Source organism: Magallana gigas, chromosome 9, assembly GCF_963853765.1.
Source record: "Magallana gigas chromosome 9, xbMagGiga1.1, whole genome shotgun sequence".
In the NCBI taxonomy this organism is placed as follows: domain Eukaryota; kingdom Metazoa; phylum Mollusca; class Bivalvia; order Ostreida; family Ostreidae; genus Magallana; species Magallana gigas.
The window spans coordinates 14,041,955-14,092,455 of NC_088861.1; the positions used below are offsets into that span (position 1 = coordinate 14,041,955).

The following is a 50,501-nucleotide window of genomic DNA, read 5'->3' on the forward strand; positions in this document are numbered from 1 at the left end:
ACGAACTATAGGTATGGATGTTAAAAAATATTAGCAGCTTTCAAAGGTAACACTCGCATTACTTAATATCAAGTGTGGTATTTATTGCAATCTTTTTTATCCATTGGTAAGGGTTTTTGGAATCGCGAACTACATAATTTGGTTCATGCTATTTTCATCGAATTTGAATTTGCCATAATGAGTTGACAGAGATTTCATATATATCTGCATGTGATTTAAGTCGCAATAAAAAGCAAATAATAAATTGAAATTTGTTTTTAGTTCATTTTTAAATGAACGATCTTTAATGTACATAACGACAGTAGAATTAACTTAAGACTTTATACGTAATTTCGGAATGTTGCTGATCAGTCCCTTAGTCCATTCCTTGGACACCTTCTCCTCCTTTCATATCTAGTCAAATGTGGGCTGACTGACTGGTCTGATCGAGGTATGCTTAAAACATTTCTACTGTAATATTAATGTTGTATGTTATTAATGCTGCAAGAATGTTCTAATTGGTGATCTTTCATTCACGGACAAAACAGGAAAAGATGATTTGAACCCCCTAAATAACCCCTGTAAAAACAATTTGGAAATGTGTTTTAATCAATAAACAAACAATTTCTGTTCAGTCTAATTCTAACCATATATATACATGAAAATATCGTGGTTTTGTGACTAAAATATGCATACCCGTTGATGCATACTAAAATATATAGTAACAACCCTTAATATTACTTCTTAAGGTAGTACAAAACAGATAAGCTTAATTTTTCCTATAATTCAATTTTTCTGAAATTTTAATATTTTTTTCTTTGGAATGAAATCTTTTAATTCGTAAAATCTGAAAGAAAATCCGACCTCACAATCTTTGCCCACATCGCCCCAAACCTACTATTGGAATCTCCTTTCAGTGGAGTGTAAAATGAAATAGTCATTGTTATAATTTTCTATGCCATTAAGTTATTTTACAAGATATTACAAATATTTGTGCTGCTATTAAAACAGGATACCTTCTTGTTAGTTAAAGATACTGAAATAAATTCTAACTGGTAACTTAAGATAATGTTTCATGCGATATAATGTAAAACTAGTGCCCGTGAATACTCCTTGAAGACGAAAATTTGCAGCACTTAACGGTATCTAAAAAGAAAATGTATGATTCAAATTTGAATAAAATTTAACAGTATGATTGTCATGACCCTGTATTTAAAATATATCAAATATGTCATAACCCTGAATTTAAAATATATCAAAATAAAGAAAATTTAACCATTGGTTTTAGGTTAATTAAGGTTTAAGTATATTTGACAGAGGTATAAATTGATAAAAATCCTAGATGACGTCATCATATTTGACCTTTGACCTGTTGATATGACCTCAAAATTTGTTTGACAATAAGCCTAAACACTGGTGGTGGTTGTATCCAAATTTCATGTCTTTACTATGAACAGAACACAAGTAACGCATTTTTAAATGATATAAGGCTAAATTGCTCAAAAATCATATGAACACCATCCAAATGTATGTTTCAAAATATTCGAAATATGCTGTATTCTAGATTTATTTGGCTTTGAGGGTATGATTTGTATGGTTTTCTTAAGATAATGGACTGAAATTAATTTTTACATAATATTAAGTCATTCTTTGGTAAATTTGAGAAAATATTTCAAATAATTAATTTAAGGGGTGTTTCGTTAGTTTTCTGACATTTCATATTTTTGTTATACAAAAAGCAATGCCGGTCAAGAAAATGATAAATGAATAATTTCAGAACAGAAAGAGTAAAGTTTGGGTAATTGTGCTGGAACCTCGCACGTTAAATAAGTGCGTTATGTTTGGCTAACTGTGTTAAAAGCCCACACGGTAGTGTAGTGTGTAATGTCAATATACATCAGGTGGCACGGGACAGTTTTTTTCATACAATTCAATGTAGCCAAGGGATGCATGTCTTCGGAACTCTGTAACTAGAATTTCCTCAGATTTTGACCCTTTCATATTTTACTATTTTTCATGATTTTTCAGCTTTTTAGACCTCCCCCAGCTAATTCCCTGCAGAGGTTTGACCTTCCGTGCCGTGTGCATGTTGCACTCTCACATGTCAGAAACTTACCGGTGTATAGTTTACAATGTCCCATCCATCTACTTTTCGTGTTATTTTACCTCCCGTCTGTAACTTGCAATTTCACTGTGTAAAGTCAACACAACATTCATAGCCGCAGGTTTCGCATTTTACTTCTGATTCTCATGTATCTAACATATAAGGCCTACATATTGCATATCAATTTCAACAAGAGACACACCTCTAACTAATGATAATCATTAAAAATCATTTTATATCATTTCATGAATTTGAGCAACACTCATAAGCCTTCAAGTACAGCAACTCTAAAATTTACAAAAATATTGACGGCTACTTTATCCGAAACTGTCACTTGCTACCTAAGATTTCTGCATTTTTGTTATCGATTTCGTAAACAAAAGTGCATTAGACAATCCGTGCTGGAACTTCCGCACGTTATTAAGTTGTTGTGACAGAACCCCGAGATTTGGTTTACATTGGAATATCTACCATTGATATGTTTTCAAACTACAACTTGCCAAATTTTTCATTGGATTTTTAGTTTTTCTTCAGAGTTTACTTGAGCGAGTATAACAAATTGTACTTTAAACCGTACACGGTAGTTATTGCATAATTATTGCTTGCACAATGAACCGGCAGAAAACGGTAAACTGATAATAAATGAAGGCATTATGCATAAGTGGAGGACTAGTTACAGTACAGTTGTTACAGTGTAACTATGTTTCGTTAACTGTACGATAGAATTATTTGTTGGAAACACACGTAACTACAAAATAGGTCAAAACAAGTAATTGTTACCTTGTGACATATCTTTACAATATTTTGTCTGTATAATGGAATCTACTGTAATTTTTTTTGCAAGAAAACTCTCTCTAATTATCTTTTTGAAGTCACTTTAACTAAAGCTTGGTTAGCATGTGATCTGTTATGATTGGGTGTCCAAGTAGCGCAGTGGACAAAGTAGTCTCTCAAAACCGCTACGACCCGAATTCGATCCATCTGATCGACAGTGGTTGATTGTGAAAGGGTATGGTGGTCGCCCGCTTGGGCACGTGGGTTTTTTCCGGGTACTCCGGCTTCCACATCAATGAAACCCTCGCACTTAAATCCATATCAGCAAAACAACTTAATACAAGTTGTAGAACTTGTTTTCATGTATCAATCGTTGTAAAAAAAAATCTGTTTATTGTGGCAAATGCAAAATTAATGTACATGTATGGTGACTTTACTTCGTATTTGTTGCATCGAGGTCGATGCAATAACTAGCTATCATTTAGATTGATAAAATCTATAGAATAAATTTCACTACAGATTGACCACAGACACCCAAATAAAGGCAGCGACTAAAAACACCGGTTTTTTTTATACCGCCTAGAAATATTGTGTGTGATGAATGTATCTTCTATGTGACGTCTCATGATGTCGGGTGTATTATTTTTTTTTCTTTTTCGGGTATAGTGACGTTTTCCTATTCTTTTATCAGCGGATCAAGGGTTTTGATTAGCTGTTAACCCACTTTATAACCTATCAACACCTACTTTATATTAATTGCGCTACAAACAATAACTTTATTATAATGATTATTTCCCACAAAATCACAGAAGTGACAAGTTGTTTTACTTTAACTTCCAGTGATTTTAGGATGATTTCAAAATGGGTTTTTTTCAATTGTTGGTAAAGTTAGTCTAGTACGTGAATGCTTGTTAACTTCCCGTATATGTGTAAACGACGAAAACAGTCGCTATATTTCCTTGTACAAGTTGGCTGTATCAAAAACGCGGAAACATTTCATCTTCATTTTTCTATTCGTATTCAACATTCTCATCTTAAATCCCAATTTCGTTGTATAGTTTATACTACATAACTGCTTTAATTGAATAAAAAAAATTCCATTATTCAATCGCTTTAAAACAAGCCTTCGAAGTAAATTGAAATGGCTTGATGTCCTTATTTTAAAAAAAAAAACATTGTGAAAAAAGAAGAGTGGATACATATTTATGGCGGGACCGAAATGAACAATCATTGTCGCTATTGATTAATTCTTAACAATTTCAGGTTAATTTTAAATAGTATGAATTTTACAAGTATTTGTCATTACACGAAAAGAGTATATCCTTACGGAAAAAAAACATTTAAATGGGAAGCATTGAATAAGTACGTGTATGTTCCATTATACAGTAATATATTTGTTGTCTTGTCCTGTCTTTTATCTATTTATTTCCTCTAAAATATGCATTTATGAAATGACATTGTAGCAAATAGTTAAATTTGTTCCTTCTCTTAGTTAATACCATCATGATTTACAATAAACATTTTTCCTTGTAAGTTGGTTTAAAATGGATCACGTTGAATTTAAGGAAATTGTCGTTTATCTGTTATGGCTGTTTGTTGAGATTGCATATAACAATCTCTTCAATGGTTATTTTTTAAAACGGACCCCTTTTAAATAGATTCCTAATATTATTGTTAACAGTTATGTTAAAATATAAAGTTCATAATTCATTATTAATATATATAGTTATTTAATAAATAATAGTACAGGGATTCAATTTTTTTGACGCACAATATATAAAGATCAACATTTTTAAAGTAATGTCCATGACCTGCAACTCAAGTCTTGACCATCCAAGTGTTTTTTTATCATAGATACAACTCGTAAAAACTATAGAGTAAACAAATAAGCTATTAAAATGCAGTTTTTTGATTTAGAGGTTCATCTTTTTAGCCTACCTTAGCCGAGGGTTCAAATGAGCTCTTTTTTATCAAAATTTGTCCTCTGTCTGTCGTCGTCGTTGTCGGCTGTGTTGTTAACTTTTTATATATTTATTTACATTTTTAGAAACAATGGGATAATTTCAGCTTGACAAAAAGCTTCTCGGGGGAAGGGCTTTTAAATGAGTAAAAATGAAAGGCCAGATTCCCCTTGAAATGGGAAATAATTAGGAAAGGTTGAAAATAGCGGGCAGTGTATTAAAAGCTTTTTTCTTCAGAACTACTAGACCAAAACAAAGCAATCTTGGCGAAAGAGCTTTCAAGTTTATCAAAATAAAAGGTCATGTCACTGTCAAATGGGAAATATTAAGAAAGAGGGAAAAAAAGGATGGGGTGTTTAAAAAATCTTCTCGAGAAACAAAAAACCTGTATCATGACTGATTAATTATGAGCTCTTTAATAAGTTAATATCCGACAATTCTAGAAAAACAATAAACGTTATATTCACCACCACGTGACCTTGGAGGTCAACATAACATTTGATTTTCTATATATTGGAACAAAATAGATCGTCCCATGAGTTATCGTGTTTCTCAATGGCTTTAAAAACTTTGCTTGATAACACTCAAATTGATATGTCTATATTTATTTCTCACTGAGTCATTACGATATAAATAAATATAGACATATCAATTTGAGTGTTATCAAATTGATATGTCTATATCTATTTCTCACTGAGTCATTACGATATAATAATTACATTTTCAACTGTCATTGTGTATGATATCATTACGAAGCAATTTAAACCCTAAAACCAAATAACTTCATTAAACATGAGTGACATATAATGAGCGTTTCCTACAGCACAACTGAAAAACGGTATTGGCTGCGCTGCGTAGTAATGCATAGAAATTATACAAGTGCTACTTTAAAAAATAGTGGTTTTAAAATAATGTTGTTTTAAAGTGTACCAATTGGAAATAATATAATTATAGGTAATAAGGACACATTCCTTGAATATTATGAGGTGATAATTTTGGTCGGAGCATGGTCAAATCTATCATTAAGCCTTCTGGTTTTATTGGTTTTGACCACGCCCCGACCGAAATTATCACCTCTGAAAAAAAAAATGATTTCTTATTCCTTGAATAAAACAGTTATTGCTGTTTTCTATCAATACGATGATTAAGCTACCCTCGAAGTACAAATATTCACGTCGCCTTCAGCTCGTTGAATATTGTACTTCTCGGGTAGCTAAAATATCGTATTGACCTTAAAAACAGCAATAATTGAATAATATCCAAATTTTAATATAAGCTTTCTCATACATGTATAAGGTAGATTTGAATTTGTTTATATTATAACCCCAGTGGTCGATAATGGACCATACAGGGGTTAAAAATTATAGAATAATAGAAATAACTACCAAACAACACTTACAATGTAAATAATTCTTCTGAAGTACAGAAAGACTATAGTTTAGGAAAATAGATCAAAATAAAGATAGAAGACGAACTGTTTCTTTATGTGTTGCCTTTACTTCTCTACTCTGAAGCGGATGGTGGATTCTAGGATAATATATATATATATATATATATATATATATATATATATATATATATATATATATATATATATATATATATATATATATATATATATATATATATATATATATATATATACAATCCTGTAGAAGATATATAGAAGAAATATTTATGAAGCAAAGAGTCGCTTTTCATGCATAACATTCTGAAATATTGAATCAAGTATAAAGATGTTTCAAATCTAAATTCACTATACCAATAGGGTCAGAAAGTGCTGCAGGGAAAAAGGACAGAGGGAATGGATAGTTAAGAAAACACAGCACATAATTGTAACTAGATGTATATTTGTAATGATGAATTCCCAGCGTTTCAGCGTCATAAAGATGCTTGAATTGCGTATAAGTTTTAAGACACACATTTTCTTTCCCTCAATACTGCTAATGTAAGTCAAAGTTGAGTCGGAATCAAATTTTTTAAATGCATATACAAACATGCTGCCATTTAATACAAGTGCACGAGTCATATATTTAATGACAGCTGACCAGTCTATTATTTCTTTATACTTGCGGAATCATTTACACTACTATGTCGCAAGTTGTATTTTCTCATGTTGAATGTCACATTCTGTTATGTGCACACAATAATTAATCTGAATTAACCTAGAATTAGTAAGCTGCCATAAATCAGTTAAAAAATTGCTGAAGGCTTGTAAGCACTGAAATACATACATCTATATATTGTCACTGTGCAGGGCTTTTGGGTGTGCTACTTGTTGGATAGCCTGTTCTTGATAAGAGTTATGACTAATGATGTTGCTTTGGCGAGCAATATGGTCCCTTCTATAGTTGTACACTTGTGATTATTCAACTTAAATGTATTAGTAAGAGTAAATAATAAAATCACCATTGGTAAAAGGTTCCGCTTTTAAAACGTTTCATTGAGGCCTTTAAAGGGGCATGGTCACGATTTTGGTCAACAATTATTTTTTTCGATTTAAATGTTTACAATGCCTAAGCGTACTTTTGATATGCAACCAAAATTTGAGTTACATTCATTGAATTATGAGCGAGTTACAGAGCTTACAATTCTTTGCTATGTAAACAATGCTTTTGTTTACATTTTGAATGTTGAAGTGAAAATTCCAGTTTTAGACCTAAATTGAATGTGTTAAACGTCAGAAACTGTTTCTTTATGCTTAAGATGAATAACATAATAGACAAATCAGTTTGAAAAAGATTTTTTCCGGTATATTGATCCTATGTTAAAAAAACGGGACACGAACCTTGTTTACATGACAAAGAATTGTGAGCCCTGTATCTTGCTTAATAACTTTACCTTCTCAAATTTCATTTGATCATTTGAAATACATTTCTAAAGCATTATAAATAATAATTCAGAAAAATAGAATTTGGCAAAACTTGTGACCATGCCCCTTTAATATAATTGGTCAGGATTGTATCACGCATCGATCACATGAACACAATACCATTTGGATTTTGTCTCATCACAAATGACATACAATTATCTGAGGCATTGTTGAAGAGGTATTGATTTTAAAAGGTACAATTATGTAAGTACTATAGTTCAATTATTTCCAATTTAGACATTTAAACAGGAATCAAAATATTCCGCTTTCATTTAATTAACCTGAACGCGACTTACAAAAGACGTTGTCCATCATATTTTTTATTACTTGTATCTATTTCTACAATCGAAATATAACACTTAAATTTATGTAAGAAATTTAAGTTATCCTCGCAAAGCTAGGTGTTATGTCAACTTATGCAAAATGAATGAAAATGGTGTTTTTTTATCCGCTTGTGAAAACTAGTGATGGCGTATGTCTATTATTATATGCTCATCATTTTTTCCTTTCTTGGTAATTTTGATTTTACAATAAGTGATCCCATTTTTCGGAACACTCCATTGTTGGTTTCCAAATCAATATCACCATACAACAAATAACGTCTGTCTTTCACCACGTTTAAAAGCAGTCGTTTAAAAAATAGTTTTCCTAAATTAATAAAGGTCATGAAATTGATTTTAAAAAAGGGATTGTTTTAATCATAACTTTAAAACGGACAAGGTTATATTAATTAATTATTCAACAGTAACTTGATCCAAAGAGCTGGAATACGTCTCGTTGTAAGGCGCGGTTTATCACATCAAACTCGGTGTATCACTTCACATTTAATTTGATGATCTGCGCCTGGTCACTTGACGTGATCCGACCGTTCGGATCAAGTTTCTGTTATTATAGAATATATTTATTTGTCGTGTTAACAAAGTAACCAATACATTGTTTTTCAAACAAAAATAAAAAAAGTAACCAGATATGCATGCATCGTTTGATTAAAAGTGGACTTTACTCAAATATAAAAAACTGTTTTTCCCCTTAATATTGAAGCTGTCGTTAATAAACGTAAAACTGTATTAATTTTCATCAAAATTGTATACTTAACATTGAATATTTATAAAATAATGGTTTTGAGACTCTCCATGCTACGTGTAAATATGTGAGTGCATTGAAATAACTTGGAACAAGTGAAAGATAAAAAAAAAAAATTTACAAGAAATTGGTGGAGAAAATATGTACCCATTGAAAACGTTTTGGAAAACATACGAATTTATTCCAATTTTATGCAAATCGAGCTAAATTGCGTAAATATGTGTCTTCTGTGGGGCGAAATGTTTTACATGTAATAATATAATATTAATAATATTTTAATCGGGCTGGAAATAATGAAAGTGGGAACATAGCATGATAAAAGGGACATAAATACACAATCCATTTAAATTCACAATTTGAAGTGTGCATTGATATACCGTAATTGGAGTAAAAATTATAGATTCCAAAAAATCCCAATGCGCTTTATTTAAAAAAAGACACTTTATTTTTGCAGGTAATACTCTTACAGTCCAAGGGGATTTAGAATGTCTCTATCAAAATACGAATCTACCCAGGAAACTACAAATTTTGCTCGTGTGGCACGGATTATCTTAGGTCCCTGCACAGATGTATTACGAGCTGTTCTCGCGAAGGAAATTACCCCGCTAAACTTGATCAAACATTTTAACGCTTGTATTTCACAAAACAAAAAACTGTCCGTAAGTCAAGAGCAGGAACAGCTGATATATGGTGGAAATTACTTAGAATTCGACATTACATTACTTTACGTTTTGTTTCGTAATGTGTCGTCTATCCCACCACATGCTACTAAGTGGGGAAACAATCCAAATCCGTCAGACAGGAGTGTATCAGCAAACATAGAAAGGATTCGCATAAAAAGAAATCATTACTTACATATAAAGCATCCTTCAATCTCGAAGACAGATTTTGAACAAGAATGGAAACAATTTTTTCAAATTGTAAAGGAGCTAGAGCATTACCTTGGATCCTCCACTGATTTTCAGAATGCTGTGACAGCAATAAAGGAGTGCTCAATGGACCCTGGGGTAGAACAAAGCTACACACAAAAGCTGAGAATCGTTGAAAATCTGCAGGACCTTGTAAACACTTTGAATGGTAACAACCTTTCAATGATATCAATTTGAATATTAACACTGTGTTTTTAAATTATATGTTCGTTGTCGAACATAATGTATACTAGTGTTGATAAAAAAGTTTGTAATTCAGTAATACAATGCAACGCACTTTTCATGAACGCTGCGTTTTATATATATATATATATATATATATATATATATATATATATATATATATATATATATATATATATATATATATACTTTCTTTACAGAAGAATTAAAGCGGATGAAAAACGAATGCGCCGAAAAAAGTTGGAAGGGTTAGTAAATTACAAAATATTATAGATAAAAAAAACACGAATGCCATTAAAAGAGAGTTCTACTTCTTATCAAAGAACATATTTTTCTACAAAGCAGTTAGTAGTGATTACGCATTGTGTGCCAAAGTTTCAAAGACTTGTGGAAAATGGGCTGTAAAGAATATTTTCTTTGTATCAGTAACAAATAAAAGTAACTTAAATACTAATGGTTTTCGAACTGTTCATTTAAATTGTGAAATACAATGCAAGTTATTTATATATTGTCAAATCCAAGCATATTGATCTTAAAATTATACACAATAGCATATCGTTTAAATCCCATATCCCGAATCTCAATTTTAATGGTAAATAAAGGTAATTAAATTGTAGCTTATTATTTAAAACAATCATAACCCTTTTTCAGAGATGCACGAAAATGAAGTTTCTAAATGGAAAGAAGATGAAAATGTCTTTTTGGAAACACATAATTTCCCTTATATGCTAGAACAAGTAAAAAAACAATCATTTGTAACGTTTGTTGGTGTTCCGGGCTCTGGAAAAACAGCCACTGTCCGCCACATTGCACTTATACTTCAGAAAGAAGGGTATGAAATTTTACCAATTAAAGACATACGAAACATGGAAACTTTCTGCAATCCAAAGAAACCACAAGTTTTTGTTATTGACGATGTATTAGGAGTTTTTGGCTTAAACGTCGGCGAAATTGATGTTATCGGTAAGTACAAAGATTTACTTGAAAATCCATTACACGCAAAAACCAAAACTCTCATGACTTGTCGAGAAGTGATTTACAGAAAGGGAAGATATTTCAACTGCCTTTTATTTAAAAAAGAGAAAACCATTATGTTACACAGTGATGAAAATGCTTTAAATGATAAAGACAAATTTGATTTATTTGAAAAGTACAAATTGGACAAAAATATGTTATCTTCAGTAAATCTATCATCGGTATCGAAAATGTTTCCCTACCTATGCAAACTGTTTTCTAAGGAAAAAGAATTCATAAGATATGGACAGGAGTTCTTTATGTGTCCATTGTCTTGCATTTTAAGAGAACTTAATGAAATGCAGTTTAAGAACCAAATACAATATGCCTCATTGGTTTTATTAATGGCATCAGGCAGTATACTATCAGAAAATAATTTAGACAACATTGACGGTGCAAATTCAAAATTCAATAAAATGAAATGCAATTTTCTCAGACGATGTAAAGTGGAACCGAACACGGAAAGTTTTAAAATAATTGATGCTTTGTCCGAAATGGAGGAGACGTACACAAAAAAGCGGGGAAATGAGTTCACCTTTATTCACAACACCATGTTTGAAATCATTGCATATCATTTTGGTCTTCAATTTCCTGGATTAATTTTGCATTATCTGAATGCTGATTACATTGCTCATTACATCATAGTAGAGTCTATTGGTGTAAATAATAAAACATCACATGGAAACCAAAAGCATCTGGACACAAATACGACACAAGAAAGTGTAGTTGACTTAATTATAAGATTAGATGAACCCTACAGTGCAATGTTTGCCGAACGTTTGTTTAGAGACGTAGAGAATGGAGAGTTGCATGTTGTTTTTGAAAATGAAGCTTTAAAGAAAACACATGTTCTTGCCCAATACATTAAAGTGATGAAAAGAAAGTCGTATCAAGAATTGCATTCCATATTCCTTTCACCACTAAAAGAAAAATTCAAAATAAGTAGACATGAGCTGACAGAGTCTTGCGTTCATGACTGCAGTCATTTTCACATTCACATGCTTCTATTAAACGAGAAAATAGTACGAAGAAAATACAAAATCGACGTCAGGGCAATTAGGTGGGTAATTTATCATGGTCATTATCAAATTCTACATGCCATAATTGACAATATTTTGAAAGAAAAGAGACAAATACATGATCTTTTTCAAAATTCTTTCAATAAAACTCACCGACGATATTCAGTCAGTGAGAGTAACGCTGACAAGAGTGCAGTATCAGATGATGCTAAAGCTTTGAACCGTAAATCCGAAATCTCGTTTAGGTATATGATGACAGCAACTGACACTGAAAGTGAACCGGTGACTGAAGAACAATGTCGTCTGCTTTGTCTTGGTTGTTACAGTGGTGATCTAAACACCGTACAAATACTACTGAAATACGTTAAAAGAGATGCAATCAATAACACGGTATCAAGTGTGTTTTGTAATAAGGAAGAAATACTCTGGAACATCAAACCACTGGTAATTGCATGTAAATTAGGGCATTCAGAAATTGTCGTGGCATTGTTAAAAGCTGGTGCAAATGTTAACCTGAATGATGCCTTTCATACACCACTAATAGCTGCATGTGAAAATGGGCATTTTGTTGTGGTAAAAGAGTTGATCGAAGCACGGGCTAATGTTAATCAACAAAATATGCATAAAACACCCCTTACATCAGCATGTAATATGGGACATTTGATTATAGTCCAGGAGTTGTTAAAAGCAGGGGCCGATGTCAATTTTAGTGATGGAAATTCAATACCACTGACAGCTACAATAAAGAAGGGTCATTTGAGAATTGCTGAAGTGTTAATTCAAGCAATGTTCAATGTCAGTTTAAAAAATGAAGGTAAAACACCTTTGACAACAGCATGCTGGAAAAATAGCTTTAATGTTGTAAAAGAGTTAGTTAATGCAGGGATTGATGTCAATCAAAGAGATAAACATAAAACACCACTAAATATTGCGTGTTCTTGTGGACAACTCGATATCGTGAAAGAGTTGATAAAAGCAGGGGCCAATGTGAATCTGAACGATTTGTGTCATACACCTCTAATAGCGTCATGTGATAAGGGACATTTGAGTGTAGTTGATGAGTTGATTAAAGCCGGCGCCAATGTAAATATCAACTACAGATACAATACACCACTAAGAGCTGCCTGTTATAGGGGACATTTGGCCGTCGTTCGTGTGTTGTTAAAAGCGGGAGCTGTTGTCAATCAAAGAGAAAGAGACAAAACACCATTAACAACAGCATGTTATAAGGGGCATTTAAACGTAGTAAAAGAACTGATAACTGCGGGCGCTAATGTCAATATGCATAATACATGTGACAAGATATCAGTTAGATCAGTGTGTGAAAATGAACATTTAAGTAAAAACCCACACATGGTTAAAGCGTTGGCTGATATTAATCTCAAAAGAGTGTTCAAAACCCCATTAACAGCAGCATCATATATGGGACATTTGCATGTAGTTCAGAAGTTGATAAAAGCGGGGGCTGATGTTAATCTTAAAACACCAATAACAGCAGCATCTTACATGGGGCATTTGGATATAGTCAAGGAGTTGTTAAAAGCAGGAGCCGATGTCAATTTGAGTGATGAAAATTCAACACCACTGGCAGCTTCATATAAACAAGGTCATTTGAGTATTGTCGAAGTGTTAATAAACGCAATGTTCAATGTCGATCTAAAGGCAGAAGGTAAAACAGCTTTAACAACTGCATGCTGCAAAGGTAGTTTAAGTGTTGTGAAAGAGATGATAAAAGCAGGAACTGATGTCAATCAAAGAGATAGACATAAAACACCACTAAATATTGCATGTTACAATGGTCAAACAGACATTGTAAAGGAATTAATAAAGGCAGGGGCAAATGTGAATCTGAATGATTTATCTCATACCCCACTAACAGCATCATGCGATAAAGGGCACTTGAGTGTAGTTGAGGAGTTGATAAAAGCCGGCGCCAACATCAATGTCAACTACAGATACAATACACCACTAAGAGCTGCCTGTTATAGGGGACATTTGAGTGTTGTTCGTGTGTTGTTGAAAGCGGGAGCTGCTGTCAATCAAAAAAATAGAGACAAAACGCCATTGATAACTGCATGTCTGAAAGGACATTTATGTATCGTTAAAGAATTAATAAACGCGGGCGCTGATGTTAATTTAAAAGGAAACAAATCACCACTAAAAATTGCACTTGAGAACGATAATTGGAGCATTGTGAAAGAATTACGAATTGCTGGGGCTAAAGATAATGGAGACTATTGATGTAAAACAGCATTGACAACCTTGCAAGCAATTTGAGGCCTATTAAACTTTAAGTTATATTGTGTTTGTATCATAGAACTTGTTTTATTATCAAAAGAGTAAGAAACATTGTATCATTTATCACTGCATCATGTATTTTTAATTGAGAATTTTATATTATTTTTTTTCATTTTAAAACTAAATTTTTTTATATCGTTTACTTTTAAAAAAAATTTTTTTTTCTCGCCCTCTGCGCTACATGTATATACCGAAAACTTACCTACCCGTATGTTATAAACTTCAAAGATGTCTAATGAAATTTATTTCACACCCCATTCCGTCAGTCATCGCCTATTATGGCGTAGAGTTCGGTTTGCGTTGCTAAACTTCGATGTCTGGGTATGACGTTAAAAAATTACTTCGACGTCCACATGATATACAAACAGCTGGTGCAAACTGACAGGAAAGTTTATACAAGTAGACATCAATCAATATGTTGATAATAATCATGCATCCGTATGACATTTTTAATGGTTTTTTTTATATTTTTTTTTTATAGATATAGGATATTAGAATCATGATATAAATTGTTTATATCGCATTCGATATTAGCCCTTGGTCACTGTATATGAGTCCTAGAGCCTATTGGCTCGTGGATTGAATAACAGTGACCCCTGGCTAATATAGGATGCAATATCAAAAAATGCTATGTAATAATCTCTAATATTTGTTTCGTATATTATTGGCATATTCTTGATTATGAGATTTGTTATCTGTATCTGTTTTTATCTGTAAAAGGAAACATAAATGTTCAAATTGTGTTCTTTCATAATAGACTTGAATTAAATGTATTTAAATGAAGGAGTTCAAATCTATTCATCTCAAAGAGTGCGTATTCAGAAGTATATTAATTTATGTGTTAAGATAAAGACACAGATAGCCATAATATAAAAGATAAAGGAACTCGATGGAAGTATCATGTTGTAAATATGCAAATGGTCACAAAATAAGATATGGTTGTAAAGTCATTTTGGCACATCTTTTACAACATACTCTTATACCATGGGATTTCACACCATTGACATATCAGATACTTTTTAATTAACTTTTTGAGGTTTTTCTCAATGTATCGTGTAAAGAATAAAAATTGACAGACGGATTTTAATGCAAATATTTCGGTAAACATTATAACTTATTTAGTTCTTTAAATGAAGGATGACTGTGTAATTTTTTCAACTTCTCATAGCATAGCATAATTACCAAACTAATAATTTGATTCAATTACTCTTAGCATAGCGTATTAGAAATACTAAATAGTTGCAGACAAATATCATTACATTCAAATCGCTGCTAAAATACGAATGTTTGAAATGACAGTGCAAATACATTTACATGTACTCACAGTAGTAAAATATTTGAAACCATGATAATAGGACTTAATAGGACTGTTGTCTCCTCGAGGTTCTCGGAAATTCTAAAAGTACCAAAAAATGATGCTAAAATGTTCACAAAACTAGGCTATTTGTGTAATTTATATAAAATTGAAAAGACTTATAAAATGCATATCATCCTGATTTGTTTGTAACTGGTTAGTTAGTCAAATATGTACATACATGCATATGTTAATTAAAAGAAATTACAAAAAACGCATTTGTTTCGTTCTATAATTTCTAGGCAATGTCATTGGCTTAACATGGTGTTCAAGACCAACACTGAGCTAGAGACATAAGTTTTTTAAAATATTTTTTTTCTTGTCTGCCCTTCACATTTTTCATCTAATTCAGCAGAACTAAACCAAATTTGCCGTAATTTAATCTTTTGAGAAGACCTTTTAAGTTTTTTCAAATAAAGAGATAATCTCCCTTAAAAGGGAAAGTAAAAAAGAGTTAAGGTGATATAAAAAAATTCGCAAAAACCAAGTAGCCTGCAATATCCAAACTTAAACATTACCTTTCTGTTCTAGAATAAATCTAACGTTTTTTTATCATAATTCCCAAGGGACAGGAAAGATCCCTAACAGAGTTCAAAGTTCATTATAACATTAAGTAAATAAACAAAACAGATGAACCGACTGGCTCTATATGTGCAAATGTATAGAGGAAAGATATAAGACCAAATTCAATGTTTAGTATTGCTTTCACCACTATGTTCAGAATGAGGCGGAGGGCTGGGTTGAGGGCAGTGAATTATAGAACTGTATAAAGAAGACATTTTATTAAACTAAACAACTAGTCACGTTTTAACAATTTGGTTCATTAAACAATAAAATGTTTTCTAGGTGATTCATGCGGGATATGAAGGTGGCGACATTGTAATTTTTATTCTGCAATGGTCGCTACCTTCATAACCCGCATGAATCATCAAAGAAAGCATTTTATTGTTAATTGTTACATTTTTCTTCTAACAAATTAATAAACTGATTGTAAAAAGAAATTAAAATTGACGAAATTACTGTTGACTTACATCAGTACGTTAGTTAAAAGGTCTCCTGTAGGAATCTTAGTCTGACATCATCATGCTTATTTCATGCAGTCCCTAATTTTTCTTAGGTCGTTGTACGGTCCAATCAATCGATAAACAGGGCGTGTAGATTTTGTAGAGCTATGAATTAACAATAAGTTTCCATAACAAATAGAGGTAATCGTACTCGGAAAATTGAAATATATTATAATAAGTAAGTATAAGATTGTTTAAAATGTTAAACCATTGGAGTCAGAAAATACAGCCTTATTTTGCTTGAGGGGGAAGTAAAGGAAACAAGGTATAAGATTATTACAATCGAGTATGTATTGGTGAATTTATAGTGCTATATTACAGGTTAGAACACATTGTTTTTCTTAAAACGGACGTCAAAATCGGGGTCAATATCCCCTAATGCATAAACTGTAGTAAGGATAATTGCAAGATGCTAAGTATTGGCCTCGTATAGTAGTTCTCATTGATTTCTTTGACGGCATTAAATGTATGCGTAAGTCCAATCCACATTTTGCAAAAGTTGTTCCTCTTTGCAGGGTCAACCCAAAGTTTAAAAGGGAAAAACAACCTTCCTTTCTTTATGCAGCCAAATATGTGGGCGCTCTGTTAAGAAATCTATCGGAATTTAATTTATTCCTTCGATGTGTAGGTTGCTCCAGCCTGGGGCAATCCAAATTCACAGCGGAAACAGATTTTTAATGTCAGATGACGAAGTTTCAACCCTCTAAACTACAAAGGCTACTGTGTGAAATATATGGCTCTATCCAAGAAATGGCGGCCAAGGGACATAACTTTTGTAAAGTGTGGATTGGTCTATATCATCTACTTTGTGTTTGTCAGCTTTTTTTAGACAAAAAAAAACTTTACAATTTTAATCATTAACGAGCATAAACTCAAAGAGAGTATTAAGAATTACCTTAAAACAATTCATAATGACTATGCCTGTTTGTTAAACTTGAAGATCAGTGTACAACGCAGTGTAATTTGCCATTCAGCGGCAGAGTAATGCTCTATGTTACATGTAGTAATATTGAAATGTACAAACATGTAGAAGGATTAAGCACCCTGAAAATATCTACTCATATTTTTCAGGTTACGGTAAGGTCATTACTGCAGTGGACTTTAATGGAAGTTTAATTGACTTATGTGATACTAACCAAACCAAAGTCAAGCTATTATATATCAAATTTTGCCTCAATATGCAATTTATGTATTCCAACCAAGGATTTTGCCAGTGATGTTTAACATTTTACCTTTATCCAGAAAATAAAACTACATTAGATTATATTTTGTTTGACAGTCATGTTTAAACAAGGCTAAAACGGTATAATTAATTTTTTTTTAGAAATGATCAATCTCTATCACATAAGATGAATAACCTATAATAGCGAATTCTTATCTATGAATTAAAGGACATTTTCTTATATAATTTAGAATCCACCTTCTTAATTACCCGCATGACATAAAGATACACCTGAATCTATTGTTAAATACAGAAACGAAGTTGAACGTAGTCTTCTGAGACTGATCTCATGACAAGAAAGGACATCAGTGACCTGTCTAAAATATATTGACTACGCACGCTGAAATGTCCATTCCACCCACAATCTTCATACAACCCACACAGAATGGACCAAATTAATCAAGCATTTACAAACTATAGACTGAGCGGAACAAACGCACATATTTATTTTGGATGTCGAGGGAAGACCCCGAGGAATAGAGTTCGAATCTTATACGAGAGTACAAGAGATTGAAACGGCATTTCTGAAATGTCCTTTGAGTTAACGAAGAACACGAACTGTGCATACGCAATGCATACAATGATATTGACAAAGCGGCTGACGTTGATGTGCGTTTGTTTTTGAAGTTGACTAAACGCAGGAAGCTCAAATCATTTCGCATTCACCAAGACAATCGCGACAAAGAGGGTGGATCGAAACAAATCCATGTGGTGTAGCTTAATCGTTCACATTATTTTATAAAGATCTATACACACCTCTAGAAGATCACATTGTTGACCAAGAACAATTGCCAAAAGCTCACAACCAGAGCAAATATTATTTAACTTTTGTACCAGCTTCAGGTGGTCAATTCAAATCGAATATAATGTCTGCTATAAAAACGTTAAAGCCTAACATAAACGCCTCGAGAGGATTTGGTTACTAATAAACACCTCATGCATGCAGTTACAACACTTGCCTATTGCCTTTTAAACTTTTGATCACATTTATATTCCGTTTTGTTGGAAACGTGGTTTCATAGCCCCATTGCACAAAGACGGAGCTAGGCCGTAAGATTCCTTCAGCAACTGTAGGCCAGTCGCTTTACTATCATATGTATTTAAACTTTTCGAAAAAGTAATTCACAATTGCACATATCTATATTCTACAGAAAATATATCGATATGTGCAACAACAAGGTTTTCAGAAAGAATTAGGCTGTTTGACAGCATCATTTGATCTTAAAGAAACTATTATACAATATTAAGAGCAAGGTTGTAGCGTATATTTATGTTTTTTTTATACCGTCTGGAGATCTAGATTCAAACTAAGCAAACTTGGCATAACTGGAAAAATGATGGTCACTAATCAACCAGTGTCACTAGAATGCCGTGAACTTAATCGTATTGAACCTAGACCCGTTCATAATGCTTTCCAATAGATCAAGGCGTTAGACATGGTGGTGTCCTGCCTACCTTTATTTATCTTGTTTACATCAACGACTTTTTTCAAGCGTAACATTTTGGCAGTCCAAACACAGGTATACATAACATACAGCAGATGGCACTACTTAGCAGACGACTTGTCTTTAATTGCTGTCACACTGATTCATTAGGCTTCAAAACCTGTTAGACATCGAATATAGGTACGCATTCAAGTGGCAATTCACGTTCAACGCATCCAATAAATCGTGCGTGTCGCAATTCATTGCACAAGGAGCTAAACTAGATACATGTAACATATCCTGGCATCTTGGTCCAGCGATGGTATAATGCGACCGTCTTACAACCATCTAGGGATAATCATAAATAAAAAATGTAAATCTTTGACCGAATACATGAGATTAAAAAAAATTAACAAAGGGCGAAAGTCCTATTCCGCACTATCCGACCATGGTATATCATTCCTAAACCCTAGAACACTGACTTATCTGTACAAAGTAGTTGTGCTACCATCGGTACTTTATCATATGGTTGCGAACTCTGGTACAATATGTCATTAGAGACAGAAACCAGCTGAATACAATTATCCTAGGCCAATTGTGTCGTCTCAGCTCAAAAAAGTTAAAAAAGAACATTTTCTTCATAAGATATTTTACTTTTTTAAACGATCTTTTGACAAAATAGTTTGGGTATATACTGGATATTTTGAATGTTCTACAATTGTTTAATCTAACTGATCTTCTGTTGACATTTCTGGACGAATGATTCCTTGAAAAAACTTCCTGGAGAAATATTGAACGTGACAAAGTGACTGCATTACATGTTTGCTAGAGTAAAACACTTATGTTTCACGATCATGACTTTCACTTTTCATATCATATCAGTATTGTGATCCAGGGAATTTTACTATAGTTTGAGCACGCATTGCGCTCGCACTACTCTGTTTCCTTTGCACTGACAGCTTAAAATAAATCTTTATTAACATGATTTCTTTTTATGAAATCATTGATGTTTTATTTCATTGAAAGCTCAAAATAGTTAATATGATTATTCTCATCAGTGTTGTGCCGATGTTGTCAGGAATTACCATTGGAAACTGTACAGGTGCTTCAGTGTTGTCTTGAAACCACTAATTTACAATAATATTGTATATCCGCTAAATGTTGATCGTCATTTGTTTCGATGTTTACATGTACAAAGCTGGCAAAGATGGATTAATCGGAGATAACTGTGAACTGTGTCCTGAAATGTACTTTGGTTCAGGCTCTACATTACAATTTAATTGTACGAAAGGTCAATGGTACCACGTTACTGGATGTTTACAGTCTCCTTCTAAAGGTACATGCACGATTTTGTTTAAATTGTTGAAATTAACTTCATTCTATGTGTAAGACGAAACACAACAGAAAGGGACGATTTTATCTAAAAATCCTGATAAAAAATTCATGTTAAAGAGGCATAGTCACGATTTTGGACAAATTCTATTTTTCTTTTTTTTTTCTTTTTATTTTTCACAATGCTTTCGGAATGCATTCCTAATGATCAAATGAAATTTGAGAGTCAGTCAAAGAGTTAAAAGAATGACACAGAGTTCACAATTTTTTGCCATGTATACAAGGCTCGTGGCCTCTTTTTTGTTAACATCGGTTCAATATACCAGTAAGATTCTTTTTCTAGCTGATTTTTCTATCTTTTTATTCATTTTAGGCATAAATAAACAACTCCTAATGAATAACATATTCATTTTAAGTCAACAACTGCAATTTTTGCGCTAACGTTCAAAATGTAAACAGAAATGTTTAGATAGCAAAGAATTGTAACTCGCTTATAACTGAATGAATGACACTCAATCTTAATTTTCATTTTAAAAATGCTCAACTGAAACATTGTACACATTAAAATCGAAAAAAGTAATTTTTGAGTAAAAGCGTGACCATGCCTCTTTAAGTTTAAATTGTAACTCCTTATGAGTCAAGGCGGTCAGAATTCCAATTTGGATATACAATTTAACGCTGAAAAGGTCTCACATTTTACATAAAATTACCCCCCCTTTTTTTTTTTTGCCTAAGTTAAAGGGGCATGGTCACGATTTTGATCAATTTTTTTTTCTGTATTCATTATTTACAATGCTTTAGGAATGCATTTCTAATGATCAAATAAAATTTGGGTACCAGTCGATCAGTTTTAAGCAAGATACAGGGATCACAATTCTTCGTCATGTAAACATGGCTCGTGCCCTGTTTTTGTTTACACAGGTTCAATATACCAGTAAAAAATCTTTTTCAAGCTGATTTGTCTATCTTTTTATTCATTTTAAGCATAAATAAACAGTTACTAACGATTAACACATTCATTTCAGGTCTAAAACTGGAATTTTTACTTCAACATTCAAAATGAAAACAAATGAAAATGAAATTCTACATAGCGAAGAATTGTAAGCTCTGTATCCCGCTTATAACTCAACAACTGACAATCAAATTTTGGTTGCCTATTAAAAATGCCTTACTGAAGCATTGTAAACATTAAAACCGAAAAAGTAATTTTTGACCAAAATCGTGACCATGCCCCTTTCAAATATTTAGCATATCTATTGCACAAAGAAAGGCGAATCGGATATGAGTATTACTCTTTGTTCTCTATTTCCTTCTTTCTCTCTTTCTCTCGGTACAAAATGTACATTTAAAAAATTTACTTTTACTGACTGAAATATGTTTTGTTGTAACTTCAAATTATGCAATATCTCACATTAAGGTTTTAAGGTTTCAAATTGATTTGTGTGAATAAAGCTGGCTTCTTCCTCGTGTGCCACGTACTTAGACGTTACGGAAATGTCTTCAATTGAATGGAAAGGAATGGGAAGTATGCAACAATTTGCCCAACTTGATATATACTTAAAATTGATTAAGAGCTCTCACAAATATAACTGATATAATCATGAAGAAATATTCTCTTACATAATATAGAATATTGATACAGTGTTTTCCAAAATGTTATATGAAAAACGTATTATGGTACTCATCTGGATTTGCCTTCTTAATTTTATGTTCAATGTTTCAGATTTGTGCTATGTAGGGTAGGTATTTTAACATTTTTTCTTTATATTAAAGAGCAAGATGGAAAACTTTGAATAGAGTCAAATGACAGATGATTGAGTGTTAAAATGAACTGAACAAGTTTTCATAAGAGACACATTTAACAATAGTGTAAATTATCATGTGATTGAACAATGTGATGTTAAAACAATAAAAGACTGAGTTCGTAATGATAAATTTATTTTATTAATTGCAAAATTCGGCCAGTTTTGTACAAAGCTAACAAACTATGACTAGTATCCGACAAATGTCATCATTAATCAGTACATACGATTGTTTGGTTGTTACGTGATAGCCCTGAGAAGCGATTTATTGGCATGATTTACAATTGTAAACTTGCAATATGCATTTCAATTTTTTTTAAAAAAAATGCATTATCATGTAGTCAGCTATTTCGTCGTTAACTTTCCAGACTGTTCAGTTTACTAATCATAAAGGACTAGTTTCATGAAGTGAATACTACTGTCATTCTGGGAAATGTTAAAATAAGTTAAGTAAACCATGTTCTGAGTCGATCATTTTAAACGCTAGTGCTGTTAAAGTTTTACAAGTACAAAAACTGACAGAGAAAGTTTAGCAAATCAGAATCCAACAATTCGCTCATCTTAGTGAAATTATATCTTAAACATATTTTTTATCGCATGACTATCATTAAGATATTTACTTGTGTGTCGAACCACTTTCATTTTTCCTTAAAAGTGTACAAATCTTAGCAATGCGGTGGTTTTTTTTGCAAAATGAAAGAAAAAAAGTGATCAAGCTGGCATACCCTTCGCTCTCCTGTTAATGGACAATTTTATTCATAATGAATGGTAGGGTACGTATTATTCAATAAAGGGGCAAAATTCGCACAAAAACATCAGATCAAAACTTTCTGATAATATGCACATCCATACTTTGCATTAACATTAAAATTCTAAATCATACAGATCTGAAGTTCCAAAAAATATTATGGATTCGGATTTTTCTGACAAAATGCTCATACACATTGTGTTCTAACTTTCTAAAGTTTCACGAAATTCTGTGCGGCGATTCAAGAAAAGTGCGTTTACAAAATGTTAATCACTATATTCAATATATTTCCAAAGTTCAAAAGAGCCGAAATTTCCAGAAAAAAAAACCCGGAATCTAGTACTATGCACATCTACACTTTGTGTTCTAAATACCTACAAACTTGTACGAAATAACTTGAAGTGGTTTAAGCAGAGTTGCACTTACTGAAAAAAACGGAACTGGCGGACTGGTTGACTGACTAACGGACGGGTCAAAAACATTATATGCCTCGCAACTTTTTGCGTGGGGTATAATGAAAGATTTACTTTGATTTCTATCCAAAGAAAAGTGTACAGCTACACATGCTGATAATAGATTGTGTGAACATAAAGCAATTTTAAAAAGGTAAATATTACGTATCGAGACACCGAGAACTGCATTACAAACCTTATTAGTCACGATTACAAATATACAATACTTAAGTTAAATGATACCTAGCTCTGAGAGACATACGCTAAAAATCAATTAATATCGATTTTTTTAATGCCTAGATGATTAGTGAAAATGAATGTTTATCTTAACATTGAATATATAATTAAAATTGTCTTATATAATGATTTCAAACATTTCAACTTGCATTCTTAATTTTCATTTCGTATAGATCAGGAGTCCTTCAATGCTGTTTTGGATATATGTTTGGAATAGGATAGAGAACAGATGTATCCGTGAGAATAATCTGATTTTTTTTTATTAAACCTCTGTTTTTGTTATGATTCTTCTGTATATATTTTTTTTTTCAATTTCTAGCATGTGAGGATGGTTATTTCGGACAAAACTGTAGTGATCCCTGTCCTCCACCTAATTTTGGTCAAACCTGTCGATCAAAGTGCAACTGTACTGATGACCAATATTGTCATCATGTGCGTGGATGTATTCAACCACACGGTAAATATCTGATTATTAAGTGGATTTGTCGAGTTTTTTTAGCAACACAATTTTGTCATACATGTATCAAGTTCATTTTCAACATCCGATTCCGAATCGGTAGTTGACGCGCAAGAAAATTAATTTTCCGCTGTGTAACAGCAGTGTTGTTCTAAAAGTTTAATCGCCTTTGGCTATGTATTTGTTTGTATTTGCATGTACATGTAGATAACATAACTATAATACGGTACATTATTATTCAAGGTGCAGTTGGTTCCTGTCAAAAACCAATACTTAAACCAAAAGAAGACTCAAGTTTCACGTCTCTTCTGTGGGCTGTAGTAGTTTGTCTGTTTATCATATCTGCAATTTTTTTCACCTCTTATATGTACATTAAACTAAGAATAAAACCATATGTAGATGTGACACAAGCTTTGTAAGAATAAAAACGTGCCCCACTTGTATATATTTTTAGTATTATTTAATCATGGGGCTGATTATACAAGCAATAAGCGTTAAAGAGAAAAAAAAATCCAATTTTAATTATCGTTACTAAGCGTTTTTGAATTCTGATCAAACAATTTTGTATTATAATTTCTTTTAAAAGTGTCTTTGTTTTAGGCATGTTGCAGTTGTGTCTGACACACAATGCTGAGATTACATGTAGAAATACCATTTTTTAATTTAATCAGAATTGCATATTCAGGAAAAGCCCATCCAGTTGAATGTTTACAGTACTGTTTTGAGTGACGGACATGTAATTTGCCATCTCGCGTACAATAATATAACACCGACTGCTAGGGATAGGTTTGTCTGTCACTTAAATAGGTAATTAGGAAATTGCTAAGAGATGGAATACATTGATCAATACTATATTCAGTTTGAAATTCATTAAGTGAATATACGGACTAAAGGATCTGATTTTAATCAGGTTGCGATGACCAAGGAGTCATAAAATACTTAACTTGTGTAGACTTCATTGCTAATCTAACTGTGTATTACAATAAACTTATCTTAAATTAATGATGACTGGTTCGAGAGGATGTTTTGCAAATGAATAAATACATTAACTACATGTACATTTACACGACTTCTTTAGACCTTTCGTACATGTATCGCGTCTACTTTAGTAGTTTCAGCATCTATATTCCATGAATATTCAACCTTAAAGCTAATCTTCTTTAATATGTGGTTCATTAACAGGTTCCATAATGTCTCCTGCACCCATGTGACCAGATCAGATCACGTATCATCGTTCATTTTAATCAACACTTCAAAATGTTGTACTAATAGGTTAAGAAAACTGGATGGCCGTGGCCATTTCTAAATTTAATAAGTATTCTTACAAAGATATATAAAGATATCGGAAAACATCAAGATTTTAAATTACAAATAATGAACTTTTTCTTAATAACATATTATATCTAAGCAAAACATTTTTGAAAATATAAGACGGATATGATATTTAATTTCTTGACCAACGAGCCTCCTTAACCAAGATTAACTGAATTTAAGTGATTGCAAGCTGATTTAAATATATCTTAAAAGTGATTTAATATATCTAATATTGAACATCGGCCCTGATACACGTGGTCCGGACTAGGTCTGACATCAGCTTGCCCTTGGGAATCTCTGTCCGTCGTGAAGGGCCTGTTTAGAGAGTTTCTCGAATTAATTTTTTTTTTCAGTGCAAGACCATTCACTTTCTACCAAAACACTGAATGGACCAAATCTCTTCAAAAGATTCTGCAAATCATGAAAAATTTTAGTTTAGAAATAAACAGCAATTTAAAAAGTTCTACGGGATATGAAGATAGTTGGTCACGTGATCAAATCCTGTAGAGCCCGAAGGGTTTCTCAGTGGATTTGATCATGTACCAACCAACTTCATATCCCGGTAAATTTTTTAAATTGCTGTTTATTTCTGAACAAGACGAAAAAAAGGACAAGAACACTATATCAATTTTTAATCTCTTACAAAGTTTAATTTTTCCCAGTGATGAGAGAGTGCATGTGGAGAATTTAAAATGTATGTGTGGTACCATATGTGATTTAACTGTATGTTTTTGTGTTCATGATGTTCATCTATTCCTAAATTATTGATTTCATGATTTGATAAAACATTGACTGTAGAAAACTTCAGGCATTTTGTTATTCAAATAATAATTTTCTAGGCTAAATCTGACTAACTGGCTGATATCCAACGTTAAAGCAATAGTCAATCCTTATATTAACTACATGTACCACATGATCACAAGGTGAATAAAATATGTATCTGAAATTTTACAACAATCGAAATGGTGTAGACCGGGAATTTTCAAAATGCATCGATAGCTTGCAATTTTTGTCTACCACTGAAATAAACGTTTTCCACTGTTTTCCGTTACAGGGATACCTTACACATGACATTTAAACAATCATCGTGTTGACCTAAGTTCAGCAACTATCGCATTATATCGTATTAGCCTCTCTCATCGACGATTTATAATAAATATTTAACATTTTAACAAATATATAACTATGTTTAAACATTTTGACATATACTGTGGAATCATTTAAATTCGTGGAGGCCAATTTTCGTGGATTGCCTGAATTTTACTGGTTCGTGGGGACGTAATTTCGTGTTCAATCTCATATCCAAAAAGGAAATATGACTTAATAATTCTAATTTAGTCATTCGTGGAGAATGTTATTTCGTGGACGAGAGGTACCCACGAATTCCACGAAAATTGAGCCACCACGAAATTTAATGATTCCACAGTATACTGCACAAGTTGAAAGGATTATGATATAATAATCAATCCTTATATTAACTACATGTACAACATAATGGTTTAATCTCATTACGTTTACATTTCCTTGTTTTATATTAATATGTTTATTGATGTGCAGAGTTTTCAACGGAAATCGAATTGAAAAATTATACTATTTCAAAGTCAACGAGGAAGACGGAAACGATTAAAACAATATTCCACATTCATTTTATTGCAAAATGCTGATAGTCGTCAACATATATCTTGTGTTTTTACATATTATTTATACTTATTCACAAGTGTGTCAAGGGTAAGTCTATATTATTGTACTTTATTGACCAAAACCTCTTTTTACTCTCGATATTATATTTTAAGACAAAACAAGATGCAAATATAAATAAAGATTACCATAAATATAACAGAAGAAAAATATTTTTGTTCATTTTCTGTGTGTTTTTTTTTTAGTCCAAATGGTCCGATGTGTTGTATTGGATATGTTTGGAACGAAACCCATAAAAAATGCACACGTTAGTATCTTTTGTTAATTTTCGTTTTCCTAACACCAAATTCATCAGATTAGTCTGTGCTATTTGGTAAAAGGAAAGGTTGCTGAAAGGCATTTTGCTGCCCTTCCAGGCCCCTCAGTCAGTATTCAGTTGTCTTAATGGCACAGCTAAATCCTGTAGTTATTACTAAATAAGATATTTTGTTAAAAGGTTGTATGGACGGGTTCCATGGAAAAGACTGTAGTGAACAATGCCCAGCTCCTACGTATGGAGTCAATTGTCAGTCCATATGTAATTGTAGTAATGACAAATGTCACCATGTATATGGATGCTTACGTTCATTATCAGGTAATTTGTGTTTTAGACTGTTGACTTTTGATTTAGATATTATGATTATCTATTTCCCCTATTCATTTTATCTATTACGCTTTCAAAGGATGATTTTTAAACATGTATCTAATATAAAAACTAATTTTACTCTGAAGAATGTGAGATCGGAAGAATAGGCTGGTATTGTGAAATACTGTGTCCATACCCAAATTACGGAAAAGAATGTCAGCTAAAATGCAATTGCAAGGAGGAACAGTGTGATCCAGCTGATGGATGTTCAAGTAAGGCAGTTTAAACATATATACCCCCTAAAGTAAAGATATCGTTATCTAGAAGATTTGAACACGTATCAACCAATTGCAAGTTCATAATCGTGTGACTTTTGAACTTATCATAACTATATAATTATTTCATTTATTTTGAAAATGTCGTCAGAAATAAAAACAGAACAGTGATATAACGTTTACAGAATTGCAAGTTCTGTCAACGTAATCTACGGGGCGTCATGAACATGATTTTTTACCCGTTAAAAAAAAATTCAAAAAGGTATCAACTTTATTTTCCTTTCAGGGGGTTCATAAATAGAGATATTTGCAAAATTAATGCATACCTTTTTATTATGTTAAATGTTGTCTTCATAACGACGATAACACAAATCAATACGTTATGCAAAATAATACTTTGTTTTTCTTTATAGATTTGACTAGCACACCAAGTACATCGTATCTGAAGGAAAATACTGGAATTTCACATTCAACTAATTCAACACATCTATTCAGAAAATATAGTAAAAATCTTACATCTCTGTTAAATTACTCTTGATAAATATACAATTGGAAATATTTTGATTGACGTTCATTAAACTATGATAAAAGCATTTTAAGAGTTATAACCTTGAGCGTTAAAAGAGTTCCAATTTTTTTTATCCAGAGAGTACCAAACTGATAATCAATACCAGTAAGAAGCCATCTTTTCGGATTTCTATGTCAACATACGTTTATCATCTAGTTGCAGGAAACAGTAAGATTTTTTATTTTATCAAAAAAAGTTTTGTTAAATCGCTATTCTGTGGTACTTTGTTTATACAGGGTGTATCATTATCAAATAAAGAATCACTTCACATTTATAGGCAAACTTTTAAACTTTCTTTAACGTCAATCTTTACTTTTTTATTAGGGCCCCACTCTGTGGGCGCCTTAAAGTAATCAGTCTGTCCGTTCGTCAGTTCATCCGAGATCTCTTGTCTGGAGCATATCTTCTTTTCCCTTGGCCCAAACTGGCTCATACTTTACCCACAGAGTGCCTTTGGGTAAAGGGTGTGCAGTGACAAACACACATCTGGCTTTTAAGCTCGTATTTGCAAAAAAAACCAACCAACAACACATCCGAATAACAAGCAAAAGTGGCTGCTATAGGACATGTGCTTGATACATTTATACTTTTTTTAAATTCATTGCCCCGAAATAAAAGTAGTTTCCACGGAAAAAAGTCGTCCCAACGAAATAAAGGTCATGGCCACGAAAAAAAAGCTCGTTCCCATCAAAAAAATTTTGTTTCCACTTTAATTTGTTCTAACAAAATGAGAAATGAATGGCTTTAAGAAGTGTTGGATTCTTTGAAATCAGTGAAAGTCCCTTTTTGTTTTACAAAATGCAGTGCCTCTATAAATACAATCATTTTATGTTTATTTTGAGGAATATTTATAAATTATATTTATAAATATATTAAAATTATATTTATAAATATATTATAATTATAAATATCATATCTTTTATATATACATGTATGTATGTATATATATATATATATATATATATATATATATATATATATATATATATATATATATATATATATATATATATATATATATAAAGGGTGTTAAGAAAGTTCGTTCTGGTTGTAAATTGACAAAAATAAATTGACAAAAGCAATATTTTTGTTTCAAATTCACACTGTTTATACTAGAGAATTTTATCTCAACATATCATCAGTTATCCTCCCCTATGTGCACTCTCTAGTGGTGTCATAGAGTGATGTAAACATTTATGTCTATTACGTCATCAAACAAAATGACGAGTTCGGTGAAAAAGCAGACGTCTTGCACAAGTGTCGATACTGTCAACGAACGAGCCCAGGCTTTGGCTTTATTAGATGCAGGATTAGGTGTGAAGGATGTGGCTAAACAACTGTGTAAAAGTGAGCGATGGGTAACAAAGTGGAGACGCAGGCGAGAGCAAAATAAACAGCTCACCGACCAACCGAGATCGGGCCGACCGTCGAAGATAGTAGGCGTAGTAAAAAGGAAAGTCGAGAACATAAAATACAAAAGAGGAAAATCAACAAGAAAATGCAGAAAGGAACTCAAGAACTCGGGCTTTAATGTGAGTCATGTGACTGTGTTTAATTATTTACGGAAAGTAAAAAAATGGAAGGCATTTAAGCGATCAAGAAATCAGCTTCTGACGAAAACACAACGACAAAAAAGATTGAAATTTGCTCGTGATCACAAACACTTGACAGCTGAAGACTGGGAGAACTACATCTTCAGTGACGAATCTTCAAAATATTTGTTTCATGTTCCGAACCGACAAGACGATGTTGTGTGGGGGTCCCAGTCGGATGAGGTACCCGACGTCAGCTGCGTCAAATCAAGCGCCAAAGTCATGATCTGGGGTGCAATGGGAGTAAACGGTTTGTCAAAGCTACACATTGTTCCATCCGGCAAAACTATAAATGCAAAATATTATGTGGATAAAATTCTTCAAAAAGAACTTAAACCTGCACTGAATCGACAAAAAAACACTGGTAGGATTGATGAACGAAAGTTGGTTCAATATCCAGGACACGCTACGTTTGTTCAAGATGGTACGACACCTCACACTGCCCTAGTAACACAGAATTGGTGTAAAGATAATTTACCAAACTTTATTTCGAAAGAAGAATGGCCGGGCAATTCCCCTGATCTAAACTGCATAGAAAATCTGTGGAGTATTCTGGACAGTGAGGCATACAAGGATCCGCGCCCGACATCCATGGACCAATTACGCCGCCGTCTTCAACGAGCATGGAGGGAGATACCTCAGAAACATTTGATTTCTTTAATTCATTCAATGCCAAACAGAATTAAAAATGTACTGAAAAACAAAGGTGGTCTATATGGTTATTAAAAATAAAAATTAAATTATTAAAAATAAAAAAACTAACAAACGAGTTGTTTATTAATGAATCTAGGCTAAAGTAAATCGCGGAACGAACTTTCTTAACACCCTTTATATATATATATATATATATATATATATATATATATATATATATATATATATATATATATATATATATATATATATATATATTTATATATATATATATATATATATATATATATATATATATATATATATATATATATATTATAAATGGTACATCAGACGTAGTTTTCGACAAATCCCTCCAATTGTCATATTATTTGAATATATACGATTCGTAGGAAAGATTTATTTTTCATGTCCATGATTTTGTGGAAATGACTTTTATTTCGTGACAGCGAATTAAATTCACGAGTTATATCAGCCACCGTGACCAGCCGAAGTTTCGGCAGCGATGATTTTATTTAAAGTAATTAAAATGTTGCTTCGAAATGCCCCAACGGTTGCTATTCAATCTTTTATAGCGTACCACAGAATATAAATTTAAAAAGTCATATTTCATAATAATTGATGGTTTTTTGTTTTTTGCTTCTTTTCAATGACTTTATTTCTGGCCGTGATCGCCATGTCATAAAGTTATTTAAAGAGTCACATTTATTGATTTCTTAATCATTTTGTCTACAAGTATACTTATATCCAATATCAATATCACCTTTCTTCTTCATTGTCATAATGATTTTATTATTTTAATCAACAGGTCTGTCAACACCCTCCAGTTCCAACGATGGTTCAGAGAACAGCTTTTGTAAGACATCTGGGTCTAATGCTTTGCTTTATCATGCTACAATCAGCTTAACAGTTGTCGCAGCTGTGTTTCTTATATCGTACCTTGGTTTAACTATTTATCAATGTATGATCAAAAGTTCTTTATCAAGTACGGTGCTATATTCTGAGGAAGTTTAGCTGACATGATACCTCTTTTATTATTGTATTTACTAAGAATAGAAAGCTATAGTTTATATAGTTGTAATTGTTTAATCATTGAAATAAAATGATTTGTGTAGAAATTTGAGGATACAACTTTGTTGATTAACAAATATGATACACATTTTTTAATGTTTTAATAAAACATCGCATTATAAGATAAACTATAGAGTAAAAATCAAAATGAATGTAAAATTCTAAGATGAAATAAATATTTAAGCAAAAAGCTGATAGATTAGATGACTATCCATCGATTGAACAAATTTGTCGTAAAGGAAATCTCAAAAAAGTTAAAAATTCACGGAGAATACACACGTATAGTATTTGCATCTATTAATTGCAGCATAGTGGGCAATAGGAAGTAAACAGAAACATAGGGATTTTGTTTTATTTCGATACACAATGTTCTATGTCTGCGATTTAAAGTTATATCTAGCAAGTAATTTTATTAGTAACGGTTATTGTTTACGAGTGTTTCAACTTTGACAGATCACTACTAGTTTTAAAATCTACTGATATTCCAAAATCTTGACTTTGTCTCTACCACTGCTGTTCTTAAACACCCTCATTATATGCCTTCTTTCTCCGCGTTTTAAAGGGTGGGGTGGGGGCTGTCACCTATATGCGAGGGCTTAGATAAAAACTAAAATCGAATGTTGTTTTAAATGCATGTGTTCTTATTTGTTTTACAATGTTAGGTTTTAGTGAGATTAATAAATGAAAACAATTTTGCAACCTCCTCCTGCTCCCCAAATCCACGCATGATGACGCGTGCAGTTCCAGTTATACCCGTGGTCTTCGTAAGGATTGTTTTGTCCACTTTAAGACATCCTTTTGAATGATAAGCCAATTGCAACGGATATATGCAAATTAAAAACAGAAAACGTGGATCCGCTCAATTAATTTAACAACGTAAAAAAGCTAACAGTCAAGAAGATTACAAAGTTAAAATAAACTATTGTTCCGATTCTAGATTGTTATAAGTCATTTTTATCGATAATAAATTAATGAACACTGAGATAGAAAATATTAATGCTTATTGGCAGAATCAGTCGAGCATTCTTAACAATTATATCATTTAAAACAAAATTACCTCATCTGCAAATACACTGGTATCAAAGCACAAGAAGTGAATCCATGATTTTAATATCGTTGTAGAGATGGTAAAATATTATTACTGAATTGTTTAGTTTTTTTATTCCCTAAATGAAGCCTATGTTTTTTTGGTGCATTTTATTAATCACTTTATTGAAGTTTACACGTTTTAAAAGATATACACCCTAACATATTGACCAGAGACTGTTTTGTAATTAGCAGAGAAAATTGAGACATAGCGGAGAAATGAGAGAAATTAATATATCTTGATTCTGAATTTGAGTTTCAGTTTCTGTATGTAAATTACGACTATTTCTCGGACACTGAGATTTACTTTGTTTGTATGCAGTATGTAGAGGCATTGTGTACGTTAAATTGAAATGGTCTGCTCTCTAAGTTGGGCATTGCAGAAAAAATGAACAATGCTTGTATGTATATTAAAAGGAAGATATCATAACAAAACTGTTACACTTTACGGAAATAATTTTATTGCTGCCATTCGCTGTAATGAAGTCCTCACATCTGCATGTGGTTATTATCAATATGATCTTCTTTTGCCAACACTGTATTCCCTCAGACACAAATCTATGTGACGGGTAAGTAATGTTTCCTTCTTCTAATGACTGATTTTTTTCCCTAGCAATTCGAATTTACTATGGTGTGCAAACTTAAAATTATATTAATGACTGGAAACACAAAATTATACTGTCAGTGTCACTGATTTATAATCATCCTTGTGATTTCAATTGACCAAGTGGTTTGAAATACGTTTGCTGTGACGGATATATTTGGAATGAAACACTAAATACATGCATAGGTTTGTATGTTTCAAATATTACATTGTAATAGTGAATCTTGGAATTAATTCTTATTCAAAAGGAAATTCACTTAAAACAATAATGAAATATTTGCATTTTAAGAATGTCTCGAAGGATTTTATGGAATGAACTGTAGTCATCGTTGCCCCGTTCCTACTTATGGTGGGAAATGTCAACTCTTATGCGAAAACTGTAGTGTTGACGTATGCCATCATGTTCATGGATGTCCTCATTCAGAAATTGGTAAATATAACGTCAATTTCTATGTATATTTTTTTCCCATTTCGATTGCTTAGCCATTCATATCAGACTGTTTACATTTGAAATCTATCCCGTCAATTATTAAGAAAAACAAAATGTTGCTTTGCACTGCGGTATGCAAGCTTTGACAACATAAGCAAACGAACAATTTCAATCATGACGATATAATATTTCATTTAATAAAAACTGTATTTATTTATAAAAAGTCACAAATCGTAATATAAAAGTATACTTTTACTCAGAACGAAAAAAAATCAACTGATGATAATGAAAAACCATCTATTGTGTGTTAAAGACCTACCACAGTATTGCTATTTTTCACTTCAAAAAAAGTAGGCCAATGGACCCAGAACGTTAAGAAAAATCACTAAAAATTTTACACTATGATTGAGATTTTCTCAATTGTGAAAATAGTACAAATTGCTAGACTCTTTTAAAAATGAAATACAGTTTATGAATGGCAGTGACACTAAACTGACACAAAACATTAAGTTTTCATTCACACTTTTTTTTATATTTCTAGTCCGAATTTTGTCTATTAGTTTTCAAATCCCTAACCATCATTTAACAAAAAACTGAATGATAATAATATTAAAACATTTATAGCATTTAAATGGTATATTGACCTCACTCTGCAGGCATAAAAGTTGTATGAGGTCAATGATCAAAATTTTGAGATATGGTGTCTTTTATCGTTTTTCAGCATTTTCGAATATTTGATTATTTAATTGGAAAAGTGGGATAAAACCAACAGAAAATATGCAAACTTATGTTGACTGACAAATAAAATCTTGATTTTGAATATAATAGTACTATCAAAAATATTTCAGTTAAACACAAAATCTGACAATTTTAGTTCGAATTTCCTCAGATTTGCTAAAAGTCCAACCATGTTTGAGTCTTATTTCAAGAAAAGGTGAAAATGTTGAATGGTTTGTCAATAAATAATTCATTTCATAAATACTCTTAGTGCTTGGAACAAATTTTACCCAGTACATTGAACTTTATAACAATCCGAATTTGAGAACTGAAACCATAAGTAAACAACGTTCTTAAAACCGTTTCTAACGCAACATTTAGTGTGGAAAGATAAAACGCACATTGGTATCTACAATTTGAAGTGAATAACAGTAAAAATTCACAAACCCAAGAAAATATAGGATGAATTGTATATTAACTAGGTAATGATATGAAAATCAAAACTGTTTAAAGGCTTTTATACATGGGAAATTAAACTAAAAAAGTTATGACTTGAACAAGGTTTCGTTCCACAAATAGTCAGAAGGAAATCCTTTCCAATTTCAGTTAAAGCTTATATATTCTCCTTTATAGCTCAATACAGTTGAGTGATATCTCTAAATAAAACTTTTCCTGATGCATCTATATATATATTTTTTGCGGTACAAATGACAAAGTGCGCTTTTCATAAAATATGTAATCAAAATATATTTTTTGACATTCAGGAATGCAGGTTACTACCAGCCACAGTAATACATCTATCGCCTCAACCCAGGTCAAAATTCATAAAGAAAATAGAGGACACTACATGCAAATCATAGTTGGTCTATTAATTCTAGCAGTGTTACTTTTTGTTATATATATATTACTTTTCAAGTATCAATACTAATGTTCAAGAAATGGGTTCTGTCCGGATAAGGGACCGTGCAATTGTGTAGATGCCTAAAACATTTATAAATATAATGTGTTTCATCATAAATTGGTGATAAAATATATTGTACATATAACTTATTATGAATAAATGTTAATGTATGTAGAGTCTGTAATGCGACTTGTGTTATTACTATAAACGAAAAACTGGTTCTTCATATTTGCAAATATTGTTCTTCTTTTTGCATTTGTTTGCATTTTTTGCAAATCTAGCCAATGGATCCAATGACTTTGGCATGAATCCATGTCATTATAATTGATGTTGTATTAAAAAACATACCTGGTTCCATCACATAATTTTTTCAAGTGAATGTACAGATGTGATAACAGCATTTGACAAAATAACACTTCTTGTATGTACATTTTTTCATTGTTATAAAAATATCAGTTTCAATATAAAAACCTTAAGTTATCAACATCAACAAATGTTCACCGATATCAAGCGTTTTTAACAGTGATGGAAGTGGGTGGACCCAATCTTTCTATCGGTATTCAAAATAATAAACAGTTTCAGCAAAAATACTTATGAAGAATCTCTCCAATTAAACTTACATTTATAATTTTATTGTATCTTATTATGATGCCTCTAAAATTGCAAAGTTGAACATTCAAAACCCAAAATGTTCTGTGATTATATGATGTGTGCGTGCTTAATATTAGCAGTAATATTATATAATCAACGTGTAACTTGAAACCGGATGACAAATACTGGAAATATATATACATTGTATACAAATTAAAGATATATACAAATTTAATACTTCTTCTGATCGTTAAATAACGACTTTTATTGGATACGAAAACAAAATGTACTATTTATATTAAGAACGGGGTATTTTATGGTGTTCAACTTGTCAAACGTAAATTTGATTAATTGGTCATTAAATCAAGATGAAAGAAAATGAAATAGTAGATTTTTGTTTCTATTTTACTATCATACAACTTTGTATAGAATGTTTAGAATCTAATAAGGACTATATTTTTCGAGAAATAATGGCGTAGGAAAATATCACGTTCCGCAATTCGAAATTGCTGTACATTAAGGAGTACGGAAGCCCATTTAGGACCTATCAAAAAATATTTTTGAATTTGATATAACGAATTCTTGAATTTGTTAAAACGAATTTAAATCGTTATAACGAATTGTTGAATCCGTTATAACGAATTAAATTTGTTATAAAAAATTTTAGGAATTCGTTATAACGAATTTAATCTGTTATAACAAATTCACTGAATGTGTTATTTCAAATTTCAAAATCTGTTTTTACAAATTAAATTTGAAATAACGAATTCTTGAATTCGTTATAACAAATTAAATTTGAAATAATGAATTCTTGAACTCGTTATTTCAAAGTTTTAATTCGTAATTTCGGTTTTTTAAACTCGGTTATAACATTTTTTCACCGAATTTGTGGTAACAAATTTTGTTTTTGGGAACAAATTAAACGGGGCGGACTTCATTTGTCCCATATCGGCGTACGACGAAATGCACCGATCAATTCATCGGCGTTAAACGGCGAAATGGAATTAAATGAAGTAAATGTAACCATGGTAACAGATGTAACAATTCCAAAAGACACCTTACTTTATCAGCTTTGCTAGAATTCCTACATAGATAGAAACAAAATATTTAAGAACTATATGTAACAATGCAGTTTCACCAAAATTACAGTATATACAGATTTGTTTCGACGGGTTTCTATGCAAAATTCCAAAAATTTGTTTAATTAATTCTATCAATCAATGAGCATGCTGATTTATTAATATATATTTGCATTTTTCATCTCATTACATTACCAAACCGTGAGATTACGCCGGACGTAAAAAAATACCGGTCTGGAATAAAATTGATTTAAGAATAAGGAATCATTCTTGGAGTATTACTAGTCTCAGGTGATTTTGGCCGGGACGAGTTCAAATCAAAAAAAGCTCGACGGGATTTATGATAGATATGACCACGCTCTGACCAAAATTATCAACTCATAATATTCAAAGTATGATTCCTTATTACTTTAATATTTATATTTATATAATTTCCAATTTCTGCACTTTAAAACAACATTCTAAACCACTGTTTTTTTAATGAATAACACATGCTATGTATTATAACGCAGCGCAGCCAAAACTGTTTTTCGGTTATGCTGTATGACACGCCCATTTTGTGTCGCTCGTTTTTTATGAAACTATTGGGCTGGGTTATCACAGTAAACACTTAAAAATACAAATATAATATTTTATATGATGTAGTTAGGCATTATAACCAGGATGTGCGTATGCGTGAACCAACTTTCCATCAGAACGATGTATAGAATAGGCTATTTTTTGGGAGTTGATTTTAATCAACTCTCCTACATGTATGCAGTTACTCAGACAAACTGAAAGTGAAACAGTGTTTGGACCTAAGTACAAATCAACATTGCTGACAACATTTAGTTCTAATCGATAAATTCGATGTAATGAGTTCTTAAGCATTGTTTTTCAAGGAAACCTATTTATAGATACCTTGTAAATCGTTAGATTTTAAATGGTACGAACAACTTAGATAATTTTTGAAGTCGTACATTTTATATATTCCTACGCCAGAGCTCGTTCAACCAGACGCTCGGCTGTTTCCGTAAATCTCCGACAAGCAGAGATTCTCTCTTGCTTGTCGGTTATTAACGGATACAGCTGAGAGACTGGTTGAACGAGACTAGAGTCCAAAATATGCTTGGATCCATACAATTTCTCATAACTATTCCGATTACTGATACGTAGTTTGATAGAATAGATCTTTGAATATTATACAACATGATTCATATTGGGTTTTCACGAAATTCCTGTGGAAGAATTCATATTATTAAAAATATGCGTAATTCAAATACGTATAGGAAAGTACTTGCCATGCAAAATAACATATCATTGATTTTAAAATAAATAATAATCGATAAAATCAACTCCCATCAGTTCTTCAGTACTTTGATTTTATATAGTACAACCAGGCATTATAACCAGGATGTACGCATGCGTGTACCGACTTTTCGGTAAACGTTTGGGAGGAAAGCTGTTTGGAGGAACTTCGAACTGATATTCGCGCAATTTAAAAACGTATAGGAACATTCGAAATTTACATTATAAATGTTCATTAAAAAAGATAGGAATGTTGTGTACATTAGATTGACACCAAAATGTTGTATAAATATTAGTATTTGAGAGAACAAAAAAAGCAATGTTACAGGAAAACAACAGGCACTTAGCATCGGAGGGGGAGGGGGGTGGAGTTGAGCAGGGGCAGGGGGACGAGCTAGACTACCCCCTTCAGCACACGTTTTTTCGCTGCAAACATTTTTCTTAATTAACATATAAAAGGTGAATTAACAAGGAGTCCCCCGCCCCTAATATTTTTGGGACCAGGTAAAAACTGAAATGAAAGGGAGGAAATAAACTGTAGAATTAAAGTTAAAGGTACGCCATTCCCCATACCCCCACGGATTAGGATTTTTAAAATTTTTAATAGCATAGTGTATGTATCACTAGGGTCAGTGTTCGTATCACCAGGGTCTGTATACCCATAACCTGGGTCAGTATTACGATTATCAGGATGTCTATATCTATTACCGGGGTCAGTGTACGTATCACCAGGGTCTGCGTGCCCATCATCTGGGTCTGCATACAAAAAGCCTGGGTCAGTGTTCGTATCACTAGGGTCAGTGTTCGTATCACCAGGGTCTGTATACCCATAACCTGGGTCAATATTACTGTACGATTATCAGGATGTCTATATCTATTACCAGGTTCAGTGTACGTATCACCAGGGTCTGTGTACCCATCACCAAGTCATTAGAACCCATCATCAGGGTCTTAATGCATTTCACCAAGGCCAGTGTTCTTATCACCAGATCTGCCCATTACCAGGGTTTCAAAAGCTATATTGTAATAGGTATTGAGACCCAGTTGATGGGTATACTGGCTCTGGTTACGCGTATACATGTACACACTCTTGTAATTGGGTACACTAACCTTGGTTATAGGTAAACTTACCCTGGTGATGGTTATACTGATTCTGGATATGGGTATACAGACGCTAGTGATGTGCACTCTGGCCCTATTAATACTAGTATACAGACCCCGGTGATAGGCATATAGACCCTGGTGAAACGTACACTGACCCTGGTGATAGGCATTGAGACCCTGGTGATGATACGTGGATTTCTGGCTATGCGTAATCAGACCCTGGTGATGAGCATAAAGACACATTGACCCTCGGGATAAGTATTGAGACTCTGGTGTCCTGGTGATGGGTATACTGAATCTGGTTATGCGTATACATACCCTGTTGATACGTACACCGACTCTGGTAGTACTTACTCTGACCCTGGTAATATGTACTCTGACCCTGGTGATGGGTATACAGACCCTGGTGATGGACACACAGACCTTGGTGAGGGGTTAGAGCTAATTATGTTATGGATAGAGCTACATGGGGTCGGTGTTCTAACCACCCCTACCCCTCCCCAAGCCCCCCCCCCCCTGAAAAAAAAGAAAAACAAAATAAATTATCCCTCTCCTCCTAACCTTGAATTTTTTATACTGAATTTAAGCGTAGGTGTTTATAGAACCTGGTGAATGGTATATTGTATGAGATACAGTAATGGTTTATATATAAACCCAATTCTTTTTTACTGGTATATGTAAGGAAACAGTGATATTTTGTTCAGGGAGGTGGCATCGTAAACAAGTGAAAAGAGGGGGGTGGGATGGGAGAAACACCAAACAATTCTTGACATGCGAAAAAAAGAAGTCTTTGAAAAATTCGAAAATCGTACACCGTGGGGGTAGCTATAAAAATACTAAGTTTACCTCAAACTTAAATTTCACTGTTTATTTCCTCCCAGTCACTTTCAATTTTTTACATGCTCCGAAAATGTTAGGAAAGGGGGGCAACTGCATTGGGACAGGCCTCTCCCTGCCATCCCTACCAACCCACTCGTTTGAAGCTACGTGTCTATTGTTTCCTGTAACATTTTAGTGTAAACCAAAGGTACATAACATTCCTATTATTTTTACTGACTATATGATATAAAAGTCGCGGTTTTTTGTTTTTTGTTTTGTTTTTTGGCACCTATCATCAGTTCGAAGTTTCTCAAAGAAGTTATCGAATTCCCTCCCAAACGTTTACCAATCCCGATGGAAAGTTGGTTCACACATGCGCACATCCTGGTTATAATGCCTGGCTATGTCATATAAAATATCATATTTATATTTTTCAAGTGTCCTTTACTGCTTTACTGTGATAACATTACAAATCAATTTTGAAACCCATGGCCCAATTATTTCATAAAAAATGAGCGACACAAAATAAGCGTGTCCTACAGCATAACCGAAAAACGGTATTTGCTGCAATAATACATAACATGTGCTATGCATGAAAAAAAAAACCCAGTGGTTTTGAAATGTTTGTTTAAAGTGTAGAAATTGGAAATAATATAATTTAAAGCAAAAAGGCATCATTCTTTGAATATTATGAGGTAATAATTTCGGTCGGAGCGTGCATATCAAATCTATCATAACTCCCTTCAAGCTTTATTGGATTTGAACACGCTCCGACCAAAATAAATATGAATAATGAGCATAAATCTGCCCATGCAAGTGTTTAAAGATATCCTATTCATCGGTAAAAGGTGATAAGAATAGCAAATTTTAAAATCGTTTAAAAAGAAATCTGACTGTAATAAAATAATTACGAATACAACTTTCTAAATTTACAATACTTAAAATAACTAGATACGTCAAAACGTCAGACCTATATCAATCATTTTTGCTGTAAAATATATATAATTAAATTTGTATAGCTTTGTAAGGAAATTCCCCTAGTGTTGACCTCGTGACGTCACTGAAGCCTCGTTATCGCCTAAGAGGTAAACATAAGCACTTTGAGGAGGCGCAACTCCATTTTTTTGCATCGATTTCGATGCGGTTTTTGCATTAAATTCTGGTAAATGAATTCTATGACATAAGTTCGACATTGGCTGGGCTGCATGTACCCTTTTATAAATCAGCATGCTCAATAATCAATAGCATTGACTTAACAATTTTTTGGAATTTTGCGCAGAAACCCGTATATCTGTATATCCTGCACAATATTTTTGGTGAAAATGCGTTGCTACATATATAGCAGTTCTTGAATATTTTGTTTCTATCTATGTAGGAAATCTAGCAAAGCCAATAAAGTAAGGTGTCTTTTGGAATTGTTACATCTGTTACCATGGTTACAGCAACAGCTGTGACAATATGTTCCTCCACTTTTGTTCTTACGCCAGTTTACTTCATTTACCATTTCGCCGTTTCGTCGTACGCCGATATGGGACAAATGAAGTCCGCCCCGTTTATTTTGTTCCCGAAAACATGAAATTTGTTATTACAAATTGGGTGAAAATATGTTATAACCGAGTTTAAAAAACCGAAATTACGAATTAAAACTTTGAAATAACGAATTCAAGAATTCGTTATTTCAAATTTAATTTGTTATAACGAATTCAAGAATTCGTTATTTCAAATTTAATTTGTAAAAACAGATTTTGAAATTTGAAATAGCAAATTCAGTGAATTTGTTATAACAGATTAAATTCGTTATAACGAATTCCTAAAATTTGTTATAACAAATTTAATTCGTTATAACGGATTCAACAATTCGTTATAACGATTTAAATTCGTTTTTACAAATTCAAGAATTCGTTATATCAAATTCAAAAATATTTTTTGATAGGTCCTAAATGGGCTTCCGTAAAGGAGTCTGTTTTAGCACTTTTAAAACAATCACATTGATGTTGGATTTGTTAACGTATGTGAACTAATAAGAGGATAATTGGGTTTTAGAATATGTGTTTATTATATGATTTGCCAATCAAATTTATTTACATGCTTACAAGCTTTATAAAGCACCCATTCTATACATTGATTTGTGTGAAAAAATCAATAAATTTAGTTTTTCTCTCTTATTACTTGGTCAATATTTTAACTATCCTGTCAATTTATATCTTTATATAAAGTCTTCACTATACGTAAACATTAGAAATATTTTGATATTGGAAGCATAGAAAAAATATCTTCAAAGTTTAAGAAAATTAGAAGAAATACGGGCTAACCAATATAAATTTTAGTTTGACTATTTATTTAAATTAAGTAGTGTAAGCTGATAGATATTCTGATATTCTATCATTTCATTGAAGAATAGAATATTAATGTCTTAAACAAATGTCTACATAACTGCAAAGAACTACATTGGATTTTATCATTCTTTAAGGTGAGGAAAAGGGTAGTGACCTTGATCAGCAAAAACAAGGAGGTCAAATTTGATTAAGATAATTGAATCATTATATACAGGTTATACGACCTGTTTCACTGTGTCAACATTTCATGAGTTTCTTATCATAAGAAGTATGTTTGAAAACGAGAAGACTCCTTCCTCAAGTTGTTTAGTTTTTCTACCACAATTGGGTATAAAAGATCGTAATAATAATATTAAAAATGCGAGACATAAAGGCTCTTCCTACTCGTTATTCCTTGCATTTAATGAATGCAAGTGACGAAGACGGTAATTGTTTTGAAGCCTTTTTAACTGTCCCGATTCATGCAACATCGATAATAAACATGCCCACACTGCTAAACTGATAACCGAAGAAAAAAAAATGGAGACACCATAAGACCATCAATCCAAACTTTTTTGATATACAGGCACCGCCAACATGTGCCAAACAGTTTGCGATATGTACCCTATACAAGCTCTTGTGTCATCATAAAACCATAATATAACATCCAAAATAGAAATACAAAACTCCTTACACTTAGTCTTAATGAGCACAAACTGGTGTACAGTGCTTAATTGTGTTTGAATATGAGTTTGTGGTCGGAGATTTGCGGAAATGGTCAAATCATTATATCTTTTTAGAAAACAAAATGTCACATCAATAGTAAGGTTCAAGATGCGTATGATTTTTTTCGCTAGCAATCGTTGTAAAAACGCTGTTTCAAACCATGACCCAAAACGTCATTTACTGTTTTGTGGATTATCGTAAATGAGGATGGTACAGCATTTTAAATCACTTTTTTTCTTTCCTAAAAAAGGGCATGATTTACAATATTATTTTTGTTATGTTTTTGTGTTTTTTTCTGGGAGTTTTTATTGTATATTTCTTTGTTTGTTTGTTTGAGATTTATTTCAATTGTTATATGTTAAGGTGATTGTTTATACTCAAATAAACTATGGACACCAATTGATTTTATTTCCTTGTTTGGTTACAAATTTAGCAGTGTATTATTTCAAAAGGGAACAAAATTGAAAAACATGTACAATTTCAAAGATGTAACTAAAATCAGCTATGAAGGCGGAAACATTGTCAGAATAAATTATTCAGTTGCAGACATGATCAGAGTTAACAACATATTATTTGTGATCCTACATGCCATTGATACATGTTCACAATTATGTGAAGGGTAAGTTTATTTCATAATACCAACGAAATGTTAGACTTGCTCGTAAAATCATCAACATATTAATGATTCAGATAATCTAAATACCAGTGCTGGCTTTTTTAAAAAAATTAGATTGACTTGTTCTTTACAAGTAATTCATTTTTGCTGTTCTTTTTGAAGACCAGGTGGTTGGAAATGCTGTTCTGGATTCTTTTGGAACATCGCCCATAACAAATGCATTCGTTAGTATTTAAAAAAAGTTTGATTTTCTTTCTTATTTATACTATTATATTTAAGGTCTTCCGTTTCCAACGGAAGACCTTATTGTTATTGCTTTGTTTCTTTTTCCCTTTTATTATTTTTTTTTTTTCTTACGCTTTTTTGTACAAGCGATTTTTTTAAAATGACTTGACCGATTTTCGTGAAAATTTCAGATCTTGTAGATATTGATAAAAGCCTTATATATAATTTTTTATTTTAATGACGTCATTTCCGTTCGGGAGATATTGACGTTTTAGTGATTTTTAGAGGGTCATTTTGTCCTGCTATCTCCTCCTAAACGAAAAAAGATATTGAATTTAAATTTTCAGGGATTGTAGACAAAAGATTGTAGATGTGTTTAAAGGCATTTGTGGTTGTCTGGCTTCAAAGGCGTCGAAGCTCGCCTCGACCCGAAAATCGAGTTTAAAAAAACGACGTAATTTTTAATGGTTTTGGTTCTTTATCTCCTTTCCTGAAAATATTTTACCATAACATATAGAGCAAATAAAATTTATATTTACAGGATCTTCCGTTTGATAACAAGAAAAAGGGGCTGGTCCCTTAAATAAGGGGCCAAAAGGGCTCTAAAGTCTTTCTCCCATAGCACTTTACTGAGAAATATTTTGTAATATGTTTAAGAAGCAAAAATGTTCATCTTTCACTAATAAAACTATACATTATGAAAATTTTATTATGCGTTACGTAATTAGGGGTTTTAAGGGGCCAAAAGTCCAAAATTTCGATCGAATATATCTCAAAAAGGACAAATATTTTAAAAAGCAATATAGAATAAAAGATGTTTAGAATGATGTTTTAAACAATATTCAATGATAAAAGTTTCGTTATCTGGCCCCAATAAGGAGATTAGGGGTCGGCCCCTTAGATATCATATCCCAGATAGCTCAAAAACGGCAAAGAATTTCTAAACACTTGTTGTACAAAATATGTTAAATATCAAAAGAACTTTCGTATGATGCCAAGAAAAAGGGGCTGGCCCTTCAATTTAGGGACCAAAAGGGCTCTAAAGTCTGTCTTCCATAGCACTTTACTGAGAAATATTTTGTCATATGTTTAAGAAGCAAAAATGTTCATTTTTTACTAATTAAACTATACATTATAAAAATTTTATTATGCGTTACGTAATTAGGGGTTTTAAGGGGCCAAAAGTCCAAAATTTCGATCGAATATACCTCAAAAAGGACAAATATTTTAAAAAGCAATATAGAATAAAAGATGTTTAGAATGATGTTTTAAACAATATTCAATCATAAAAGTTTCGTTATCTGGCCACAATAAGGAGATTAGGGGTCGGCCCCTTAGATATCATATCCCAGATAGCTCAAAAACGGCAAAGAATTTCTAAACACTTGTTGTACAAAATATGTTTAATATCAAAAGAACTTTCGTATGATGCCAAGAAAAAGGGGCTGGTCCTTCAATTTAGGGACCAAAAGGGCGCTAAAGTCTGTCTTCCATAGCACTTTACTGAAAAATGTTTTGTTATATGTTTAGGAAGCAAAAATGTTCATCTCACATTTATTTAACAACATATTATAATTATTTTATCATGTGTTCCGTATTAAGGGGTTTTAATGGGTTTTAAGGGGCCAGAAGTACCAAACTTTGATAACATACCTCAAACAGAACAAATATTTTGAAAAACATTATTTTGAAAGTCAATATAGAATAAAATGCTGAGAATGATGTTCCTAATAAAATTCAACCATCAATTTTTTTGTTGTTGCCCAAATAAGGAGATAAAGGGTCAAATATCAAAGTCAAGGTCATATAACCTTCAAAAAATCGCACGGAAGACCTCCTCGTTGCTCGCAACGAGATCGTATCTAGTTCCCTATTATTTTTATTCTTTTTTTTTCTTCCCATTTTTGTGCACGCGATTTCTCAGAAACGGCTCAACCGATCTCCATCAAATTTTCAGATGTGATAGATAGTGGTCTGAAGTTGATAGCAAATTTTTTGCACTGATGACGTCACATCCGTTTTGGAGATATTGAGATTTTTCTATTTTTTATATAGGTATTTTGTCTGCGGCCGTTCTCCTAAACTATAAGAGATTTTGAGCTCAAATTTCTACGGTTGGTAAACGAAAGATTGAAGTTTTGCATGATTGTTGTTTTGTATGTTTAGCACTACTGGCGCCAAAGCTCGCTATGGCTCGAAAATTGACATTAAAAAAGCGTCGTAATTTTTTGTGCTTTTCTCTCTTTATCTCTTTTCTGGAAAATATTTTGTTAAAACATGTAATGTAAAAAAAGTTTATATTTACAAGACCTTTCTGCTGATATCAGGAAAAAGGGGCTGGCCCCTCCAATAAGGGACCTAAAGGGCTCTAAAGTCTTTTACCCATAACTCTTTACCAAGGGATATTTTGTAATAAATTATAGAAGCAAATATGTTTATCTTACAAATATGAAGCCAAGCAGTGTAACGATTTTCTCATATGTTACGTAATTAGGGGTTTTTAGGGGGTCAGAAGTCCAAAACTTAGACCACCTATATCTCAAAACGGAAAAATATTTTGAAATGCAGTATAAAAGAAAAGATGCTCAAAATGATGTACTTAACACCATGCAACCTAAAAAATTAGGTTCAGCGGCCCCAATAAGGAGATAAGGGACCGGCCCCTCAAACATTCTTTCTCAGATATCTCAAGAATGGTAACGAATTTCTGAACACTTGTTGAACAAAATGTCTTTATAATCAAATGACCTTTCATTTGATACCAAGAAAAAGGGGCTGGCCCCTAATATTAGGGACGTAGAGGGCTCTAAAGTCTTTTTACTATAGTTCTTTACTGAGGGATATTTTGTAATAAATTATAGAAGCAAATATGTTTATCTTACAGTTATAAAGCCCAGCAGTATAACGATTTTCTCATGTGTTACGTAATTAAGGATTTTTAGGGGTCAAAAGTCCAAAACTTTGCTCACCTATATCTCAAAAAGAAAAAATATTTTGAAATGCAGTATAAAAGAAAAGATGCTCAAAATGATGTCCTTAACAACATGCAGCCTAAAAAATTTGGTTCAGCAGCCCCAATAAGGAAATAAGGGACCGGCCCCTAAAATATTCTTTCTGAGATATCTCAAGAATGGTAACGGATTTCTGAACACTTGTTGAACAAAATGTCTTTAGAATCAAATGACCTTTCATTTGATACCATGAAAAAGGGGCTGGCCCCTAATATTAGGGACCTAGAGGGCTCTAAAGTCTTTTTCCTATAGTTCTTTACCGAGGGGTATTTCGTGATAGATTATAGAAGCAAATATATTTATCTAACAGTTATGTAGCTTAACATTATAATGATTTTTCTCATGTGTTACGTAATTAAGGATTTTTAGGGGCAAAAGTCCAAAAATTTGATAACCTATATCTCAAAAAGAAAAAATATTTTGAAATGCAGTATAAAAGAAAAGATGCTCAAAATAATGTACCTAATAACATGCAACCTTACAATTTTTGTTCAGCGGCCCCAATAAGGAGATAAGGTCCGGCCCCTAAAATATTCTTTCTGAAATATCTCAAGAACGGTGACGAATTTCTAAACACCTGAAACAAAATAGTATCAGGCACTTAAAATGAAGATCCTCTTTTCCTGTTTTAAATCATGTATAGCTGTTAAATAGCAAAATCAAGATCGAACATAAATCTCAATTTCTAAAATCAGACGGAAGACCTCCTCGTTGCTTGCAACGAGATCGTGTCTAGTTATAATTATATTTCTAAAAGGTATTGTATTCAAAGCTTGCAGTGATGGATTTTATGGTGATGGCTGTAGTCAAAAATGTCCATTTCCTACGTATGGAGTCGGCTGTCTGTCCGAGTGTTACTGCAGTAATGATAGCTGTCACTTTGTGTTTGGTTGTAAACGTTCAGTTACAGGTCATTGAATTTAGTATTTATAATCAATTATCAATTTATTCGTTTTATCTACAATATCTTTTAAAACTTTTATTTTTAACACCAATCATATTTAATCATACTTTCATACATTGTACTTTTAAGATTGTTCGACTGGAAAAACAGGCTCATATTGTGAATTATTTTGTCTATATCCAAGTTACGGTAAAGAATGTCAGCTAGAATGCCAATGCAAGAAGGCTTTATGTGATCCTGTAAATGGATGTAAAAGTAAGATAGTGTATATTAAATATGTAAAACATAAAATACATAAAGCGATACACGAAAATAAACTATAGACGATCGAGTATCAGCTAAGTTTGTATTCTTGTTAACTGTTTAACTAACCGTTGTATTTCAATGTACAAGAAAGTCAGGCTGTAAACTCGCAAAGATACGTTCTCAAAATGCATTGACAGTTCGTTATTATCATTTTATATTCTAGCTGTGTGATATATTTTTCATTATAGATTTAACAGACATAACAATATCACCACACTTGAAGAAACATATAGGTATTTCACATTCACCGTTTCCATTTAAAATATTATAGTAAAAACATGAGATCCATTTCAGTTGTTTCTTAGCAGAAATATAATTTTTAAAAAATATGCTGCGTGTTTCTTCATTAATTTCTTTTTTAATCTTTTTTAATCATGTTTAATATGTTCTCCTTTTATCTAGAGAGTACCATATTTACTAGTATAGCCAGTAAGAAGGAAGCCTTTCAAACAAGTCTTACAAAACCACCCACTTCCAACAATGGTTCAAACAACAGCTCATGTACGAAAGCTCCTGATGGGTCAATTACTTTGCTTTATTATATTACAGTCAGCTTAATAGTTATTGCAGCAGTGTTTCTTATATCGTACCTTGGTTTAACAATTCATCATTGTATGTTCAGAAGCCATTCAACTAATAGGTCGTCTTATTGATAAGTCGTCTAGCTGACACAACATTTCATTTGCTTTTGTATCATTCAGAAAATCACATTCTAGTTTTAAAATATTTCAACTTTAAAAACGTTAAAAACAAAGATATATATAATTTTCTATTGTATTATTATCAAAAGAGCCATTAAAATTGCAAAATATAAACATTGCTCATACAAATTTCACCATAAAATACAATTTAGAATTTTGGGGAAAAGAGATAGCTTTTTAGAAATAATTATCGAAAGTTAGATTGTTCGGTCATTTTAAATTTCTTCTTAATTGTTTCCTCACAAATTAAATGTTTCTATTTGTGAACTATTGTGAACTCTTGGCGCATTGTCGGCAATTGGCCATAGTATGAGAGACGTTGCCATTCGTACAGCCAGTCCTGGGCTGTGTGGATTTCAAATAATGCCGTACAGAAAAGTCCAAGTCTGTTGGAAAAGAAATTAAGGATATATGTGTATACACCGAAGAGAGTCGTCAAATCAAGAAACCAAAGATTAAATGAAAGACTAGAAACGCAGTTTAAACCTTGTTTTTAATATGACTAATGGTTCTGTCATATATTTCTATCTGTATGTACACATTTTAACAATACAAGGCTCGTAAAGATGAAACAGGCAGCTATATTCGTTCTACATGTATATATAGTGATTGGGAACATATTTTGTTTTAAGGATTACAATGCAACCACCACTATTGAAATACACCCACTATTGAAGTTTATTGTGGAGGTCGTTATATATATATAGATAGATAGATAGATAGATAGATATATAGATGTATATATATATATATATATATATATGTGTGTGTGTGTGTGTGTGTGTGTGTGTGTGTCGTCTACTGTTTTCACCGAGTGGTTGCAACACAGCTATAATTATATTCCATTTTAATTTGTATGTATTTTGGATAAGATATTTCCCTTTGATGTTTAAAAATTATGATTAATGATTCCTTATTTCATTTATTTTACTACATATATGACAAATAAGTTTTTATCAAATAAAGAATATTGTTTATTGGTCATTTTTATTGAAATAATTTTGTGTGATTTCTGAGTAAATTAATTGTTTAAT

The 50,501-nt window shown here is 32.2% G+C and overlaps 2 protein-coding genes and 2 long non-coding RNA genes across 6 annotated transcripts; all 4 read left to right on the top strand.

The window, feature by feature from the left end:
* The first annotated feature begins 7,817 nt into the window (after positions 1-7,817).
* On the top strand, positions 7,818-14,264 carry LOC109617064 (uncharacterized). Its single transcript, XM_020075284.3, has 4 exons — positions 7,818-7,894; positions 9,228-9,850; positions 10,086-10,133; positions 10,537-14,264. Exons 2-4 carry the CDS (start codon positions 9,259-9,261, stop codon positions 14,157-14,159), a joined length of 4,263 nt encoding a protein of 1,420 aa, XP_019930843.3. The 5' UTR covers positions 7,818-7,894; positions 9,228-9,258; the 3' UTR covers positions 14,160-14,264.
* Positions 14,265-22,201: 7,937 nt separating this feature from the next.
* Positions 22,202-24,749, top strand: LOC109621202 (uncharacterized). Its single transcript, XR_010709454.1, has 4 exons — positions 22,202-22,351; positions 24,025-24,088; positions 24,171-24,308; positions 24,552-24,749. It is a non-coding gene; the product is annotated as an uncharacterized lncRNA (long non-coding RNA).
* A 2,682-nt stretch (positions 24,750-27,431) lies between these two features.
* On the top strand, positions 27,432-36,893 carry LOC117690640 (uncharacterized). 2 transcript variants are annotated; one of them, XR_010709634.1, is made up of 9 exons: positions 27,432-27,567; positions 27,757-27,894; positions 28,032-28,157; positions 28,574-28,663; positions 28,807-28,896; positions 31,783-33,700; positions 33,860-33,921; positions 34,025-34,165; positions 35,647-36,893. It is a non-coding gene; the product is annotated as an uncharacterized lncRNA (long non-coding RNA). The 2 variants fall into 2 exon arrangements; XR_010709633.1 differs by having other exon boundaries at positions 31,783-33,921.
* A 5,737-nt stretch (positions 36,894-42,630) lies between these two features.
* Positions 42,631-50,186, top strand: LOC105348173 (uncharacterized). Of its 2 annotated transcripts, none has more exons than XM_066071589.1 (6): positions 42,631-44,323; positions 44,483-44,544; positions 48,329-48,466; positions 48,590-48,715; positions 48,955-48,999; positions 49,169-50,186. In XM_066071589.1, the coding sequence occupies exons 1-6, from the start codon at positions 44,175-44,177 to the stop codon at positions 49,417-49,419; spliced, it is 771 nt and encodes a 256-aa protein (XP_065927661.1). In that variant the 5' UTR covers positions 42,631-44,174; the 3' UTR covers positions 49,420-50,186. The 2 variants fall into 2 exon arrangements, with proteins under 2 accessions (XP_065927661.1, XP_065927662.1); XM_066071590.1 differs by having other exon boundaries at positions 44,488-44,544.
* The last annotated feature ends 315 nt before the right edge of the window (positions 50,187-50,501 follow it).

Bases quoted from the DNA above. Each gene is read 5' to 3' on its own strand.
- LOC109617064 (XM_020075284.3), top strand. From the start codon at position 9,259: ATGTCTCTATCAAAATACGAATCTACCCAGGAAACTACAAATTTTGCT. The intron at 9,851-10,085 runs GTAACAACCTTT...CTTTCTTTACAG, and splicing joins CCTTGTAAACACTTTGAATG to AAGAATTAAAGCGGATGAAA. The intron at 10,134-10,536 runs GTTAGTAAATTA...ACCCTTTTTCAG, and splicing joins CGCCGAAAAAAGTTGGAAGG to AGATGCACGAAAATGAAGTT.
- LOC105348173 (XM_066071589.1), top strand. From the start codon at position 44,175: ATGTACAATTTCAAAGATGTAACTAAAATCAGCTATGAAGGCGGAAAC. The intron at 44,545-48,328 runs GTTAGTATTTAA...TTGTATTCAAAG, and splicing joins CGCCCATAACAAATGCATTC to CTTGCAGTGATGGATTTTAT. The intron at 48,467-48,589 runs GTCATTGAATTT...TGTACTTTTAAG, and splicing joins TTGTAAACGTTCAGTTACAG to ATTGTTCGACTGGAAAAACA.